Here is a 72,089-nt window from a genome sequence, read left to right as displayed (position 1 = left end):
TTAGTCTGTATGGCCCTATGTAAAAATGTATAGTTGTCTACCATAGTATAATGTCTCTCATCACTATACTAATTCATCATGTGTGTGTATCTTTGTGTGTGCACGTCTGTCTGTACACAAACTGTACATGGAGCTAAAATGTGCATATTATGACTGTGTATGTGTTAAATGCGTGGAAATGTCTTCCATCTGTCTCTTATAAGCAATATGTGGACAATATAACTAAGGAACCGCTAGAGGTATACCCAGCTCTGAGCTGAAACTTTGCACATGTATATATAAGTGGATAAAGTTGTCCCCATCAACTCATGGTTGCACACAATTAAGGTCAAGGTTCAAAGGTTATTGGTCAAGTTAAAATGGCAAAATGTCACAATTTCCCCCGTCTCCCTGCAGTGCGGGAAAGTCTCTTCATAAAGTTATAATGCACACGTATTACTAGACATCAATTCTCTGAATCTGTTTGTCCATTTGTTCAAAGGTGTAAGGTAAAAATGCTGTCATTTCACTAGTTTCTCCATTTTCTAAAATGGTTTGATTTCTACATTTCTAGTATACTGATGCTCCTAAATTCAGGCCTATTAACATGCGCACTGAAAATATGAATTTCTTCACATGATTCCCCAATAATTTTGTGTTATTCAAATGGCAGGAACTTGGTTCTTTTGCAATTTATGTACCTTTCCCCCTCTGCTCTGAAGCCTTTTGCTCTTATTTTGCTTCTAGTCTAACATTCCTTTGTTTTTTCCCAACCTAACTCCTCATCACTGTCCAGCAAGTCATGTTTATTTTGTATGTCACGAATAGGCCTAGACAAGGAGTGATGAGAGAGGGCGCTATAATATGAATGTATAAATGACCCAAGTCCAGGACCTGGACTTAGGCCATTCTTACATTCATATAAGATTTCACTCATTCATTTCAGGCACTTCCGGGGGTAATCACGGTTTATCATTTATACACAAGATGAGTCCATACATAAGCTACAATTACTCATGTCAAACTGAATTTGGCCAAAAATTTATTGGACTTATATTCAGGTTTTCAATTGTTCTAATAGACTTAACTTGTAAGATGTTTCTAGAATCAGATTTAATCTTATTACATCTGCATATTATCGATATCTTCAGAAGTACTACAGGTGTCTAAAATAATGATCTTCACCGGGATTAGTTCACGAGTTTATCCAACATGTCCAAACATCGTTACTTTATGCCAACAACAACAACAAAAACTGTGAAGTTAAGACACCTTTCTTTTCTGAAGGCTGAGTGGAATAATTATTATTTGATTGTATATCAATTTTGAACATTTTATAAAACATTACCTAATAATCCACTGTATCATATACTCAATATTTTCGTCCATAACAGCAGCAGCTACAAATATACACTGTCATTACGTTTCTTTGCATAATGATTATGACCAACGTATTTCCCAAAAGCAGCCAAAACAGCGAAGAAATGGAAATGTTGTGAATGTTTTGAAAGTAGTTTGGATGTTCATTGCGATCCAGTGGCTTCTTGAAGACAGTGCTATAATTATGATGATTATAGATTACCCACATAATGTGGGTAATCCAAAACTCTGTCTCTCTTTCCATCTCTCTCTGTCCTTATTAAAGGCTTATGTGTGTGAATGTGTGTGTATACATTCGGATCTGCATCATTTACACATATTCCTCAATGTTCCTAGGGATAACAGATTCATTTTGGGGATAAATATAATTTGTCAGATAAACCAGAAGTGATCAAGACAACAACAGGAATGTCTGGGAACGGAACGCGACATGATATCAATGATCTATTCAAAACGCAACTGTTAGTTCAACAAGGCGCATTGTTTATTATCAAATTTAACCTTTCCTCACGACTTTTTAAAACATATCAGTAGTGATATGAATGACAAATTCAGCATCCCCTAGATTCATCTTTCAGTCAAAGGCAGTTGAGGTACGTACGCCTGGGTATACATAGCTTCATATCAGCTGTTTTTTAATTTTCGGATATCAAAGTTGATAACGACGTTTCCATTATCACAGGTCAATGACAGAGACACGATTGCACATCACTGATTTCTGTCATTGTGCTCTGCTGATAGCAGAACTTGCAATCAATAAATCAAAATCCTTCTAAAACGTTTCCCCGCTCATAAGTAGTGGGTTTAACAACATACATTTCAATGCACGAGGCTATTATACACGTACTGTTATTGTGATGATATACATTAATTATGTAATATTGTCAGAAATTGTAGCAAGATAAATCTGATTGTAAAAAAATCCCCAAAACATCATAGATATTATAGAAATTGGGTCATTTTTCACAACGTAAACTCGCAAACAATGACGTTACTGATTGCACGTAATGCGAGCAAATTAGGGAGAGCACAATTATTTAAATACCAATTGAGACTAACATTATTGCACATATTACGTGTCAGTTCTTGTTTATGATACACGAAATATAGGCCCTACTAAATATAACAGTAGGATAATAATTGTTTGCTCAAAAGAGCACTTTATACCTTCTGCGTTGTTCTGTATGATAGCTGTACGTGCTGTGAATAAGTATAGTCACGATAAAGAGAGGGAGAGAGAGAGAAAAAAAAAACGAGAAGAAGAAGTCTGTTGAAGACCGAGTTCGAATAAAAGCACACTCAGACACAATGGTGATCGACTATACACACCAAATCGTTTCGGCTATTAGTTAATAGTACTAATCTAATCCCCCAAAATGGGGCAAGCTGGTTCTGAGTTAATCTTCCGTTGTGAAATGGTTCATATACGAACGTTGAAAGGATATCATAGCACTCTAGCATTAAGCCACTCAGGTTCACTTCTCGATCCTCACATAGCATTAATATAGGGATAGCCAACAAACCCGTACAAACCAATTATTTACCCAACATTTTTACAAGTTTTTCAAACATCGCCTGCCTTCAGGAAATTACTGAGTATCTCTTTGTTTTCCCCTTTGTACAGTCCTCCCAACAAATCTTCGCAATTTGTATTTTGTGCCTTGATGGCCCTTTTCATATCACGAACTTATGCATTAGGCTTATACCCATTTTCTTTGTAGTGGTTACTTGGGTTAGACAGAATTAAGAGAGACCGCTTCTCTCTTGTTTAACTGCAGGGTGACGGGTGCTATATTGGGGGCGATTGGTGGTATAAGCTTGTTCATTTATTTGCATCGTACCGCCGGTCACTATTCAGAGCTCTGGAATTCTATTCAAAATGCTATTATGTCTCCAAAATAAATGTAGAGCCCCCGGTTCAACTTCCAGGATATAGTAAAGGGTTTGGAAAATCTAATTGATACACAGGTTGCACTAGCTAGGATAACCCAGAAGAACCGTGAAGATTGACAGTAATTAATGCTTCTCCGTCGGCACTCACCCCATCTCCCCCCCCCCCCCCCTCCCCAGCTAAAGACATGAGCCGTCTTATGGGCATTCTCTATCCAACATGTGTGTTGCCATCAAGATCAATAGCAACACTTTTTGTTTACGCAACCTCATTATTTAACTCAGAGGAGGCCTATATAACCACTGCGGACCTCTCCCAACTGGACGTAGAGGCCCGAATTCACGAAGGTGGTACAAATGAAACCATGGTTTAAACCATGGACAAAAAACATGGAGTGCCAAATGTCGTATGGAATATTTCGTTCCGAAATCAGTCATTGCGTCGATGAAATAATTATTTTGTCACGAAATGACACTATTGCGTAACTAAATGAACATTTCATCCACGAAATGATAATTTCGTTAACGAAACGGTCAATTTGTCAACGAAAGTTAATGATCAATTTCGAACCGAAATATTCAGTGCGACACTTGGCGCTCCATGGTTTTTGTCCATGGTTTTAAACAACGGTTTCATTTGTACCACCTTCGTGAATTCGGGCCAAAGAGAGTGAGGTGTCGTTACAGGCAAGTGCATTACCCATAGTCGAGCACCAGCCAATCCCCAAACCGTTCTTGGGAACATCCCTGACTACTGAAGCCCGTCCTCTGGCAGATGGATGTGAACCCTTCTTCTATTGCCTTCTCGAGGCAAGATCCTTTCATTGGCTTTGGCAGACACGTAGTTCATATTGTGATCATGAAGTAGGTTTACTTCGGTATTCAACCCCCATTTAGAAGGCGAAACTATTAGTCTTCCTAGCTTCAGTTCATTCCTGCAAATGTTTTTACTAAAAGCTATGCCCTGTGCTCGCTCGATCAGGACCATTAGATGATGATCGTCGTTATCCTTACGTTTGACAAGGTCCTCTATGTTTTCACAAAGCGTTTCTCGAGCGTACAGTGGTTCTTCCTCAAAGGGTAGACTCAAATTCATGCTCCGACCAAGTAAGCTCGTCACACCATCGACTTGACTTATCATCTTTCGCTTCTCCGCAACCATAGTCTGTAAATCAGCCTCTATCTGCTCGAACAGTTGACTGAGGTCATGTTTAAGTACATCTCTTCTTTCTGTCAGCTGCTGGATGTACTCGTCGTAAGTCTTGTGGATACTATCGCAGACACACTCCATCATCTTCTTCACCGTTACTTGTTTCATCTCAATCATCTCAATCCGCTCCTCAAGGTACTTCTTCTTCAAGTCTGCTTGGTGTTTCAAAGCATTAACTTTCTCCTGTAACTGCTCTTCGAGAGCTACTTTCTCTATCACCTGCCGACCCATGCGTGCATGTTCCGTCACTCCGCATTTCGCGCAGACGTAGCGACGGCACTCGGTGCAGAAAAGCTCCTCGTCCGCGCCAGGATGCTTCAAGCACTTCCTGCGTCTTTTCAATGACATCTTCCCCTTCATCACGGCTTTGATGTCGACCGTTTGATGGTGCGCGAACCCTTTCCATCCAGAGTGTATCCTATGACAAGAGGCGCACAAGTTCTCGTTGCAATGCAGACAGTAAGAGATGGCAGGTGTCCTCAAGTTTGGGTCACAGTTCATGCAGGTCACCCCACGTGCTGCCATTTCTTTTAGCAAAGAGAGAACAGCTCTGTTCGCTTGGAGCTTCCCCAAGTTTCCGTCTGGCACTTGAGTGTCCTTCTTGCACACAGGACACTTCAACTTCTGCTGATTGATCTGTGTGTCCAACACCCACTGGAGACAGGCTTTGCAAAACGTGTGAGAGCAGGAAAGCAGTGTAGGTTGTTTGAAGATTTCCTGACAAATTGGACAGGTTAGATTCCTCACGTTAATGGGCTGCAAGGTGGCCATGGTGGCAGCAGTCCTGAAAATAAAAAAAAATGTAAATAAAGACTGGAGGTAATTCAACAATAATTGTTGTTGACAAGTGGGCCTAATTTTATCAAGGAGTACTATCATTCACAATAATGTTTCTGACGTACGCTTACAAAATAGAATTCACTATTTCTGCAGCAGAGTAAAACCAGTGATATCTGTATCTTAAGTAGCCAACAATAACAACAACAACAACAACAACAAACAACCAAACAAAATCGAACAATCAAAAAACACGTCATTGATAAGTTTGTAACCTACTATGCAGATGGTCATTCGTAACAAGCTGCCTAAAATCTCCATTATCAAATGACTGGCATAAACCTGTAGTGCACGCGCACACACAGAACACCAACCCACACTAAAGTTGTTCGAATTCATAATTACGTACTCTTTATGAATATAATTCGATGCAATTCGATACTTTTTTTACTCACATGCGAACAAGTGGAAGAAAAAAATTACGAGATATCAATATGGAATTATGGACAACAAACATTTTCTTCGCTTAAACACCTTTATACAGCTCGACAAACAAACTACCATTTCATAATGTTATACATGGCCTACTTGAGACGAGTACAAGACACGGTTCTCTCACTCCTCCTTTCAACCGTGAATGGGACAGCAGTATCAAGCTCAGATCAAGGTTACAGAATTAGACCACCCTAAGACCACTTATAAGTTATATCATAAGTAGTGGTACGTACCGGCCAATATGACGGGACAGCGGTTGATTAACAATTCCAACAGAAGAACAGCTAGGGACAGCGAAAATTATCAACTACATCATAACTGCATTATGCTTTCTGTACCTATAACCTATCGTGCGTTGTCTATACGCGTTCACTGGCCTGTCCTACTCCAAGAACACACAGCGTTTAGTGTCACAGTGTTGACTTTAAGATAATGGATTACATATTGGTGAAGCAACCCTTGGCCATGACGCAGTGGGAAGCAGTATGACTGTTATAACATTTTGTCGAACTCTAAACGACATTTTGGGCGAGTGGAGCGAGCAAACAAGTCGTCGGGTCTCCATAACTTACGTCAAACATGGAACATCTTCTTAACATCTGCAAAATATTAGTGTGGGAAGCAAAGTATGAGTCTAGAACATTCAAGAAATATCAAACCACCCTCACCTGCTCCCCCCCCCCCCCCCCCCCCACACAAAAAAAGCTACCTACTGTTCGTATGAAACGTCTAGTGAGATTGTTCCAATAGTCAAACATGCATGATGACCACGTAGAAAATTAGGGGAAAAAACGAAAGATCTCGCTGAAGTTTTATTTTCAAGGGAACACTAGTTATTTTTCTTGTTATATGATGATCTTGTCAGTGTCAGTGATTTGCAAAGCTACATCATTGTCTTCAAAAGCATTCAGAAGTAATATTTGATAATTATTATGCGAATCTTCAGTATAGTGGCATAAAAGTTGTGAATGGGCAATCTATATAAAGTTTGGACGATCCCTTTAATCAAAATAATGTTAAGTTTACACCATAGTTTTAAGCGCATGTTGTAACACCTTGACTTTTTAGTGCAGACAAGATGAGTTAAATAAAAATTGAGGACTGAAAGAGGTATAAGTGAAGATGATATAAGAGTTTTATACCTTTTCGATAATTCTTCTCAAACGCATCTCTTTTTGTGTGTGTGTGTGTTTTTTTTTTATATTGTGCTAGAATATTTCTAACGACGTAATGATTGTAAAAGCTTACTGCTGAGTTTCTTATGCCGGCATCGATATACTTGCATTTCGCTGGCAGAGTAATGGATCTTGGCAGTGGAATAATGTCATTAAGTCTCAATCTATAGTCTTCTGTATTGGGGCGACCTTTTAAAACTCACACAGACCAGTGAATTTGACTGCCAATTGGGGTAAACTTCTGAAAGATATATTAACCGATGTTGGAGGTTATCTCGAGAGATACTAGTAGGCAAACATAGATTTGAATGAGCAAATACGGATGAATGAGACGTATTTACCTACAGCTATGCAGCAATAAGAGAAGCATGCACCCCTGCTTCCGCAATAACTCCCAACAAATTCTGCCTCAGGTAGACCCTGTCGTAATAGGGAGTGGGGGATGGATACATATTAAAATCTGGATATTTTCATATTGTGCCAGTGAACAGGAGAGCAGGTGTGGAGAGGTGTATATCTCCAGCATCCCCATACATTAGAAATGAGAAGTGTCAACAAATAAGAACAGATATTTTGAGAGAAACAATCTTTTAATCGAGAGAATGTGATTCTTTCTTAATTAAGTTCCACCAATTTCAATATTTTGCTGTTTCATTTTCCTTGCCATTCAGTGTTTCCAATTTGCTCGATACCCTTTCTCGCAAGTGGAATATCCATTCCTATTTCACGTCATGATATACGCAATGCCTTCTATAACAAAATTTTACTTACGCATTGTATTTTTTCACTCGCCCTACACTGTACACCTTGTTAACTGGCCATCAGGTACCCAGCTAATGTATTTTTACTTCGACTGACAAAGCTATCACTATAAATCATTGCACCTCTTACAGTAAGTATCAGACATTAAGACACTGCAGTTGTCGTGGAAATGATACGGGAAGCGATTTCTACGCTGACACCAATTTCAAACTCATGCTATTACTCCCCGTAATTCATAAGAACACCTAACATCATGCTTTCTGATTTTTTTTTTTTTTTTAATCTTGAGCTCTGGCAATCTGGTGTGAGCTTCTCAATGATGGTAGTGTCATCTCAAGAGGTCTATTCTGCTCTATTCTATTCTATTCTATTTTATTTTATTTTATTCTATTTGTGAATTTGATAATCAACGTCTGAATGAAGGACGGCATGTATATATATATATATATATATATATATATATATATATATATATATATATATATACATGCCGTCCTGTATATAACATGCCGGCATGTATATATATATATATATATATATATATATATATATATATATACATGCCGTCCTTCTCACCTGTTTAATCAGCTGTATTTTTTTTTCTGGAGGCGCACACAGTTATCAATTATTGTACCATTGTATCACATGTATTTTTCTTTTCTTTTCTTTTCTTTCTTCTTCTTTTGTTACTGTTAACGTTAATTTTGTTAATGTTATTGCGTTTTCTAGTCTATTTGTATGAGCAAAGTGCGCTTAGAAACGTCAGTATGAAGCGCCATATAAATGCAATTATTATTATTATTATTATATATATACACACGTATATACATTAAAGGACAAATCAACCTTCATATACATAAGGAATGAGAGAATGCAGCAATATTAGTAGAACACATCAGTGAAAGTTTGAGGAAAATTGGACAATCCGTTCAAAAGTTACGAATATTCTAAGTATCTGTGCAGTCACTGCTGGAAGAGAAGACTACTACAGTGTATGATGTCACATGCGTACAACTATATAAGGAAAATAAAACGAGTATTTCACAAAACTTTACTTTTTGAATAAAGTGCACATTTCTTCGACTTGCTACTGACGTATGTTAAGGGTAATATTATTCCCCCTGCCTTCTGAAAGAGAGAAGTCGAGTGTTCTTTTGTTATGCGAGAAAAATGGAAATATGTTGAATTTTCTTTATTCTTTCTTTATATCGTTGTACTCATGTGACAGCACAAGCAGTAGTAGTCTTTTCATCCAGCCGTGACTGAGCAGAAACTTCAAAAATTCATAACTTTTTGACGGATTGTCCGATTTTGCTCAAACTCTCGCTGATGTATTCTACTAATATTGCTGCATTCACTCAACTCACATGTCTGTGAAGGTGAACTTGTCCTTTAACATCGTATAAAACACGGTTTGGCCTTTTATTTTCGACGTAGTGCACTTCGGCTTCGTCACGCTATTAAAGCTGGAGCGCATTGCAAAATGTAATGTTATTAATATACAAATGATGCACAGGATAGAGTGTGTTAGTGAAGGTGCGGCGCGCTCGAGAGTATTGACAATGGTGCGACATGCACGAGGCGCAGCCGAGTGCATGTTTGCAACCGTTGTCAATACTCGAGAGTGCGCCGCACCTTCACTAACGCCACGAAATAATCCTGTGCATCATTTGTTTTATAAAATGGGTCGAAAACTAACAGCATTATTCAGGTACCTTTGTGGGTCAATACCAATCAGCTACATGTAGCACTCGCTCAAAAGTCAAGATGTCCGAAGATGTTCGTCCCAAACATTTACGCACGTCGCACTCGGAAATCCCGCACATAAGTACTGTACGTACGTATGAGAGTATACGTACGCCACGTGTAAATGCACAAGAAAGGCCGCCGGCTGTTGTGGCAGCCCGAACTAGAAGTTGTTGACAGGATTGACAGCGCGTATAGTAGCGCGTGACGCACTTGTAACAACTGATTGAGTGCGCACTGCTAGTGTAAACATTGTGACGTACGTCAGGCCCCGGCCGTGCATTTACTGAAAGAAATTAATGCACGCACACGTGACTCATTTCAGCGCTTCCAATTGGCTACATTCTTGAACCCATTTTATAATTCATCATAATATAATACTGTATAACACAACTATTTGTAGATAAGCGGTTTGTGACAAACGTTTTGTACTTTTATTTATTTATTTTCTTATCTATTTATCTATATTCATTCATTCATTTATTTATTTACTTATTTGCACTGACAACCAGAAAGCTCCCTTCCCCTCCACAACTCAGAAAAATAAAGATGCTATAGGTAAGCACACCGCTAACACCCTCTATGTCGTTGAACTCGTTCAAAAGTTCCCTCAAGCAATAGGGTGCTCAATTTCTTGTTGAGCAGAAACCGCATTTCGGGCAAGTTGATAGTCTTTAATTACTGCTCTTCCTACACATCTCACCCTCGTTAGAGCTAGGATTACGTTGACATGTTTCTTTAATGCTGTCCTATTTGCTCAATACCAGTGATTGGGAAGCGACAGAACGGCAGAGAGGCAAAAAGGGGGTAAAATGTCAACTGCAGCTTGCCTCAACAGCGTAACCCCTGGTCCGACTTCCAAAAAATTAAAGATATAAACGTGATAAGTACACACGATGGGCGGTATACATGCATTTTGTGTATTTTGTGTATCATGATGTTTCTGTATCATGTTTCTGTATCATGTATTGTAACTGTGTTTTTTTAAGATGCACGGACTTGTTGAAGAACAGCCTGTGGCTTCAGCTTGTGGCTGAAACAAGTGACCGTGTGGAAATAAAATAAATGAATGAATGAATGAATGAATGAATGAATGAATACATTCTATACATTAACAACAGAGAGTGCGAAGCGCCTTGCTGAGAATGTTGTAGGTACTTAAACTTGGCAAGTTTCACCCTGCAGCCTTACAAGACACGAGGAGCAGGAGAATAACACGTCCAGCTTGTGGAACGCATTTCGGAAGAGTTGCTGTATTCCCATTTGACATGCATTCGTATCAGCATTGACGGCATCACAAACGAAAGAAAATAGAAAAGCACATAAAAAGAGAAAAACAAAACAACTACAACAATGACGACGACAACAATAGCAACATATTCTGCAGCTCAAGAAACTCGAATTACCAGAATATAAAATAACTTTGTATTTTTGCCAGTGTTCATTCTTATGTTTATCTGTATCATTTTATCCTTTGCAGAGTCGAATGTATATGTTTATGGTATAACTCCTGATTTTTTCGTTGGAAAAAGAAAAATGAAAATAAATGGATTGAATTGAATTGAAATAATTGTAAAGTACAGAATGTATAACAGCAATTTCAATTGGCAGTCTCCTCTGTGCTCCAGAAGGGGACTTACTTTGTTTTGAATATGGGAAAAAAATACAACATATATTATTGTTATTATTGGTAAAAGAGGTTTTTCGATCATTGTAAACATATCTTTTTTAAAAGATCAAATACATCTGTACAGTTAGATCTGCTTGTCATAACGCTTATCATTTTTTACTCCAGACGAAGATCTAATTCTGAAATATATATATATATATTTTAATGAATTTCAACGAACAATGCTGAAGATACATTTACAATGTGCAAGAGATGGTATAACATTATGAGTCATGACTCCACAGCATGAATCACTCTTTCGATGTACGTGCTCAAGAACAAAGGCGTGCACTTACATTTTGAACAGGAACAATAACAAAACCAACAACACATTTCGACACATGCTCCATACTAAATTACCAGTAAGCGCCTGTTTCCTGTGATTCTCACTGGCTTTTTTTCGCAACAGGTTTATGCTTTTAACCAGCACATAGAAGATTTTGTCTGTTCTGTTGGTGTAACTGCATACTAGGTAATCCTCCGGTGTATTCCCTGTATGATACTTTAATTGAGATTCCGTGTTGCTCACATAATTTCTTATCAAAAAAGTTTAATAAGTCGATGAACATTTTGCTTCCATATCACCTCCACTGCTTGTATATCTTCATCGAACCACTTTAAATTGCTTAGAAATAAAAGAGGAGAAATTCCTTTCCAAATCGGAAATATTTGCTTGCCTGATATTGTAAATACCCAACACGAAGCGTAGTTTTAAAATCATGAGTGCCGTAAATGTTGCAAGGTAATCATTTATTGTGTAATTGACAACGCTTTCAAATTAAGGAGACTACTTTTTAAAGTCAAAGAACAAATGAACGGTGTATGAAGATAGTTACATATAGATTATTCGTTCTATACTCAATCTGGCGTACATCCAGTTTCAACCAAACGATAGATTTTTACAGCTGATGCGGTCTGCACTTCATCACGCGGATGGATAGTGCAAATGCAAGTAGAGAGTACGATCAAAGTCGAAAGTGAAGGCTGATGAAGAGCGAAAGAAAGAAAACAAAATGGAATCAGGTATTGATCCTGGCGATAATGAAAGGTTGGAAAGCGTGACATTTTGGACGCTGAGGGGGATTAGCGTTTATCTCAAGTTTGCTCAATTTAGGCAAAAACTTCCGCTATCCTCGCTCTCTGTGACTAATTTTAGGCCATGATATGACATCCACCTATAGAAATCCCGATGGTCACTTGCCGGACCAAACAAACTCGCCACGCATGTCCATCTTTCCTGTACTAATTATCGAGAGAAGGTGCCATAAGCCCTGCTGATTGAGGCAGCCTTTAATAGCTAGTTCTCCGTAGTCTCCTTTTAAGCAGACGTAGCGTCGCACCCAGCGGAAACCTCGCATGCCCTGGATAAGGGAACTTTGAAGTTAAGTGGAAATATCTTTGACCGTCTGAGAAAGCAGATAACGGTAGTTACAACGACAAGTTATCATTGAGGGCGTACCATACCATTCTCACGTACTCGTGCTCCCTGACTTTTTAAACCATGTGCGGTGGTATGTTCTTCAGTGTCAGTCGTTATTGTTTAATACTTAAACGACCAAGGTAACAACAAAAACAACAAAAATAACAACAACGACAACAACAGCAACAACAACAGCAACAAAAGACATGAGAAATGAATAAGATGGGTTTTTTGTTTGTTTGTTTGTTTATTTTTTAGTCACCTAATATAGTTTTTTTAAATCAAAATCGCTATCGAAATGTTATGGCTACCGAGTGAAATTTAAGTGATTCGTGTTTTTTTTTTCTACTTAATTTATTCCGTTTTTCTTTTGGCAGGGTAACCGTTCCAGCTCTCTCGGAACTGCGCTGCGAATTGCAGCATTGCATGACATACAAAATTCAATTTGAGTTAAAAACACATAACTGTGTACATGGTATTACAATACAAATGCAAATACTTTGGTTACCCTGTTCGTTCTTGATATCGTAGTATTATACTTCAACGGTTCGCAGTGGATGTGCTAGAGACTACGTATGTTAACAGATAGACAACAACCAGTGGCGAAAACGAATGAAGCGTTGTTTTAAAGTTAGTTGTCTGCCTTTCCCTCCATACAAGCAAACTTTCACACATTCACTATGCAAACAATACTAGGTGTGTCAATGCTAAAGACTACTGCTACATAAATCAAAAGGAAATGATAAAAAGCCAGCCTTTATTACATCAAAATAAATTTCAACAACAAAAAGTCAATACAGTTTGTTTGTTTGTTTGTTTGTTTGTTTGAGTGTTTGTTTTGCCTTTTAATTTCGTTAAAACACTTTTTTTAATATCAAATGGGATAAATCATTATAAAGGCTTATTATATAAGTTGAAAAAAAACCTGTTAATGTATAGCTTTCGTGACAACATTTTGATGATTGATGTTATCGTCCATCTACTATCAAGGGGTCACATGTTAATATTTAAAGTCCAATGTGTCACAATTTGTTTATTTTTTTATGAAATAATACAATGGTATTGTACAATTGTTTACAGCGCTAACCTACATTTTCCTTGAATACAACATAACTTAAAAGCGAAATTATTGTCCATAGTATGCATATCAATGCTTTGTGATCGACATCTGGCAGCTGTTTGGCTCACCGTAGAATAAAAAGCGCTGTAATTCACTATTTACTGTCCTACAATGGTTTGATACCGGAAATGTATTTTTAGATGATTTAGCACAGTGATTGGGAAAAGATAATCTTCCAAGTGATTAAAGGATGTATCAAACGTCTCGCTAGTGCTCATGAGATAATACACTTAAAATGCAATTGAATTAAAAACTGCAGCTTGTAGTGATTCATAAGGTTTAAATTTAAAACGATGATAATTGTGGTACTATTTCTGTCATGTGCAATAGGACCTATGCCGATTAAAACAGGTGTTTATCAGCATTCGTGTGGTTTCACGCCAAAAGAATCTGCCCAGAATAGGCATGTGTGAAAAAATGGTATGCTGGTTTGCTTTGTTGAATAGATTTGTTTTCATAGGGTTGACTTCTAATTCTGTTTCGTGTGAACCCTCCCGACTCTAATTTTGATTAAAAACGGGGAAAAATAGCCGTCATTATGACTGTACAATGAAAGCTGTTTCTCGAATTTGATTTTATAATTTGTATCTAACTTCGTTGCTTTTCATCTTGCTAATCTTGTCAGTACTTCACGGGTAAAGCGAAAATTTTGCTCCAAGTCTCGTTTGAGTGGCTCACTTGAATCCTTGCTCCGATGTCCTTTGCACCGCTAGCTTGCCTTACCACCGAATGAAAACATTTTTCATTTGCAGCTACACTGTAAAAACATCGGTGTTAGATTAAACACCATGGGTGTTAAATCTAACACCGATCAAACTTCAATAGAAGACCACACCCACAGGTGTAGAAAATGTATTGTGACGGTGTTAAAAAATGTTCGCCTGGCACTTCGTGGTGTTAATTTGACACTGTGGCTGGTGATATTTTTGACACTGCGCTATAGAGTTAATTCAATAATGACACCGCATGGTGTTGATTTGATATTGGTGGTGTTAATTTCAATGGTATAACACCCGTCCAGCTTTAATAGGGGACCACACCAACTGGTGTTACTGTGGTGTAAATGTATTTACAGACTTTTTTCAAAAATCAAGTACTTCATCGGAAAATTCTTTATCGTCTTGTTGAAGTTCAAAACTAACAAGAAGTGCAGTAACTTAGAAACTATTCAAAAAACAATTTTAAATTTTGAAATGACACCCGGAGGTGTTAATCTAACACCATGAATGAGCATCGGAAATTTAACACCAGCTCGGCGTTTCATATTTAACACCGGACTTTTTGCAGTGTACAAACTCAGAATGAGAGAGCAGAGTCAGTATACTTTTGTATAGAACTTGTCTCAGTCACGGTCAATGTGCAACGGAAACCTTAAAACAGAACATTACATCCATCTATTCATGGCATAGTTGATACTCATTGCAGCATTTTATGCCTGCTGTCAACCGCCAGCTACAGACAAATGTAAATATATGATATATGATATGTATATATACATTATATATATTACAAAATATATATAGGCCTATATATATAAATATATATAAATATATATATATATATATATATATATATAGATATCATATATTATAATTCACTTGATTTTTCCCCATTTAATTAATGAAGTTTCCACACATTTGTAACATATTGTACATTTAGAGATCAATGAAGAGTAACAATTATCTGTGTACAAACTTTAAGTAATATTTCAGGATACAATATGGATTTATATTCGTCTACAGTACGTAACATTCTTATTGGATGATTAAGACTATTAATTGTGCGGGGGAACCTACAGAAAAGGAGATGCTTGTGGGGGTATTTGCAGGAAAAAAAAGTGAAACACAATCACTTACAAACATCGCATACATACATACATTGCACGCACGCAAGTGAATTTATGTGTAGTATATCATGTAGTATGTCATCTAATAGTACTTGCTATTTAGCAGTGTAGTTTGCACCAGCACATTAAATGAGGACGAATGTGGGAAGCTTAATCATATTGTTGTTTATTGCTGCTGTTAGAAGTAATGATTTAACGGTATGATATCAACTGAATCTTATGAGCTCTGCTGAAAGTGGATGCAAGCGTCAACTTCATCACTGAAACATTTCTCAATTCAAATCATGAAATGTGCTCTCCCTTCTCTGGTCCCTTCTTAAACTTCTCACCCTTCGAATCCCCTTCCATCCCTTCCCCCAGTTCTTGGCAACTTGTGCCAACCTCAAATTTTGGAATGTATATAAGATTCGAAATCCGTCTCCCGTCCGTCCGTGGTTCCTGCAGCCTTCCATGAATAGGAGAACGGGTCTCGGCGAGCTACGGTCACGAATAGGCGAGTGAGTCAGTATCCGGATAATCTATTAATACAGCACCGTGTTGTCCCGGAATCCAGGCATTGGATACGGCTCGTCGGAGCTGAAGCAAGAGGATGTATGTTCAAGTCTCCTGGGGCAGCCCTGGAAAGCATGCAGGAAGAACCCTGGTGCATAATATCATACCCTTTCACAAAGAATCTCCAAATTTTACTCAAGTTTCCCCAGCTCATATAAGGAATCCATCTTTGAAAATGAAAATAGAATGCCATGATCAAAAAACGAGGAAAAAATGACGATTGCTATAAATGACATACTTAATCAAAATCGCGTTTACTGATGACTCTTTTTTTGTCTTGAATCTTTCCTTAGAGTTGCATAAATATTCAATCTTTTCTTCTCTCGATATGTCACACACATATACATATAACACAAAAACGCACTCATTCATTAACGTGCACATTGCTATCTTTTAATGTGCACTTTATTTCCAAAAATAATTTCGTCATGGAGATTAAATAAACAGTTCGTTGACACGGAGATTGTGAAACGTTAATAATCTTTCTGTCCTTCAGGGAAACGAGAAAGAAATGTGTTCAGAGACTGACATTTTTGTGAAGTGGAAATCTTGAATCTGTCAGGTATTTTCGAACCAAAATTTCAATTCTGAACCTTTTATATTAAGGTCTGTTGATCGCACCTTAAACCGCAACATCTCCTAGGTGACTTCTTTGCACTCATTTGCAACAGGAGCCCTCCATTTTTGTCTGACTCTCGGCGAAGGTTGAGGCCCAAGTCACTTTCCCCTGCTAGCCATCTCTGCTCCACCCGTCCGTCCACGATAAGTGATTAATCCTACATAAGAGCTCTGCTGTTAGCGGAAGGCTCATACCGTTCAAACGGTGTCGGGGAGGAGGGGGTCCATTTGGCGAACGCACCAGAACGCGCAATGTGTCATGCCCCTGTAGGTCGACGATTTTGAACCGAGAGCAGGTGTAGGGTTATAAGTGGACTGCTCCCCACAAGAGATCGTGTCTTCGTCATTTGCTGTGTTGCAATGCTATGATCATCTTCGCTATCACCTTGAAAGGCCCGAGAACACTGACTCTTAAGCATGCGACATTACACTCCGCATCTTTAACGATTGATACATGTATTGAGAGCCACAAGTTGAATGCGTTGCTGCCTGATCTGAACGACCGAATTTCTCTGCAAATCATCTTGGTCTGAAAGGTGTAATCAGTTGTTTCAGATTTCCCAGAGTTCTTTTTTTTTTCTATAGACGGAAAATCCACAGACCTCTTTGTGTTAAAAGTGTGGAAAGAACACGACCACTAGTTTGTGTTCTTGTGATCAACGAAAACTTAAAAAGAGATATAAAGACTTTTACTTATTGCCCATCGACAAGGATATCTCCAACAAGTCGTCTACAATCAAAATTTATTTGCGATTATGGAATCACTCTTCAAGGTTTTTGCTGCCAAGAAGTTCCCCGTCAAGAAATCGTGGTTCGGCCTTAAGCACGAGTTTCCGAAGGTCTTCTACACTCCTCAGGTAACCATGGCAACCGTCATCTGTGTGTACATATCTGATTTCTTTTCAAATTCATTGCACATTTTTCTATAGCGTGGTGTTTGTAAATTTGTTATCACAAATATTCTTTTACTCTTTAACATTTTTTTCCAAATTAAATTGCATTTTAACCATCCAAAGCAGAAAAATTGTCCACTCAGCTGATAGTTGTTAGAAAGATGACAAGTATTGTTCTGTAAATCGTTACTCCTTTCTCACTGTTGTACATCCATTATGCCATTGTGCCTGACGTACATTGTAAAGTATCTTATCTCTATGTTATGTGGTACACACGGGAATTTCCACAGGTACATGATTGCAGATAGTGTTTTAAATGTTTTACTCCACTGACGTTATTATCAGGTAGGAGTAATGTGGTGTAGTGGATAAGACTCTTGATTTTTAAACAGAAGGTCAGAGTTCCAGTCCTACCTATGTGCGTTCATTTCTGGGCTAGATGTTTTGCCCACGATTTACGACGATGTTATCCTTAACCCATGCGTTTTGATGGGTTCCTGGAAATGACTTCGTAAAATAATCACCGCACCTTCTGGAAAGCAGTTTTAACACTCGAGACGATTATGCACACATTTCGTTCATCTTCAAGTTTCTAATGACAGCATATATCATTTGATTAACGTGGTCTTCAACCAAATTGGTAACTGATGAAGATGAGCGAGAGATTTATCTAATTGTTTTGATAGTTAAAAAACGAAATATATTTGTTTTCCTTTCGTTATCATTTGCTCGAAATCAATCGTCGCACTTTACATGTGAAACCGGATCAATCTGCTCTGGATTCTCCACCAGTAAGACATCATGTAGGAGCATTTTTAAAGACAGGGCTTAGATTGGTGGGCAGAGAGCAAAACTACCTAAATACCCTTTAATGTCAAGCGTGTGACAGCCGTTTCAAGCTTGCGTAAGAAGACTGTGGTCAAGTTGTGGTTGGAAAGGTGCATGGAAAGAACATAAAAGAAAAACATCGTCCGTCACTCTCTGAAGTACTCAAGACAAACCGTTACCTCATCAGTGTGATTGTAACTCTCGAATCTTTACTCTTTCGAATAAAAATTCAAAGCTCTTTCACATCATTGAACTGTTGGTATACGTATACGTCAAAATACCGTATACGGTATTTTGACATACGACATGTGGAAATAAGCATGATAGGTGATGACCAGAATTCGTCATTTCTTATGTATCATCATCTGATCCTAGATTATATGACAGTCTTCTCTTGTATCTCGTGTAAACCACAAAGGTCAAACCTCGCATGATTAACAATGTTCTTTGAAATGAATGCCCTTAGAAAAAAATGAAACAGCTCATTATAATTTATGAAGTCCATAAGGGCTTTAATGTCAGCTTACTGAGATAGTGAGAAGAAATGGAATCCTGTCATTATTTCCTTATCGTGAAGGTAAGACAGTTACAAAGCGTCAAGCCTATGATTTATTAGGTTTATACCTCAAGTTCTAACATTTACTGATAATACTATCAGGTTTATCGCCTTCTTGTCTAAGCTCTCCTGATTTCGAAAGTTTGCCACGTTTTATAGAAACCTTTCTCATTTATGATTCTCACTTTTAGTAAAGATATGAGGAATTCAATCAATCCATCTATATCTAAATTATTTTTGAAACAATATTCAAAACATTTAGTATCATATCAATTTTAAGGTAGCAGTACAACATACAGGTAATTCTGCATCGTGTGGATTTTTTTTTTTCAAAAATCAGCCCACCTTCACAACCGAGGCTGGCTTAGTCATACACACTCACGGGTCGGTTAGTCAGAAGAAACCAAAGGTTCTTCTATTGTGAAATCTGACTTTTTGCTACAAGATGGTAAAGATGAGAGGGAACGTATCAACCTTTAACAAGGCCGAGTGTCTAGTGGTTAGAAACCAACAGGTGCCGGCTTTTTCTCTCTTTTTTCTCTTTGCAATCAAATCTTTAGGTAATTTTGATCAAAATGGCAACTTTGAATTTCGACCGTGGTTCTTTAAAGGAGTAAGAAATGTAAACATGCAGATAATCATGCACGAAAAAGAAAATCACAAATTTGCCAATTTGGGACAAAAACATTGACTCTTTTAAGACGTGTCGGTACCCTGCACACGGTCATCCAAATACTCAAGATAATATCTCTGCATGCTTTGTCTGTCGAGAATGAATGTTTCCTTTTGTAAATGTATCAGATATTATAGAATAATAAAAGAAAAATCCGTCACTTCATGGGAAGGGGGAATCTAAGAATATTTCTATCTTAACCTTTTCTTAACCTTTACTCTCAGTGGGAAAGAAGTTGGACGTGCGGATTCCAAAGAGCAGTTAATACAGCTACCTGCCTACGGCATGGCTGGTCGTATTCAGACTTCAAGGAATTAAGTAGGCCCTACAGTGTCACAAGAAGTCATGCCACCGAATAGAAAGGGGAAAGTTACCCCTATATAGTAGGGGAATCACCAATTTATACAGAAAGAGAGAGTTGAACGTACCTGACAATTTGGATCCCATTTTGCTTTTAAATATCAGCTTTTAAAAAAAGGTCTGTTAACAGGGTCTCACTCACTGATTAATACGTCGCTAAGCCAGTGTGTGCATGTGAAAATGTTTAACATACTCTACCTGGTATGACTCTTATTGATTTTCGTGAACCGTGAAATTGTTAATGTTTATTTGATCATGGTAGTCGACATTTGTGATTTATATTGTATTGCAGGTTATACCTAGGTGAAAGAAAAGTTATTATACGAGAGAAAGAACACTGAGATATTGTTCATCAGAAAATCCCCCATCGTCACGATGACCGACTTTTTGGACAATCATCGATAAGGTTTCGTGAAAAGCTCTCAGCAGCTAAAGATAGATGTAATGAGTCCACAATCTTAACCTTGCGACCTCGTTACGAAATCATAAGTTTATTCAAGAAATGCCAATTACGGCAAAAAATAACCCAATCAATCAGGCCCATGCCCTTTTACTTAAAGCACGTGGTGGATTTTAATCTGCCTTTAGAATCTCTTTCTTTTCAATGACGTCAAAGTCGAAACGTCCTTTAAAGAAGGCTTGCCCTCCTTATGTCCCATGCGTGCGTTGCTTCTTTGTTGAAGAGATATACCTTTGTCTCTTGAAACCATATGTTGTCTCCAGCATAATTCTTGAGAGCTTAAGTCACCAATTCAATATCTGGTTAATGCTGGTTAATTTGTTATATATTGTAATATTTAGAACTGCTTTTGTTTTTTATTTTTATCATTTGCCGCAAAATACGAGTGATGAATGACAAGTGGATACTATCTATGTATAATTTTCTTTTGATGCTTTGGAGGAGAAATAGAAAAAACAATATGCTATAATCATTTCGCGGAAAATACGTTTTAGGGAATGTAAACAAATACCACATGACCAAAATTATTATATTATTTCACAGTAACCATGATTCCATAATCATCTGAAAAATGGAAAAATAAACAAGTAAACTTGCAACTTCTTCACTGGGAGTTTAATGCGAATATTGCAATCATTCACGACTAAAGATTCTAATCATAAATAATTCAATAACGTATGTTATATGTTTGAAATTGATTAATACTTAAAGAAACTATATGAGTGCATTCAAACTTTTTGTGCTTGTTTACATTTTGTAAATGTCAAAAGAACAAACACCATTTAAAAATTGTCTCTTTTTTTGCACACATCTGTGTGGTTGAGCTACATTTCTCTTGTAAGAACACGTTTTGATATGTGGGCACTCGTCGTACATTATTCTCAGCAGAGAAGTTCTGTATTGTTTGCATATAGGCCTACCTATACAGTTATTTAAAAAAAAATCATCACACACACACGCACTAATATTCTAGGATATTATCATATTTAATTTGGTTTTCATTTCATTTCATTTCATTTCATTTCATTCCTTTATTCAAGCATGGCACATGCAACGTACTTCAGCCCGGATACTGTTCTTCCGCAGGTCCGTCGTGGATAAAATACCACATAAATGTATCGGAAATGAAAACAAAACTCATACATATAAATGTATTATCATTGAGAGCATGACCGTGTGACTATTGCAGTTTTTAGATTTTGTTTGTGTCTAGATGTCCATTTTGATTGAAAACGTATCTCGCTGGTTTCAAATAAAAAGGCAAACATCTTGGGCTTCAAACGCTAAAGGAAGTGACCTATGCAAGCCTCAATAATGTAACGCACACGCAAACGCACAAAGCACACAAAACACATAAAAAAAGCACAAGTACACTCCTTCCGAATGGTATATCTCTCTACGTAGAATGACATATACAATGTATATTATAGGCCATTGTCGTTAAAGTCCTGACACCAGTGTGGTGCCAAGTAGCCTTGAACTGCAAACGAGACGGGAAAACGAGGAATCTTTGTCCTAGATCCTGTAGAAAACTGCCCGGGGAATGGGCAAATCATCCTACTTTTCTCAGGTCGTGATACTCATCATGAACTGCAGAAGCCTGCCAAGTTTGGACTCGTATAACAAACTTCTCTTTCTCTTTATTCTACATTCGTCTCCTGTTTACTCCGATACTCCCCTCTTTTCCAGTATATCTGCATACCGTATGTTGTATTACAGCATGAAAGTACAAGTGGGTATCCATAGTGTGTCCCCTGGCAGATTCGTGGATATTCTCCCTCGTGTCGATATAGGAAGGAAAAAGACAGTGTTATTATGATACCATGGCGTTACTTCGATGTTATCTTCCCACGTTTGGTAAACTGACGACTTCGGTTTCACTAAGTTGTGACATGTTGCTGTATATTTCAACGCGAAAATAGCAAATCAGATGAATATCGGGATTCCGCATACACATTTTCCGTTTCTATCGCACTAGCAGAATATTCATCTTTGGCAGATATATTGTTGCCAGAAGAGCCATCTTCATTTAGAGTGATGAAATAACCTCTGACATATTGTAGCATGGCAGCCATCCAAGATGAAACATTGGAAATATTTGCAGCCATGTATTGCTTTGCAAACGTACGTGCAGACACACACACACACACACACACACACGCGCGCGCGCGCGCGCACACACACACACACACACACATACACTTCCTCCTGACTCCAAGTGGCAAACTCTTCCTCTAAGTTTGTTTTCTTTATAGTTTATTCATAAAAATCTATTTCAGGGTTATCAACTTCCCAAAAAAAAAAAAGTTGTGTGTCACGTTCTTGAACGGCAGGGCGCAGTGTGCACGTAGTTCTCTTTGTTTGGTGATAACATCGTTGTTGCTTGGGTACCCTTATCGTTCGAGGTTTAAAAACTAGTGACTCCCAGTCAGATTTCTGTGCCTTTAAGGACCATTTTGAGACTTCGACATTATTTGGTTTCCATGAAAACGAGAAGCAGGAGCATTAATTTTGATTGCAGGTGACTTCGGCACCTGGACGAATTCCCATGGTGGCTTTTGTTAAGTATACTTTCGCTTTGTGTGCGTGTTCATGGCTGATATCAAGTATAGTACAGACCAGAACAAACAAAAGTTGTAACGAAGAATTACTTCCAAAGGCAGTTTGAATGAAATGTGATAATTGTCCTCTCGTATGTTGTTGTCACAACATACGTATTGGTTACATAAACTGCTGGACACTGAATTAAACATGATGCAGATCTGTATCGTCGAACCTCGACGGGTTTTAACTCGTGCAAACTGAGTCTGATATTTTTGCTATATTACCATCTCGATGTTCAACACATCGCAAAACTGTCCCTCTTTATGATACACAACGAAGGATCGTTACCGTTTAATGTGTGTCCTTGGAAAAAGTAAGCTAGGTATATCATCTTCATCTCTCTCCACTTTCAGCTTTCCCTCTCGATCTTTCCTCGCCAGAAATCGAATTTCCAATGCTTCCAAAAACCTTGCCAACATCCGTGTGCTAAAGATAGAGCGAACTGTCAATCCAATGCTGATCTTGGTCCCTCGGAGTATAACAGCTAGGGTGGGCGTGACATGCAGTGAGACTACATCAACATGGTTTTTCTTGATAACATTAATGAAATTTGGCCCTTAAGACGCACATATTATCTGTGTACATGATCGGCACATTTCTATAGAGCGATCCCGAAATTCTTCTTTGTTGGATTATGAGTCAGAATCAGCAGAGGCGTTTAAAAATATTGTGCATCCCAAGAAATAATGAAAAAAAAAGTAGCAAGACATAAGTGGGTAAGACTGCCCATTGTACAAATCTGAAGCTTCTCAACCTTCTTCTGTCTCTACTGTCACATTGCTGCTACCTTTAGTTATTGTGATCTTCATGGTCATATATCATCGAAAGATATTGTTTTAATGTTACACAATATGCAACATGAAGAAAAGAAGAGCTCGTTGTCTCAGGAATTTTTCCTTTTTAGTTTAACTAATGAAAGATGTTCATGCTTAATCTTGTAACGTCATTGTGAAAGAAAGCAGCGTGCAAGGTTAATGTTTTCATTTTGTGATATATAGATACGCCCCTTCCTACTTAATTATCAGTGATAGTGAGGAAAAGCAGACAGGTGGTTGTGAGAGTGTTAGGTACGGAAGGAAAGCAGCGTCTTCACGAGGCGCAGGTGAGAAGAAACTTTTCTCGTTTGCAGCTTGATTGGATCAGGAAGGTGGAAGAGATCCACCTCCCTGACTGGATCACACCTCTTAACGACTTGTAAACAATGTAAGCTATCGACACGCAAGCATTAGAGGAATTTACAGTTCGAGATTTAGGAGTGGGAAATCTTGAGCTATCTACTTAATTACCTGGAACAAGCTGTGAAACTAATGCCTATACTTTGGGAAATGTGTGAAATAGATGTAATCTTATATCTGTTGGTGTCTCTGGAATTTATTGGCGTGCGTGCGCGATTATTTATATCTTCCTTTCTCTATCATTTATCATAATATTATCATACATATACATAAACATACTTGCCCTTTCAGATACTTCATTTTTAAAAATTCATGAGGACTGATAATTTCTTTAAGACGAACAATCGTATTGACATCCATTGTATATCTATCTGTACAAAGAGATGTGAAGACCGTTATCACCTTATATTGTACTTCAATATTATACATATCACTCCTGTTTTGGCGAAGTAACTGCAATGAGCTTGAATTCAGAAGTTGTCATCGAGGAGTTTCATGCTTCGCACGGATGACTAAGTACAGAGTGCTAACGAGATGGAAGGAAGTCTGGCTTTTCTCGAGAGTCAATAGCGGCAATAAAACGTTGAGTGATGGTGAGCCGCGTCGAGAAAGTGGCCGAGAGATTGAAGCTCGAGAAGAAGGGACCATATACATCCCCGGCGATAATCTCTCTTTCAGGAAGAGGGAGAGGAAATTTCTCGTCAAGACCCATCAAAGAAGCAATGATAACGCTGTCAAGGCTAATTCAATTGGGTATACTCTGATGGCAGGCCTAACGCGTGTACTTTGTCGGATCCGTGTCCGTGAAATGACGTTGTGGAAAAAATAAAAACATTGCCCTGTTTTGATCAATTCTTTTTTTTTCTTTTTCTTCTGCCTCTTCTTCGTACAATATTTTCTGTTAAAAACGCTCTTGAAATATGCTTGCAAAATCTGTGTTCTTTACATTCTTAGGTTGTCAATAAGTGTCTCTGATAATCTAAAGACGGTGAAAGAGTGATTAACTTTACAAACGAATGCCGTCGAAAGTCAGATTTGCATCATACCTTCGTGAAATGAAGTGCTAAAGTTGGCGTAAAGCCCTCAGAAATGTCACTTGAAGGGCTTTTTTTTCTTGTTTCATTAACATTACAGGAAGCCACCGGCACATTAACCTCATGTCCAGTCTCAACTACACCACTGTCAGGTGCCACGCACACAGATACACACACACGCACTAAAAACGGTGTCTTAAGATCTGCTTTTTAAGTTTGAGTTCGAAATAAGGGAAATAAAGTCAAATGTAACAATAGCATCTTTACAGAAAACAAAAAAACCACAATATATATTATATATATATATATATATATATATATATATATATATTATATATATATATAGAGAGAGAGAGATTATACATAAAACATTGCATGTTTATTACTTCGATGCTCCTCTACTACCACTTTCCTTCTAGTGGCGTCTACCAGTCTGGCTCTTCGTCACATACCGTGTCCTCTCCACTTGTTGCGTCTTTGCCTCCTTCATCTACGCCCTCGTGCGCGGGGTCGCCAAGGATGGCAGTCGCCACTTCATCTACTTGTCGACGTGGGAAAACTTCGCCTTTGATTGCTACTTTGCCGTGGCCACCGCCAACCTCATCGTGAGTCTTCGCAAGGACCACCTCGAGCGGTTGAAGCAGGAGAGGGAGCGACAGCGGCAGGGCGGGCTTCGCAAGTTCCTCAAGAAGTTCAAGAAGCAGCCGAAGGAGGAACCGGCAGTCAAGCAGGAGGACGAAGACGGTATGTTTTTGTATGGCTGTCTTTGAGTGTGTGTATGCCTGTGTATAATGTGTGCACATGTGGGTGTACGTATAATGTGTGTGGGTGCCACCGGTGGTGTGTCTCTATGTGTGATGAACAAATCTGGAGGATACTACTCGTAACTAAGAGCATAGTGCTCACAAAATTCAAGTGAAAGGTATATGGAGAAAATTTTCAACTATCCTTCAGTGAAGGGAAGCTATGTTCGTGTTTTCAAAATTTTGGCAATTTAAACGGAACGTGAAGCATTGTCTGCAGGAATCGTATCCTGATCAGAGCCATGAAGAAGATGTATGAAGTTATTTATGAAAATGTAACGTAAATGATCCTTTGTTAGTTATTTGCGGCTGGTTTTTGTTTTGAATATGTGCGCGTTCTATTTTCGCAAAGACCTAAAGTTACCGGATGGCGTCATGTGGAATCAAAGAACCAAGATATCGTGTAAGATTGGTCAAATTAATGAAATTGTAAAATACCCAACCAGGGGTCCAATTTATAACAGCACACGTTTACCGTACAAACTGAGAGTGAATTTCCTTCAGTTTGATTCTTAACATGTCTGTTTATTCCACGACAGAGACCCCGTTGAGTTACAAGATCCAGTGGTTCCTCTTCAACACCACGGTACCCATGTCGATCCTGGTCACCATCATCTACTGGACCACGCTCTACACCTCTCCCCAGAGTACGGACCTCTCCGAGCTCAATGTCCACATCCTCACCATGATCCTCAGCTTCGTCGAGCTCTTCATCACCGCAACGCCCGTGCGCTTCTGGCACTTCATCTACCCGATCGCCTTCGATCTCATCTTCGACTTCTTTGCCGTCATATACTGGGCGTGCGGCGGGACCAATTCCGAGGGCAAGCCGTATATCTGGCCCTTCTTAGACTACGGCAACGAACCGGGTACAGCCGGAGGAGTATCCCTTGGGATGATCCTCTCGCTCCTGGTGCTGCAAGCCATGATGTACGGGTTCTACAAACTGAGGATCTGGCTCGCAGGCAAATGCGGGATGCATCCCGACCTGAAGACGGGAGGCGACGAGAAGGAAGGCATGGTACAGGGACTGATGGCTGATTCACCATGTTGATATAGCACGCTATGGTCCAACGGATGAAACGTGATACCTATGCGCGTGTGTGACAGATACGAAGTACACCTTCTTACATGATTTTTACGTCACATCTTCGATGTCCACCGGGCAGTGACGCGAGGATATGGTTATACGTCAAACAAGCATCCATTTTGGGAACGCAAACGAGTGAACAACACAATCGACAGCCAAGTGCAGTATTACCATGGCTTTATATCTACAGAATATCAGTGGTGTTGTCATAAGTTGTCACTTTGGTTGTTCGTTCAGATCACGTTTATACAGGAAAGAGATTCTCATTGCAGTCACGGAAGTAACGTATGGGTCACGTAGTTTCTTCTACAGCGGACACCGCTCTAAATGTCACTGAAATATCAGAGAGACTGGATGAAATCGCTGCACATTGATTGTGACGGGTCATTCTGAGAACAAAACTGCCTGAGGAAAGACATCGGTGGTTTATATACGAGACGTGTTTCGCAGGTCATGCGACAGGCAATGTGGCATTACTGAAAAAGCAAATGTGTGTGTGTGTGTGTGTGTGTGTGTATGTGTGTGTTTGTTCATCAAGTCGCAGCCTCTTTTCTTGTTACCACGTAAGTTACAATGTAGCATTGTGAGAAAATGTGTAGCCCGCCGTTGCTTATGGTCTCTTGCATGTCAGCTGTGCTGCATTGCGCCTTTCTAATGTACATTTTAAATGCTTACGCGGAATGAGTCAAAAAAGAAGGCATTGATTAATCAACTTGCCAATTTGCAGAAAGGTAATCAACTCGTTTTAACTCTTGCATTAGACTATGAAAACTTTTTTAAAGGATTGCACTGTATATACAAAAACGGGGAAATAGGAAAAAAATGAAGAAAAATATTTAAAAAAAGAGAGAGAAAGCTGATGAAAAGTCGACAAGGATGAACAACTTCTTTCCAGAAATGTGGACCATTGCAACGTGCTCATTATTTTAATAGGTCGATTGCAGTTTCTACGTAGTTGTTAAGAAGACTGACGAGTTAATCTATCAACCCTAAAAGTTTATCAACTTTTTCGAGTTAAGCCTTCAACACTTTTTCCTAAAATGTGTCGATTGCAGAATTGCATATGCTTACTTTTTGAAGTATAAGATACGCCAAAATTATGGCATAATGGATTCAGTGCCGAAATGATGCAGAAGACTCAAATATCGAGTACCCGTTATCCAAAAAGGAAAACAATTAAAAACCTAGAGATGATAATACTGCATGATTTTCGACAAATGTTTATATTATTGACCTGAAATAAAGCGCAAGAATGTCGACAATTTTCGAAGTTGGTGTCTATTTTTGGAGAAAGACAATCATACGCAAAATGCATATGTATGTATTTACATTTAGACTAGATGTACACATAATGCATTTCGTTTTTGACGAGGTTTATTATGGTTTAGCAAATTGGTATCTTCTGGACGTAAAGTTACAGTAATGAAACGTTAACAAAAATATTATGCGCCAGTGCACCATAACGCCATGCAGGCCTCACACACACACATTTCACATACACTTGCTCGCGTTCGTATACGAAGAAGTTCGAAAATTAAACAACAGTGTATACAGCAACATAACTGGCGCCATTTTTAGCAGTGTAGCACATATACGCATAATTTGTGTGCAATAAGGAAAATGGTGTTCATATAATGCATAAATGACGTGATTTATTATTTTTTTCTCAAAGGCAATAATAATGTGTTCAGTGGAAATATATCTAGTGAATAAACATACAAGTACTCCTTACGAGCAAATTTACAAATCAAGTGTTTAAATTACTGATATCATGGACAAAAAATAAAAACACAAATTTGAAAGACACCTTTCCGCACAGAATAACCATTCAGTATACAAAACCGAGTTGTGGAAACCTCAAATCAAGACAAATAATAAAAAACAGAAATTCGTCTTTACTAGTTAAAACAACCTTTGAATGATTTCAATTTTCTCTGGTCATATTATGGGAATGTGCACTATAAATCGAGACATCACTGAAATCAGAACTGCATTTGAAAAAGATGGCTCAGAAATTATTTCGTTATGATCATATCAATTGCGTTAAAAAAACACGAACTTTTGCAGCATGTTGTACGTATAACTGACAATAGTAAATTGACGGCGGCTCACTTTTACTCTCCGACATTACACAAATCGACTTATTTACCAAAACTTCACTAGGATTTCCTTTTTCGAAAGTTATCGACTGTACAACTAAAATCTTCAACTGAAATAAGAATTCATCAGCCTGTATCCATTAAAAATGCAGTTTCAGTCAGGTAGCAGTGGTTTAAAGGCGAGGTGATGAACTGGGCAGGAATAAGAATGACAAGCTAATGATGGCCGCGTTCACACCATTTACCTTGACATTTTTTTTTTTCAAAATATTGTATCTCTAGAGGACGAGTTTTAACTTCTACGGCATATTTTTTTTTTCCGGTGTGCAACAATTTTCAGCCTGCCACACCTCTTCCTATCTCTTAATCTAAACATTGATGCAAGTTTTGTATGTAACTACGCTCCTAGGTTCCACCTAGCTTACTTTTGTCGTATTTCATTTCGTACCACATAAGTCTGTTACTATTTCTTTTATATTGCTCGTAATCATCAGTGTTTTTAGTTTCAGATAGCAACCTGTTCTTCTTTTAGATTGATATCGTTCACTTTTTAAATCATGATGGCACATTAAACAAATAATAAGACTGTCCACAATGAGCCTATACCTTTTATGACCTTTATACTTGACCTCTTTCAAACAGTACATAATTACCTCTTTAACCCTTCCAGTCACACAGAACACATTTTTGTGGGTTGGTGCTATGCATTTCAATTTACTTTACTATCCATTGTTTGTCTTGTTTAAAGGCAGAGTACAAGGTTCTCTTTTGTGTCAACTATTTGTTATCATACTTGACTCTTATATCCCAGCATAGTTTTAGAAAACCAGAGTTCATATTTCCCTGTGAAAATGACATTTCGACATTTTTCAGTGTTTGCATAGGCCCTATTTGACGAATTCAATTTGATAAGTTTTATGTACTGTTGGGTACAGAATGATGCCTTGTTCTAGAAAGACGGCAGTGATGTCGGTGAAGTAGGATTTGGACTTGACCGCAAAGGAGCGCAGGATTTCTTTTATGTGATGCTAAGTTCTATGAATTTGACCAGATTCTTTCTAAAGAGATGCCGACGATTTGTTGCAGAAAACAAAAATGATACAAGTCCAATGATACTGAACCTTCAACCTTGCGATAGCAACTTGGGGATCACAGACCGTTTGCAAGGAATCATCATTTGAGTTGTCACCTTTACGGCAGTCGGCCATCATAAGGGTTCCTAGTACTGTATTCGTACGCCACAAACTTTACATCTATACTCTTTCTCCAGTCAGCGACAGTTTCATGAGAATAAGATGATTATTTCTGCAGCAAATATTACCCTCATAAGTTGATGGGTTAAAGGATGTGCTGAAAACACTGTTTATCACTGACTCGATTGTCCTCAAACACTAAGTTCAAGAGTTCCAGCTCTATAGAAGGCAGTACTCCCGCCACTCATGGGAAATCAGTAAAAGTTTTGGTTGTATTTCCCTTTGCAGAGATCATATGCGATTTTTCACGTGAAATACTTTTCTTAAGGAGTATCTTGTTTTACAAGGCCTCATGAACTTGGTGTTTATCCCATAGGCATGTGACACGGAGATCCTTTGTTTGTTAGTCTGAAGCAAAGTTTAATGCGAGCAGAAACAGGTCTACTATGTCATGATCCCATGATTGTTGGCCACGCACTCTCAGGCTTACTCCTCACTCAGAGAATAGTCTCGTTCAAAGATGACAGACAGGCGGCGTTATCATCGTATAATAAGTACCTAGAGAACGAATCCATCTTTACCGCATGCTGATGGGATCATCATTAATCTGAGAATCTCACTTCAAGGTTCTGCCATATCTGTCATTATTCTGTTGGAACATAGAAATTAAAATGAACTATAAATTTTGCATAAAATGCACGGCATCTTATTCTCTCCAATTGTCAGCTTACGATAAAAGGGGTATCCTAGTGCAGCTCTAAATTATCCTGCAATGGAGAACACAAATCTTTAGCACAACAATGACAATTGAATTGAATGTGAAAAAAGGGTACTAGTAGTTTTGTCATTTTGAAGTTTAGCTAATTTTTCAGGAAATAGTTCTTGAACAGTCAATATGAATACGCAAATAGTAAAGAGATGATATCATCCCCTCACAACTTGCCATATGAATACATAAAATGTTAAAATGTTTATTTTTTCATTCACATGCAATTGCGCCCAGGGCTAAAATCCTTACACTGTATATATCTATAAACTAATTATCATTCTAAAGTTATTCAACAAGGAATAACATCATTTGTTACGTCGACGTAGGGCAATTTGTCAATTAGTTACAATAACATCATTGTATTACACTTTAACGACAGAAACAATAATTTCTCTTTTGATTTTTTCGTGTGATCAATGGAAAATTATCTTATTTCATTTATTGTTTTTGCATGGTACAAAAATCCATCAGCAAACCACTTTCAAAAACATTCACATTGAATCATCATAGATCATTAATCATTGTGAGGTGACGACATCAACAGCATATTTATGTCGACTGTACAAAAACTGTTCTATTTTTCTAACAATATTATGTTACATAGGGCCTACTTTGCTCGCGATATAACGAAAAAAAAAACTGCCGGTAACAAAGATTTCGTTGTAAACAGAGTCGACTATATCACAACGCAGTTGCGACTGAGCTTGGGACTGAGATTGATTTTTATTTAAACGATGATAAATCAACAACGTGCGCACACGCACGCCCAGGGCCCCGTTTCATATTGTTATCAGTGACAACTGCTACATTTCTATGACAAATTTGCTTTCAGCCAATCAGATGCAAGGATTTCAGTAGCTTGTAAAAACAATTGTCACTGATAACAAGTTTTATGAAATAGGGCCCTGCCCATACTTACCAAGGGGAAGATATTTGTTGGCTATCACCAGCTGGCCGACCGATATGAGAACTGCTCGTAACCTGTCCTTCTGCTCTTCCGGCTTAACATTTGCCCTCCAACTGAACAACATGTCTTTGGTGCCCTTGATCGTTACTCGAGCTCCCTGTAGGTTGCTCTCTGCGTACCTATTGGTTTCCGCATTGGTGAACCCTAAGGCTAGGCCAAGGCGCTCCACTTCTTGCAAGGGAATTTCGTTGGCAATGCTTGGAAGGACGCCCTCTAGGTTAACTTGAGATGAAACACGTCCTCTCTGTGTTGCAGTACTGACGAAGCAACCAGTAAAAAATAATAATAATAATAATAAACGAAACAGAAATCACTAAAGCAAAAAACGTTCATGCCATATTTTTGTTTTGTTGCATTGATTTTGACTCATAAAAACAAATCAGAAACGCCCTACACCATGCAGTGTAGAAAAAGTTTAGCTAATTATAATGACTTTAATGAACTTTATTTTCTCCACAGCAAACTTAGATTGAAGTGACAGCTCATTATTTTCAAAACATTCAAATGTATAGAGAGTGGATAAGACTCCTGACTTCCAATCGGAGGATCCGAGTTCGATTCCGCTCAGTGCTTACGTCCTTGGACAAAATGTTTTTAGCCACCATGTCCCTCTCGACCCAGGTGTATAAATGGGTATACCTGGCAACACTAGGGCCCTCTGGTAGAGCAGTGGCAACACTGAAGTGACTACCCTGGGTAAAGAAGACCTCATTATTATCATTATCAAAATTAATAATTCTATCAGCAAATCAAACATTGAGTTACCTGTGATATCCGTACCATTTATCTTCATCGTGAAAGCATCACTGCGTCTGATTATAGTAAATATATTTGGAGCATAGGCCGAGAAAATAATATCTTCTGAATGTGTCTATACCCATTTGCTCCTATGTAGTGCGATTTTTACATTCTGTGAAAAATAGAGAAACAAACAAACAACTGCTATTACCATAAAGCCAATGATAACATACAGGTCTATGATGTAAAATTTGCCTTTGTTATCCACGCATTAAAGGTAGGAAAATTTGACGTAATATCACCTTTAGACTCTTTTGTTTTTTTCTCAACCATTATCACAAAGACAGAAATAAGGTCTATTCAAACATTTCGTAAGTGATGTATACTCTTTCCACTCACGCATCATTACTCTCTGATTGAGGTAAAACTGCTTCATCTTCTCTGGCTGTTTGTATGACGTACTTTCCTAGACCGGAAGAAAAGTAAAGCAAAATCATTGACAATTATAACTCACTTTATACTTCAAAGGCACTGTGATACACTGAACAAATTATATCAAAAGAAATTTATTTTTGTAGAACACGTGCACACACACACACACACACACACACACTTATTCAACCAAATTATCAATACAACTGTATTTATACGCTCGTATGAATGATCACACAGGCACACACACACACACACACACATATATATATATATATATACACACACACAGATACACACATAATTATTAGCACAATACAGCTGTATTATAGTTCATAAATCCGACATGTTCTGACAATCAGCAAATCTTTATTGGAACATTAATTTCTTCTATGCTTATAAATCATATCTTATAATCAACCCTATCCAGAATAATTAACAAATGGAAAGTTCAGCGGCAAGCAATATTTATGGCAAACGTTGTTACCCTCGCTAACGTCTGCAAAACTTCATGCATACACTCACCATCTTCAACTCGTTTGGCAAGTCTCACAAGCTTGCTATCCCGCAGATGACCGCACAGCTGTTCTCTCGTACCGCCCTTTGAGAACCATTTGGTGAGCATATCCGCGGTCCCTTGGAAACCGCTTGGTCTGGTCATGTTTGCGTGTTCAAATCTTCGTATCGCTGCATCATTGTAGCCCAAACGAAAACCGACACGTCGTATGCTATCGATTTCAATGTCCTCTGCGATATTATACAGTTCTTCCTCTGTTAAAGATGGTATGCTCATTCTTAGTGAGTATAATGCAAATCAGCTGAATTGTAACGACACTCACTCTAGCCTATTGAAGTGTAATGAACTGGCGACAGTTAACGCTCTACTGCAGTAATAACGTCCTATTTAACCAGTAGCTGCATATTTAATACGCGGAAGTGAGTGTGTGAAACTCGCAACTCGCAAGCGGAAGGAGCGCGGATTCAAAATCTATGGCAAGCCATCCATGCACATAATGCAAACATGACAACATGAGAGCAGAGCATCTACTTCCATCCCATACACCTTGCAGAAGTCTTGACAACTATCAGAAGTTTTTGAGAGTATTATTTGAACACTTTTATGATTACAAACTGCTAAGTTTATATAGACTGAGGATCATGAAAATGGAATTTGGTGAGGTTCATGTGATAATAGGAGCAACTATTCCGAATACCAGTTAAGCGTACCATACATGAACTGCTGCTGGTAGAATTGCGGGGATTCCCCACACTTCCACGGAGCCACTCACATGGCAGTCTCTGCTTGCCACATTAATTTCCTGTTCGTAGGTTTGTGAGTGAAATATGTGTACATTTTAATCATTTGCACAGAGAGGGTTAAAGACCCCCTGTCGAGCATTTCCGGTCCTTGATGGCTTCTGCTGATGTGAACGATGTGTCTCCGCATGTCAAGTTCAGGGGTTGTGTGATTGTAGAATATTATGCATTGGATGTTTTGTAGCCTAATCATTGATCCCCCCTATAATTATTCTGACCCACCGTAAAGCTCCACCCATCAGAAATATGCCTTGTCCTTTATGATGACGCTACCATGATATGGTAAAGTCAAGCAAACAAAATAAGCATATCAATGCCTTATTATATAGTTGATAATACCTGGCAATAACCAGGTGCACCAGCTCATAATAGCAAGCCAGCTTTTGTAATATACCGTTCTCTCAGTCCTATAGAAAAAAAAATCTATCTTATCACTCGACCATCTTAATAGCTTACTATTGTGAGCTTGTGCGTTTGAGCTCGGGCATTGTGGTGCTTATTCTGACTGAACTTATTTTTCCATGACATCATGAAAGGCAAGATAATCTTTATGTTCCATGGATGCAGGAAAAAGATATGTTAAATGTTAAGATATGTTATGTGAATGATTAAAATTCCGTGATTTATCATTTTGATAGAAAAATACAGTGTTTATAACTGGTACGTCTATTCCCATCAGTGCAACTCGACAAGTTAGTGACGGAACTGAATGTTAGGGGACTTTGAAGGCTACTAACTATATCGCATGGTTAAGCGGCAGGAATGCAAGGAGATTCGTATTCTTATTCTTTGTTTCTTTATTTTCTCTTTGAATAACTCATTTTAGCTATGTTCTAAACAACTAGAGTATAATACCTTCACAAACATTGTTTTCATGCGGACATAATGTTGATGGTTGTATACTCTCCTGTAGTCCTTGTTTGATAATCACTTTGTACATTTCTTCCTTCTAAGGAGATATATTGGTGGTGATAATGATGATGATCATTATCAATTACGATTATCATCAATATCGCCGTTATCATTATCATTCTTATTATTTTGGTTGTTATCGTCATCAGCATTTATCAATATTATTTACTCATTGATAGAAACAAAGAGAATCTTAAAAGTTTAAATACATTTTTTCTGACATGGCGAAAGAATCCTTGACATTATATCTCCTTAAGAAGGTAGCGGAGTATTAAACTGCCCTCACATGAGTGCTGTGTCAATAATGTCAACAACTTAAAGGCACGTAGAAATTCTGTTTCCTGAAAATGTTGCAGACTTATTCAATCTTAATGACACGTAAAGCAATAAGAAAAAAAAAAGAGAGGAAAAAAAAAGAAATCTGCATTGAGTAAATCCATTCTTATATTTTGGGGCAAGTATACACATCCCTTTAAATGACCCCAATTCTGGTCACGTGACTCTGACTCGACCTCTCTCGCGTTCCTGTCAGTCCCTAGCTGGCATTTTCCTTAAGCGAATTGCCATGCAGTGGTTACAAATATTCTCCGAAGAACTCATTTCCTTGTGATTCGACTGATGACCTCATCTAGAGCAAAACAGTTCTCTCACCTCATGGAAGAGAGATGAACTCAATTTCCCCACACATATTCAGGAATTCAGGTTTTGTTTGTCCGTTTTGCTCGTCGTGAACAAAGGTATCCAGGAAAATTACACAGGAAACGTTGTAGTCACAGAACCATGTGACTATATAGTTCAACGTTTCCTTATGGTGTTTGATATTAACACAGTACCCATATCAAGTTTGTTGCCGTTTTCTTTTTCCTCCCTATCTCCCTCTCCTACTGTCTGTCTCTTTCTCTGTCTGTCTATCTGTCTCTCTCTCTCTGATCATTATATTTGTGTGTATGTATGTGTGTGTCTGTGTGTCTGTGTGTGTGCCTGTGTCTGTGTGCCTGTGTGAATGTGTGCGGCAACACCTTTAATCAAAACAATTATGGCCATTTGGGAGGAAAATTTTCTCCTCGGGTTTTTATTCCATTTTCAGGGTACTTACATGTATTATACAATGCACGGAACAATTTCTTACAGCTTTGAGCTATGTTAAGCTTCTGACTTGTATGTCTTTCATTTTCATGATGGTGCGGGATCTACGATGGAACAAATTCTCAACGGTGGCGTTACTAGATATTTTTGACTCGACATCGGCCATGTAGGGCCCTATTTCATAAAAGATGTTAAGGATAGCAACTCTTGCTGGAATGGCAACTTCCCACAGCAACAAGAAGCTGGATTCTTATCATGACAATCGCCATTCCAGCAAGAGTTGCTATCATATCAACTTTTTATGAAATGGGGTCCTGTTGTGACGTATATTCTTTCGTCACATTCTGTCCTCACTCGTTGTAATATACAAACTCCAACAACGAGACAAACACACACACACGAGCGCACATACAAAGATCTCCATTTTTTCCACGTTTATTTCAATTAACAGGAGTGACAATATTAGCAATGCAGCATAGTTTTGAAATCTTGCCATATTGTTTGCACAGGCTGCATTCGTGTATCATCTCAATCAATAACGCATAATTACCAGGGGCGGATCAGCAGGAATTCTGTAAAAAGGGGGGGGGGGGGCGCAACTAATATTTCTGATGCCCCTTCCGGGTTTCATTTCATTTTTTTCTTTTTATTTCTGTTGTTTTTATCGAAAAATAAAGGGGGGCGTACGCCGGTTGCGCCCCCCCCCCCCCCCTGGATCCGCCACTGATTACTTTCACATCAAACTTGTACATGAGTTTACAACTACAAGTGATTGGACAAAGAACAAATTGAAAGCAAAGAAACAAATGTAGAATTAGATAGGCTATGCTGAACATACTTATATAGACGCACACGCATACACATGCGTATACATTCATTTTATAACATTGTATGTCCATTATCAGTTATTGTCAGTTAAGTGTATGTAAAGCTTGTAAAAATACATGATAGAATATATTTATGGATGAATTGACTATCCAATGAGATATACATATTTTCTTTTAACATTTTCGACAATCAACCCTTGTCAGGACGTACTTTCGTGACTTGCAGTAAACTAACACATAAAATGCTCTGTTTTTGTTGTTGCTGTAGTTTTATTTTGTCTTAGCGTATTCCTGGTGCTGTTCCCGCGAGCAGTCACAGCTATTTTGTCTGCATTAGCTAATCCTTTTCCTCCAAAATTTCGCAGCTCGTGAGAGCAGGATTCAACCAAGGAAACTAAAAGTGCTACCATCGATATCAGTCGATTATTCATATTGGCGGCAGAGCCGAAAAATTCATGTGTATACCAGGCCATCGTAAATGGAACACATACTGAAGTGCTATTCACCATCTACGTGACATACAGTTGTTCTTATAGGCTTATACTTCTTCCTAATGAGGTATACTTATTGTCATAGTCATCTTGATCACGATGGTGATAGCTCGGCTCCTGCAAGATTGATGTACTAATCAAATGGAGAGCATCTCTTAAGCATTGTTGGAGGAGTTGCTAGCAGCCATCTCTTGTCCGACGTCTGAATCTGCCCTAACATTTGGCGAGCACGATGAACACAGTTTAGAGACCAAAAGTAGCTTGAGCTTGTGGAATCCCCAGACCACCAATACGTGAATCAAAATTACCGCGAAGCAGGCTCCGACAGCTGCTCCTGAGGCCAGTGCTGCCCTGTCCGAGTAATCGAGTATCGGGTAGATGTATCGATTGCCCTCTTCATCCGTGCCCATCGCCGCCCAGTAGATACCCGAGAATGCGACGAAGGCGACGCCGAGACAGAATGGGTAGATGAAATGCAGCACACGCACCACCGTTGCCGTCAAAAAGATTTCGACCAACGCCACAAGTCCGTTCAAGAGGTGGAAGTTGATGTCGTAGTACAGACCGACAGCCCCGGGAACGTGGATGGCGCCCCAGTACAAGACAGAAATAAGGATGCTTGACGTAGCGTAAATGTTGAAGAGAAACCATTGTCCACGTTGGAAGAAATACCATGGGATATCTGCGAGAAGTTACAAACATGATGTTCATTTCTTTTGTGCATCACGTTAGAAACAATTTTGTAAGAGTTGCTTGAGTTGGCAATCGCCATTGCCTTTAGGGTCTCCCATAAGCCTGCACACAATATTTACCAAGTTTCCTTCAGTGAAACATGATTTAAAAAAAAAAAATCCTTTAAATTTCTCGTATTCGAGTATTTTACATTAATTTGCGATATACCAGCAATGTTTACTTCTGAGTTGTTACTCTAATCGACTATAATCGTGATGACTACAGTTTATTCGTTTTGCATCATTAACCATATCAGACAGCTGAGCTTAGTATTACCATTTTGTTTTGTTTTTTTCTTACATTCATTCTTTTTGCCGCACTTTGGCAAGCAAACAAAATTGCGGGCAGAAAATGTTTCATTGCCTGCTGACGAAAGTCGGTGGGATTTTGCGTGTAACTTAGTGGGCAATAAAATGGAATTCTAGTACTTTGTCTCGTCCGTTGCACAGAACGCATGCTATGCTTGCTGCACGAAACAGGGCAGGCAGGAAACGCGGGTATGAGTATAGTCTATTTTCTCTCTCCCCCCCCCCCCCCCTTTGAAATTCAATTTAAGATGTGATTACATTGACTGTCAATATTTACAAGTTTGTTCTGTATAGATGTCTGATTTTTCAATTCAAAATTATATAATGTGAACATTTTTCGGAGGATATGGCATTAATTGTCCTCGCTAGAATCGTACAGTACAATGATAATCCATTCTAGAAAAGAAAAGTAACTACAATAAAAGCGATTAACGTATACGAAGCAACCGCGTACAAACTGCAGGCATTAAACTGCAGTATAGCCTCACCTTCATCAATATTTCTGTCGTTTCTCTGGCACATCATAAAAACGATGAGATTCCAAAGGGCGCAGAAAAGGTATGCAAGCATAATGATGTACCCCCAGTTGGTCAGGTAGATAAAGTAGTAGCCACCAAACGGCCCTCCGGGTCGCACCGACAGAATGAAGTTATAGAGGAAATAGCCGAACAGGTACAACGTCACCACCAGTCGGTAGACCAGGAATACGGCAGAGGGCATGGGACACTGCAGAGATAATATCAAAAGAGAATCTTTAATTTTGAGGACAGAATAACGAAGTATAATAATAATAATGATAATAATAATAATAATAATAATAATAATAGTAATAATGACTACCCTTTTGATTACTCTTCAAAGAAATGATTATTTTATTCGGAACTGTATAGGCTCAGTTAAATTTACAAATATTACTAGAATAAGTTAAAAATTGAGAGACTGCAGATGTGTCACACGTCGGGTGTATAATGATATGAATATAAGTCAATATTGATATATATATGTATATATATATATATATATACATATATATATGAATATGTTTATATATCTGACAATTAAAATATATTATTATTATTATCATTATCATTATTAATATTATGATCCATTATCAAGTATACATAACTAACTACTTAATAATCATGCGGACAAACAAACCGTGTATAGTATAAGCAAATGATATACAGCTGTAAATGTATAATGTTAATTGAGACATTGCTGCGAAGAAGTTATACGAACTCATTGATAGTGACAATTACCAGTAGACAAGGAGGTACCCCTTGTTTCGTCTCGCCAGTCCTCCCCGGTAGACTGTCTAACCAGGGAGGGGAGACGAAATTTGCTGTATAACCAAAGGGTACCGACAGTGTTCTTAAACCTAAACCCATAAGGCCAAGCAGTCACCTAGATGGAGGATATAAAATTCGATTTAAGTCTGTTGTTGTTCTTTTCCTCGCTAATCAAAAGTTCAATTTGACAGAGATACAGCCTATTCTGTATGCCTTTGCTACATGTATGTATACAGGTTGGTGTATCTCCATCCATGAAAGACATATTATGCTGTAAAAATGTGCGTGCTACGAGTTTTCTGTACTAAAGGCCGTGTCACACCTTTCCGGGCAAGCCTTGCGTGCGACTTGCGAAGAACAATTTTTACTACTCGGAGGTCCCCGTAGATGACCCGCACATGGCAGTACCTAGCACGTATCTCACCCGTAGTCGCCCGGAGGTGCGCTCGCAAATCTTTTTATCCGCAACCATGTTTAGGCCCAGTCACACCTTTCCGGCCAAGCAACGGGGGCTTGTTGCGTGTAGGGATTTTCCAGCATACCGGACAATTTCTGAGGGCGGACAAGAATCTGGGCGAGTCAGTGCATGTGTGTTACTATGCTGGACGCGTTCTACTTAAATTCTACTTGCGGGTATACTTTGTGATCTGTGTGCCAGGCGCGTGGGGGCTGACAACTCAGTGAAGCAATTATTCCTCTGAAGGAATGACAGGAGTCCCATAGAATGCCATTATCTTGGCTGCATACGGGGAGTGCGAAGTACCTGCGTGGGAGTTACCTGCGAGATGCTGCCGCTAAGGGCCTCCTACTGGCGTTCTGCGTGGACCTCTCCGGGCATCCCCGCGACTCACCCGGAAAAAATTTTGGTCACGCTCAAAACTTGGCTGCGGTTAAATCGGACTTGCGTGCGCTCCTCCGGGCAACTACAGGCGAGATACGGGGTAGGTACTGTCAGGTGCGGACCAACTACGGAGAGCTCCGGGTAGCAAATTTGTTTACCCGCAAGTCAAGCCGCAAAACTTCTCCAGATACGGTATGACAAGGCCTTTGGCATGTTCAAAATTTGTTCCGAGTGAGTCGTGGGGGTTCGCTCGCAGAGGTACACACAGAACACCAGCAGGAGACACTTACCGCCAGCACCTCGCTGGCAACTCCAGCGCAGGTACTTCTCAGTACCCGTAAGTCGCTCGTAACAGAAAACGGATCGGTTTCAAAGCTCTCACGAAGGTCAAACGGAATGCACGCAAGTAGAAGGTAAGTAGCACGCGTCTAGTAGGTAAGAAACAAGTGCGAAACTCGCAAATATTCTTCTCCGCCCGCGGAAAATTCTCCTGCGTGCTGGAAATTCTCTCCTCGCAACAAAGCCCACGTAGCTTGCCCGGAAAGGTGTGACACGGCCTTAAGCTGCGGACCACATGGCGTGTAGCAGACTGTATACCGGATCGGAAGGGCACATTTCAGCACTCCTATATACCCAACGCCTACAACCAACTACACTGTGCTGTCGGCCTGGTTTTCAACCCACCCTCCAAAACAAACTCGCCGGGAGGAAGGTATTGTATGAGTCACGACTGACAGAGTTTCTATACGATCCATAACTGGAATTGAAAGGGAAATATGCAGGGGGAAAAATTATGACTAAACACGCATAACCATGTAGCTACGTATGGCACACGGAACTGAACTGCAGCCTATGCGTTGCAGAGGGAACTGAAAACATTGTTAGAAAGCCTACTGGATTTTCCTCAGGCGTAAACGAAGACCCATGAATTCAATATGGTTGGTGAAGCTTCTCTAATTCTTCTCACCGCAGCACTATTGTAAACGTTAACGAGCAAACGGTATTAACATGTAATTGCTTAATACAGATGTTAGCTCAGGCTCTTGTGTCAAATAGAAGCTAACATAGTTTATTACGAGAACACATTAAATGATTTGTCTGTGATAGTTTCAAATTTCAATACAGCAAGAAAATCTAATCCATTTAGTACTTCTTTTCTTTTAAAGGAATTTCTTATAAAGTAGGCTGGTTAAAGTACCCTCCACCGTACCAAAAGGTAAAAAATGAATAGATAAAATACATACGTAATATAGGCCTTCTCAACGCAAGTAATAATGTGTAGGCCTATGTCGTTTTTATTCGTCAGTGTTGATTGGGGTCAAGGTCTATCATTCTATTGTAGTGGTTGGTGAATTTTGATTGTGCTACCTGTATAAAGCTGAGACAAATTTCAAGCGAGTGTATCCATGAAACTCTATCCGTTGTCAAGATGAGTAACTACAAGATGTGGGCGTGATATAGAGGGGGCCTACTTCCGGTTTGCTATACACCGTGTATAATGTAACCTATACTTGTTTGCAGCTATAATATAGTGTGTACAGAGTGAAATGTTTTGAAAATACACGTCAAAGCATGTTGATTTTGCTGCAAGTCGGTCATGAATGGCAACAGATCACATAATGTTCGTAAAAAGCTAGAAACCTACTACTTTCAAGAAAGCTGCTGTGGCCTACCGCCATTGCTTTCTCATGCACTATGTTTTTGTTGTCCACGTCAGCTGCCATATCTGACCTTTTGGTTGCGTTCACTAATCGTTAGTGTGCGTTAAGAAGAACCTCTGTTAATGCTATGATGAGAGGTTAATGGTATACGTTAAAAGCACTGGTTTCAGATGATTAAGGACTTCAGGGGTTTATACGTACGGAATCACTAGCTTACCTGGGCCTTCACGAAGACGGACGCTGGCACGCCCCCGAGACCGAAATCGGAACATTTGGGTCGAGAACATTGGCATGATCCTTTCCTCGAAGACATTTTTTTTTTCTTCTCTCAAGCAAGTCCTTGGGTTGCTTTATTTGAATGGCCAGTTTCAGTCAACTTGCAGGTTTGCAGAGAGAAAGCTACCTCAAACTATTATGCTCCAAGATCTTCAGACAGAAGAACGGTCGCAATCACACAAATATCGTACAAGCATGTGCTTTATCACCAAACACTCTTTGAGTCTATAAAGAAGAAGCCGCATGTCTACATGTATACATGCAGCCTACGTAGCGAAAAGCGACTTTGCCAACCAGTGATCTAACGTGATCAAATGCGAAGGAGAAGCAAAACTTCAAAGAAATAACTGTGATGAGATATAACAGACAGGTCTGGGCAGCCTTCTTCCCGTGCGTCACTCTAGTAAATCTTGTGTCTCATAAATCCCTGTGTTCTGGATCACTACATCCTTCCCTTATACCACTTATGGCAGTGATACGCGTATAACGTGTGGAAAACTAAGAGTGCTCCGCAAGCCAACCCAACTTACAAAAGTTTCCTCTCCAGTGAATACAGATAATAGATCTTTGACCTAGTTTAGCCAAGCAGGCCCTCGCGGTATGAATGCGTGGTCGCTCGACCACAACAATTATCATTGTCCCGTTCCAGTATGACGTCAAAAAATATCAGCAGCCGTTACACCTACATGTAATCCGCATGAGTATATCGAAGCATCATATCCATGTCGGAAACAGCGCTCGCTGTAACACTGAAGAATGCATGACGTATTCGTGTATTTCCTTGATGTCATAATTATTTTCTCATATTAAGGGGCCTTACAGGGATAATATAGTTTTGTTTAAGACTGATCATTGCTTCAGGTGTCTGCTTTTTTTTTTAATGAGATAAGGAGATACCTCTAATGAAATATGAAAGATCATGTAATTTCAAGAGGAAACCAACGTTTATTTGATGAAAATTGGTTTTGAAATGGCCAAGATATCCAAACAAAGCGCTCTGAATAAAAGATGGGACCTACCTTTTATTAAGATCACTTTGTTTTACTTTGCTTTTGGATATCTCAGCCATTTCCAAACAGATTTTCATTAAATGAACTTTGAATTCCTCTGGAATTGTATACTCTAACATTTCAAAAGTGGTTTCTTAGTATCTCGCAAAAAGTGAAAAGCTCACATCTCCACCAATACTATGCCATCCCTTAAGCGCCTATATAAAATATGTGTTGGAGGTATAGAACAATAAAGTTTACGGATTTCATTTTGGTTTGTTGTTTCGTGTTTTCAAGAGGCGGAAAAATGACAGAAACTATACCACCTTGAGTTTCCTCCTCACCATGCTTGTTGAAGATGTTGATTGATGACGTAGGCCCTATATTAAAGATTATTAACTTTAATCAATGTTAAAGATGATTGTTTGGTCGTGCCTGAAGCATTTAATCAGAATGGAAAATGGAGCTTTAGAAATTTTATCATATTTAGTTTGCTGTGTTTGTGTATTTTTTTCTCCATTTTTATTACTTATTGCATTAGCATTTATTAGAAACCCAAGGAAGTCGCTCTGAATGATAGTATTTTGGGGAAATGTCCAATAATATTACTATATTACTATATTACTATATTACTATATTACTATAGTATATATATATATATATATATATATATGTGAGGGTCACAGTAATATCAGCACTCACCCCCCCCCCCCTTTCCTGTGATGATTACACTCTCTCAATATATTATGTAGTATTTATATGTATGTTTATCTATTTGATTCTCTATCCACACATGTAGGTGCATGATATATCACAGTACTCTAGTTGTATAGTAGAGGTACATACACGGTGGTGTAAGGTCAGGAGGTAATTTACATAATCATGGGAAACACCCCCCCCCCCATAAGTGGAATCTCCCTGTGAGGGGTAGAAAGCGTGTCCTAAAGTTATTCAGAAGGGGCACCTCCTTTGATCATTCTTGAGAAGGCGTCCAAGCAGGCAACGTCACTTTAATCAACCTGCTCCTGTGGCTGTAGCATAGTCCCGTCCCTCATCCTTTGTACAAAGAAGACACCAAGACTTCTGTCAAGTGGATGGACCCCAGCGCACTGCACATGCTGTAATGTCAGAGCTTCTGTGGGAAAGGGACACGGATTTGCTGTATTCTGCGTCGGACAGTGTTGCGTTGTTATTCGTTGCTTGTTGCGTTGCATCTTGCTATTTTTAAATGTTGCTTTGTTATAGTCACTTTTAACCGTTTGCTTTAGATTCGTTGTCAAAGTTGCTTTAAGTGTTGCGTTTGCTTTTGAGAGTCGTTGTTAAGGTTGTTTTAAGTTTGTTGTTTAAGCTTGCTTTTAACTTTTGTTACTACGTTGTTTTCGGTGTTGCTTTCTTTTGTAGTTGCGTTCGCGTAGTTTTGGGTTTATTTTGTTGCTTTAAGTTTGTTTACGTTTTGTTATTAGTTGTTTTGAATTTGTTATAAGTTGCTCACCGTTGGTTTAAACTCGTTTGCTTTGTGTTCAGTCTAATGTTATAATTCCGGAGTTGTTTGGATTGTGTTTATTTCGAGACACTGCAACAAAGTGGAGTAATAAAGACACCCTTTTTTTTGTAACGGAAACATAGAAAAAATATCTTTGAGCATTCCTTCTTTTCCCAGTCCTTATTAAATAGAACCAGGTGATTGATTTTGTCTAATTGAGTCCGAGTTATTGTAGGTCAACACTGACTGGACGTGTCCAGCCGGTCACATAATTTTGGTGCCGAAACCCGGGATTACTGAAAAGAAGGAAGCTCGCATAGACTTAAACTCTAAATTAATTAATAAATTGATAAGGTTTAAAGAAATAGCAACGCAACACTGTCTAATTAGTCGTCAAGATGGCCTCTCCCATTCCACCGAGTGATGTGAGAACTCCAGCGGACGATCCCCGCAGCATGCCGAGAGCGACGTCGACGCCGGACCAGATGACTTCAGCTACGTGGCAGTATCCAAGGCCAGCTGTAACCCCGCTCCAGATGGCAGGATTTGACCCCGTTCCTGAGCCGACACAGAGACAGGACCAGTTCATTACGCCGAGGCTCGTGGTGTCATATCAAGTCAAGGGTGTCAATGTCTTTACAGGTAAGGGGGGAGTAAAAGTAGAAGATTGGGTGCGTGATATGAAGTATTTCATAGAATCTAAGGGCCCAATGCCACCACAAATGCAGTTCAATGAAATTGTTAGGCATACAGGGGGAAGAGCGAGGGACCTCATCCTGAATTTGGAGCTCCGTGGTGACGAGGAGATGACGCCTGCGCTGGCTTTTCGAGAGCTTCTCGACGAGTATGGGGACCGCGAGTGGACGACGTCACCCATGGCAAGCTTCTATGCCCGAACTCAGCAGGCCAGCGAAACTCCATCCGAGTACGCCGTCGCACTGGAGGCAAAGCTGAGGATCGCACGAGATAAGGGTGATCAAGCGGCCATGATTGAAAAGCCTGTGCGGGACGCCATGCTTACGACCCAATTCATGTTCGGCTTGAGGGACCAGAAGGTCAAGGCTCGTCTAGCCCCGATGAGGCCGAGAGAGATGACATTTCGAGAGCTGCGACGGGAACTGCATGTAATAGAGTCTGAGGAGCGTCTAGCATCTGCCCAAGTGTATAGGCAGGATGTGAAGGAGGCGTCGAGGGAGACGCAGATAATAGAGCAGCTGACGAGGAGTATGCAGGAACTGGCCTCTACTCAGCAACAGCAGATGGACCTGTTCCATAAGGCTATGGAGGACCAGCGGAGGAGGCTGGCTGAATTTGAGAGCCGGATGCAGCAACCATGGACCCCTCAAGGCGGCAGTTGGGAAGGAAGAGGTGGCAGGCAACCACGGCGGAGCGATGCGTGCTACACATGTGGACAGCCGGGACACTTTGCACGGTCATGTCCAAATCGACAGAACTCGCAGGGTTCCCGTGGACCGCAGCAGCAGCAGCCTTTAAACTAGCCCAACCTGCAGATGAGGGGCAATCTGTGGGTTCATTTAACCAGTGCAGCCCTGGTAGGAAGAGAACCAACTACGAGACACAGGTGAAAAGAGGAAATGAAACTGGTGAGGAGCTCGTGGGCCCAGTCAACCACACGACGATTATCGTTCATGGCCAGGAGTGCGAGGCGATTTTGGATACGGGGTCACAAGTTACGACCATCACCTCCGATTATGTGGCTCGACATCCCTACCTCAGCAAGCAGGACATTAAGCCGACTGAGATTAGGATAGAGGGCGCGAACGGGCAGGAAGTCCCTCATAGAGGTTTTATTTCGCTGGATATTGAAATTATGGGGATAGAGGTGAAGTCGGTCCCAGCTTTGGTAGTCCCTGCGATCGGAAAGGGAGGCCACATATCGTGTCTGCTTGGGACTAATGCTTTGCGTGCTTCTCGGGATCGCCTACACTCAAAGTACGGACGTAACTTCATGGAAAAAGTAAAGCCTGTGTCGTCCGCTTGCTTTAATGCATTCCAGGCACTAAACTGCGATGGTTTGGATCTCGCTGACCGGTCGGGAGATGTCGGAGTCGCAAGACTCAAGAGCAGGAAGCCATTTCTCGTCAACCCCGGTGAATACGTCCAAGTCTCTGCAAGAGCTCCGAGGCACACCCATAATCGCTTGTTTATGGCCATGGTTGGTGAATGCAACAAGTTAGGGAGAATAAGCGTTGAATCAGCCTTCACTCCTGTTGCAGATGGTGACCTAAAATTGGTTGTCACTAACAGGTCGACACAACCAGTGACCCTGCGTAGGAACCAGCCAATTGCGAGGTTGGAAGTTGGCAGTCTAGTGCAAGACTCACCGTGGACGACAGAGGCTTCCAATAACAAAAGCAAGGAGTTAACTTCCCCGCACACTGCTACAAATGTTTTGCATCAAGATGTTAGTTCGCTGCCCCCGGAGCTGGACTTACCCACGGGAGAGTTAACTCCTTCTGAATTGGATGCACTACAAGGACTGCTACGAAAGAACGCAGATGTCTTCTCCCAGGGGCCAGAAGACTTCGGCTGTACCAACACTATCGTACACGACATCCCCCTCATAGACCCGACACCATTCCGAATGCCATACAGACGAATTGCACCATCGGACTTCAAAGAGGTAAAGGACCACCTGAGCGAGCTCCAGTCTGCTGGCATCATCAAGCCAAGTAAGAGCCCATTTGCGTCCCCTATTGTCATTGTGCGGAAGAAGGATGGGAAGATTCGTCTATGTGTCGATTACAGAAAGCTTAATACTCGCACCATCCGTGACGCTTTCCCTCTTCCAAGAATTGATGAATCACTAGATGCTCTCAGCAAGGCCAAGTTCTTCACCAGTCTTGACTTGATGGCGGGTTACTTACAGGTGCAGGTGGCCGAACAGGACCAGCGGAAGACGGCGTTTACCACACCGATGGGCTTGTTTGAGTACACGAGGATGCCGTTCGGCCTGATGAATGCACCGGCCACTTTTCAGCGCCTGATGAGCACGGTGTTCGGAGACATGAATCTGAGTGAGGTACTTATCTATCTAGATGACGTCATCATATTCAGTTCGACGTTACAAGAACATCTAAGCAGGCTGGAACGTGTCTTCTCACGCCTGAGAGAGCATGGGTTAAAGCTCAAACCCAGTAAGTGCCACATCCTCAGGAAAGAAGTGAAGTATCTTGGTCACGTGGTGTCTGAGCATGGAGTGGCAACCGACCCTGAGAAAATTGAGTCTGTCCGAGACTGGCCGGTACCCAAGAACAAGAGGGAGGTACGAAGTTTTCTTGGCTTTACAGGGTACTATCGCAGGTTTATCAAGGACTATGCGAAGATCGCCAGACCGCTGTTCTCCCTGGTTGGAGGCAAAAATGGAACTGGGAAGCGAGCTCCAGTTACAGATGTCTGGACCAGCGACTGCCAGGCTGCATTCGAGTCCTTGAAGAGACTGATGATTTCTGCCCCCGTTCTCGCTTACCCCGATTTCGAGTCCCCCTTCATCCTACAGACAGACGCCTCTCTCGATGGACTGGGAGCCGTGCTTGCTCAAATACAAGATGGTAAGGAGAGGGTAGTGGCCTACGCCAGTCGAAGTCTTTCACCAGGGGAGGTTAGATATCCAGCACATAAGCTCGAGTTCAAGGCCCTCCACTGGGCAGCAACAGTGAAATTTCGCGACTATGTCTATGGCAGGAAAGTCACAGCGGTAACGGACAACAATCCGTTAACTTACATTCTGGGGAAGGCGAAACTCGATGCACATGGGCAGCGATGGGTGAGTGACTTGGCGCAATGTGATTTGCACATTGAATACAGGTCTGGGAAATCCAACGAGAACGAGGATAGCTTGTCTCGAATCCCCTCCTCAGAAGTACAGCACACTCTAGACATGTCCCTGGGTACCACAAAAGAGCAAACGAAGGATGACTCACCCTTGCATCAGGCGGCAGCCAGTCACAACGTTAATGTCACACCTGCAGAGCAACAAGATGATGGCTCATCTACATTGTTAGCAGGCGTAGATGTGGAAGAGCTTGCACAGCTGCAGAGAGAGGACGTCATTATCAGCCGAGTCGTCGAGCTCCTTCAAGCCGGACAGAGACCAGCCTCACGTCAGTTGCGAAAGGAAGCAATCGTTGCTCGCTTGCTGCTTCGACAGTGGGATAGACTGCATGTGTGCGAGGATGGCGTACTGTGGTATAGTAGAGGAGATCGTAGACTACTCGTTCTGCCTAAAGGTCTGAGGAAGCTGGCTCTCCGTAGGGCACATGTTGAAATGGGTCATCTTGGACTTGACAAGACTTTGGCACTCATGCAAGACAGATTCTACTTACCTGGCATGAAGACGATCGTCCAGCAGTACATCCAGAGGTGTCGAAGATGCACTGTCCGGAAGACGACAGAAGCAAAGTCCAAGGCTCCACTTCAACCCATTAAGTCAAGCAGGCCACTTGAACTGGTATGTATCGATTTCCTTAGTTTGGAGACATCACGGGGAGGCATAGAGAATGTTCTGGTGGTCACGGATCACTTTACTCGCCACGCCCAAGCTTTTCCTACTAGAGACCAGTCTGCTCAAACAGTGGCTAGGACTTTGTGGAGCAGGTACATAGTTCACTATGGCATACCTGAACGCATCCATAGTGATCAAGGCAGGTGTTTTGAGGCAGCTCTAGTACGCGAGTTATGTGAACTACTTCACATACAAAAGAGCAGGACAACGCCGTATCACCCACAGGGGAATGGAATGACCGAACGTTTCAATGGTACACTCCTTAATATGCTAGGAACACTGGAGCCATCGCAGAAGCCGAACTGGAAGGAGCACGTTGAGTCTCTCACCCACGCATATAATTGCACCAAACACGCATCAACAGGGTTTTCCCCATTCTTTTTGATGTTTGGAAGAGAGCCACGTATCCCCCTTGACCTCATCGGCACACCTCCGGAAGATGACGACAAACCCATTCTGAACTATGTCGACGAGCTTCGCCACACTCTCCAAGAGGCTTATCAAAACGCCCAGGAAAATGCCGAAAGTGCTCGAGCCAAGCAGAAAGGCACATATGACAAGAAAGCCCAGGATGCTCCCTTTGAACATGGAGATAAGGTACTCGTAGCACATAAGGCACTGATAGGTCGTCAAAAGCTGGCTGACAAATGGGGTGAGTCCCCGTACACCGTGATACGCAGGCTGCCAGACCAGGATGTCTACACTGTCAGAGAGGACAGTACAGGCAGAGAGCGGACTCTTCACAGGAATATGCTGACTGCGTGCACATTTTTGCCGGGTAGCAGTGAAAGTGAAGACGATGCTGATGAAGACAGTACAGATGTATCGAGTGAAGAGGATGTCAGTATTGCTCATGTGGACCCAAGTTCGAGTCATCCTCCAGGGAAGAAGCGCAGTGAAGTCGATGCAAATCGTCAGCGGCGCTCATCGAGAACACGACGATCTCCCCAAAGATATGGAGGCCCAACCTCTTCCCTCAGGGTGCAACAAATACGACCTCGACTAAATTCAATTTAAATGTTGTTGTTTTCTTATCTACATTGTTGAGGACAACAATGGTTTTAAACGGTGGCGAATGTGAGGGTCACAGTAATATCAGCACTCACCCCCCCCCCTTTCCTGTGATGATTACACTCACTCATTATATTATGTAGTATTTATATGTATGTTTATCTATTTGATTCTCTATCCACACATGTAGGTGCATGATATATCACAGTACTCTAGTTGTATAGTAGAGGTACATACACGGTGGTGTAAGGTCAGGAGGTAATTTACATAATCATGGGAAACACCCCCCCCATAAGTGGAATCTCCCTGTGAGGGGTAAAGCGTGTCCTAAAGTTATTCAGAAGGGGCACCTCCTTTGATCATTCTTGAGAAGGCGTCCAAGCAGGCAACGTCACTTTAATCAACCTGCTCCTGTGGCTGTAGCATAGTCCCGTCCCTCATCCTTTGTACAAAGAAGACACCAAGACTTCTGTCAAGTGGATGGACCCCAGCGCACTGCACATGCTGTAATGTCAGAGCTTCTGTGGGAAAGGGACACGGACTTGCTGTATTCTGCGTCGGACAGTGTTGCGTTGCCTCTTGTTATTCTTTAACCGTTGATTTCCGTTGTTTCAGTTTGCTTTTAACTTTTGTTATTCGTTGCTTTTGCGTTGCCTTTTTGGTAGTTTATTTCAGTGCTGCCTTTACGTTGTTTTAAATTTGCTTTTAGTGTTGTTTTGTTATTAGTTGTTTTTAATTTGCTATAAGTTGCTTTTCGTTGTTTTAAATTCGTTTGCTTTGTGTTCAGTCTAATGTTACAATTTTGGAGTTATTTGAGTTTTGGCTTAGTTTGAAATACTGCAACAAAGTGAAGTAATAAAGACACCTTTTTTTTTGTAACGGAAATACAGAAAAAATATCTTTGAGCATTCCTTCTTTTCCCAGTCCTTATTAAACAGAACCAGGTGATTGATTTTGTCTAATTGAGTCTGAGCTATTGTAGGTCAACACTGACTGGACGTGTCCAGCCGGTCACATAATTTTGAGCATTCCTTCTTTTCCCAGTCCTTATTAAATAGAACCAGGTGATTGATTTTGTCTAATTGAGTCTGAGCTATTGTAGGTCAACACTGACTGGACGTGTCCAGCCGGTCACATAATTTTGGTGCCGAAACCCGGAATTACTGAAAAGAAGGAAGCTCGCATAGACTTAAACTCTAAATTGATTAATAAGTTGATAAGGTTTAAAGAAATAGCAACGCAACACTGTCTAATTAGTCGTCAAGATGGCCTCTCCCATTCCACCGAGTGATGTGAGAACTCCAGCGGACGATCCCCGCAGCATGCCGAGAGCGACGTCGACGCCGGACCCGATGACTTCAGCTACGTGGCAGTACCCAAGGCCAGCTGTGACCCCGCTTCAGATGGCAGGATTTGACCCCGTTCCTGAGCCGACACAGAGACAAGACCAGTTCATTACGCCGAGGCTCGTGGTGTCACATCAAGTCAAGGGTGTCAATGTCTTCACAGGTAAGGGGGGAGTAAAAGTAGAGGATTGGGTGCGTGATATGAAGTATTTCATAGAATCTAAGGGCTCAATGCCACCACAAATGCAGTTCAATGAAATTGTTAGGCACACAGGGGGAAGAGCGCGGGACCTCATCCTGAACTTGGAGCTCCGTGGTGACGAGGAGATGACGCCTGCGCTGGCTTTCAGAGAGCTTCTCGACGAGTATGGGGACCGCGACTGGACGACGTCACCCATGGCAAGCTTCTACGCCCGAACTCAGCAGGCCAGCGAAACTCCATCCGAGTACGCCGTCGCACTGGAGGCAAGGTTGAGGGTCGCACGAGATAAGGGTGACCAAGCGGCCATGGTTGAAAAGCCTGTGCGGGACGCTATGCTTACTACGCAATTCATGTTCGGCTTAAGGGACCAGAAGGTCAAGGCTCGTCTAGCTCCTATGAGGCCGAGGGAGATGACATTCCGAGAACTTAGATGGGAACTGCACGTAATTGCATCAGAGGATCGTCTGACCACGGCTCAGGTATACCGGCAAGATGTGAAGGAGGCCTCGAAGGATGCACAGACGATAGAGCAACTCACCTGGAGTATCCAAGAGCTGGCCTCCACACAGCAACAGCATATGGCACTCTTCCATAGGGTGATGGAAGACCAGCAGAGGAGGCTCGCGGAATTTGAGAGTAGGTTGCAGCAACCATGGACCTCCCAAGGTGGCAGTCGGAGAGGGAGAGGAAGAGGTGGTAGGCAACCACAACATAGCAACGCTTGCTATACCTGTGGACAGCCTGGCCACTATTCACGGACTTGTCCCGATCGACAAAACTCGCAAGGCTTCCGTGGACCTCAGCATCCTTTAAACTAGTTCGACCTGCAGACGAGGGGCAGTCTGTGGGTACATTCAACCAATGTAGCCCTGGCACAACTGGAACAAGCTACCAGACGCAGGTGACAACGGGGAATAACACTGGTGAGGAGGAGCCTGAGGTGTCTCGGACCCCTTCTTCAGATGTGAAACAAGCATTAGACGTGCCAGTCAATACAGCAGCAGAGCAAACGAAGGATGACTCACCCTTGCATCAGGCGGCAGCCAGCCACAACATTAATGTTACACCTGCAGAGCAACACGATGATGGCTCATCTACTTTGTTGGCAGGCGTAAATGTGGAAGAGCTTGCACAGCTGCAGAGAGAGGACGTCATTATCAGCCGAGTCGTCGAGCTCCTTCAAGCCGGACAGAGACCAGCCTCACGTCAGTTGCGAAAGGAAGCAATCGTTGCTCGCTTGCTGCTTCGACAGTGGGATAGACTGCACGTGTGCGAGAATGGCGTACTGTGGTATAGTAGAGGAGATCGTAGACTACTCGTTCTGCCTAAAGGTCTGAGGAAGCTGGCCCTCCGTAGGGCACACGTTGAAATGGGTCATCTTGGGCTTGAGAAGACTTTGGCTCTCATGCAAGACAGATTCTATTTACCTGGCATGAAGACGATAGTCCAGCAGTACATCCAGAGGTGTCGAAGATGCACTGTCCGGAAGACGACAGAAGCAAAGTCCAAGGCCCCACTTCAACCCATCAAGTCAAGCAGACCACTTGAACTGGTATGTATCGATTTCCTTAGCTTAGAGACGTCACGGGGAGGTATAGAGAATGTCCTGGTGGTCACGGATCACTTTACTCGCCACGCCCAAGCTTTTCCTACTAGAGACCAGTCTGCTCAAACAGTGGCTAGGACTTTGTGGAGCAGGTACATAGTTCACTATGGCATACCTGAACGCATCCATAGTGATCAAGGCAGGTGTTTTGAGGCAGCTCTAGTACGCGAGTTATGTGAACTACTTCACATACAAAAGAGCAGGACAACGCCGTATCATCCACAGGGGAATGGAATGACGGAGAGGTTTATCGGCACACTCCTCAACATGTTAGGGACACTGGAGCCATCGCAGAAGCCAAACTGGAAGGAGCACGTGGAATCTCTCACCCACGCATATAACTGCACCAAACACGCATCAACAGGGTTTTCCCCATTCTTTTTTATGTTTGGAAGAGAGCCACGTATCCCCCTTGACCTCATCGGCACACCCCCGGAAGATGACGACAAATCCATCTCCAACTATGTCGACGAGCTTCGCCTTACTCTCCAAGAAGCTTATCGAAATGCCCACGAAAATGCCGAAAGTGCTCGCGCCAAGCAGAAAGGCACGTATGACAGGAAAGCCAGGGATGCTCCCTTTGAACATGAAGATAAGGTACTCGTAGCACATAAGGCACTGATAGGTCGTCAAAAGCTGGCTGACAAATGGGGTGAGTCTCCTTACACTGTGATACGCAAGCTCCTTGACCAGGATGTATACACTGTCAGAGAGGACAGCACAGGCAAAGAGCGGACTCTTCACAGGAATATGCTGACTGCGTGCACATTTTTGCCGGGTAGCAGTGAAAGTGAAGATGATGCTGATGAAGACAGTACAGATGTAACGAGTGAAGAGGATGGCAGTATTGCTCGTGTGGACCCAAGTTCGATCTCCCCAAAGATATGGAGGCCCAACCTCTTCCCTCAGGGTGCAACAAATACGACCTCGACTAAACTCAATTTAAATGTTGTTGTTTTCTTATCTACATTGTTGAGGACAACAATGGTTTTAAACGGTGGCGAATGTGAGGGTCACAGTAATATCAGCACTCACCCCCCCCCCTTTCCTGTGATGATTACACTCGCTCAATATATTATGTAGTATTTATATGTATGTTTATCTATTTGATTCTCTATCCACACATGTAGGTGCATGATATATCACAGTACTCTAGTTGTATAGTAGAGGTACATACACGGTGGTGTAAGGTCAGGAGGTAATTTACATAATCATGGGAAACACCCCCCCCCCATAAGTGGAATCTCCCTGTGAGGGGTAGAAAGCGTGTCCTAAAGTTATTCAGAAGGGGCACCTCCTTTGATCATTCTTGAGAAGGCGTCCAAGCAGGCAACCCCTTACGAAAAAGTCCTGTGGTACTCCTGTGGTAATTACCACAGGACGGTACCACAGGACAGTACCACAGGAAAGTACCACAGGACAGTACCACAGGAATTGCCCTGTGGTATTTTGGGACATACCACAGGACAGTACCACAGGAATTCCTGTGGTATTTTGGGACGTACCACAGGGCAGTACCACAGGAAATTACCACAGGACCGGTACCACAGAACAGTACCACAGGACAGTACCACAGGAATTCCTGTGGTATTTTGGGACGTACCACAGGGCAGTACCACAGGAATTCCTGTGGTATTTTGGGACGTACCATAGGGCAGTACCACAGGACTAGTACCACAGAACAGTACCACAGGAACTGTCCTGTGGTATTTTGGGACAGTACCACAGAACAGTACCACAGGTCGATCATTACCACACAGCATTACCACAGGGCAGTACCACACAGCATTTCCATGGTACCACAGGAGAGTACCACACAGGATAGATCGAAAAAAAAAAATCTTGGAGACTTTTAGCCACATTTCAAGGAATATTTCTGATAGGTGAGTGATGGATTTTAGGACAAACATGGCCCTACTTAATAACCTGTCCTACTCCTAACATATAACCTCAAACGAGAGTCTAATGGCCAAGTGCCAATCTAGTCCTATATAGATCTATATAGTCATATTCTATTCCTAGGTAGCCATCGACCCTCTCAGTACATATATATATGGCCGTCTATCCATAAAGCATTAAGGCATGGTTACTAACTCGATTATACTTTATTATCAAGATATGAAATTACACTTTCATAACAATATCTATGATATTGGGAATAACATAACATAATTAGACAATCTTTCATAAAGTTCAAAGTAAGTTCCATCATTAATACTTTGACTTTTTAAGTCATATATGTATTTTCTAAAATCTAGAGTGCTTTTTATGAATATTCATGAGCTATGTAAAAATTTGTACCACAGGAGTACCACAGGAGTACCACAGGAGTACCACAGAAGTCCTTATGAAATTTCTCATGCTTTACATCAGCACTTTCACTAAATAGGTAATACTGTAGGAGTATAGGACAGGATAAGTAATGGCAAATCAATTGTTATAATTCACAGCATAACTCATCTATCAATTGATTGAGGAATATTAATATGTGCTTTTTTGTTTGTATTTTTGTTATAAATTTCAGTTGATTCTGCCTTACAATTTTCCTGTGTGGTACTCCTGTGTGGTACTGCTGTTTGATATTCTCCTGATGTGATAGTCCTCTGGTATAAAATGTTAAGAAAAAAAAGAATATCCTGTAGCATTTTTCTGTGGTACTTACGAATTTAATTTGCTGTGTGGTACTTCTGTGTGGAATAGCACCATATTATGATTTTCCTGTGGGATTTTGGACAGTTCCTGTGGTACTCTCCTGTGGTATACATCGAAAATTACCACAGGAATTCCTGTCGTACTGTCCTGTGGTACGTCCCAAAATTCCACAGGACAATTCGTGTGGTACTGTCCTGTGGTACGTCCCAAAATACCACAGGACAAGTCATGTGGTACTGTCCTGTGGTACTATCCTGTGGTACTTTCCTGTGGTATTGTCCTGTGGTACGTCCCAAAATACCACAGGACAAGTCGTGTGGTACTGTCCTGTGGTACTATCCTGTGGTACTTTCCTGTGGTATTGTCCTGTGGTACGTCCCAAAATACCACAGGACAAGTCGTGTGGTACTGTCCTGTGGTACTATCCTGTGGTACTGTCCTGTGGTACGTCCCAAAATACCACAGGACAAGTCGTGTGGTACTATCCTGTGGTACTGTCCTGTGGTACTGCCCTGTGGTACGTCCCAAAATACCACAGGACAAGTCGTGTGGTACTGTCCTGTGGTACTATCCTGTGGTACTTTCCTGTGGTACTGCCCTGTGGTATTGTCCTGTGGTACTGCCCTGTGGTACTGTCCTGTGGTACGTCCCAAAATACCACAGGACAAGTCGTGAGGTACTGTCCTGTGGTATGTCCCAAAATACCACAGGACAATTCCTGTGGTACTGTCCTGTGGTATGTCCCAAAATACCACAGGACAAGTCGTGTGGTACTGTCCTGTGGTACTTTCCTGTGGTACTGCCCTGTGGTACTTTCCTGTGGTACTGCCCTGTGGTACTGTCCTGTGGTACGTCCTAAAATACCACAGGACGAGTCGTGTGGTACTGTCCTGTGGTACTATCCTGTGGTACTTTCCTGTGGTACTGTCCTGTGGTACTGCCCTGTGGTACGTCCCAAAATACCACAGGACAAGTCGTGTGGTACTGTCCTGTGGTACTATCCTGTGGTACTATCCTGTGGTACTGTCCTGTGGTACTGCCCTGTGGTACTGTCCTGTGGTACGTCCTAAAATACCACAGGACAAGTCGTGTGGTACTGTCCTGTGGTACTATCCTGTTGTACTTTCCTGTGGTACTGTCCTGTGGTACTATCCTGTGGTACTGTCCTGTGGTACGTCCCAAAATACCACAGGACAATTCCTGTGGTACTGTCCTGTGGTACTGTCCTGTGGTACTATCCTGTGGTACTTTCCTGTGGAACTGCCCTGTGGTACTGTCCTGTGGTACGTCCTAAAATACCACAGAACAAGTCGTGTGGTACTGTCCTGTGGTACTATCCTGTGGTACTTTCCTGTTGTACTCTCCTGTGGTACGTCCCAAAATACCACAGGACAATTCATGTGGTACTGTCCTGTGGTACTGTTGTGTGGTATACATCCCAAAATACCACACGACAATTTGTGTGTATACTGTCTTGTGGTACTGTTCTGTGGTACTTTCCTGTGGTAATGTCCTGTGGTACTGCCCTGTGGTACATCCCAGAGTACCACACGATCCTGTGACACAGTACCACACAGTTCCTGTGTTAACATATATTTGTGTGGTACATTGTGTGGTACCAACCAGTACCACAGGGAGTACCACATGAGCCTGTAAAACAGTACCACACAGTTCCTGTGGTAACATTTATTTATGTGGTACATTGTGTGGTACTGACAAGTACTACAGGGAGTACCCTACAAGCCTGTGGTACAGTACCACACAGTTCCTGTGGTAACATTACAAGTGTGTGGTACATTGTGTGGTACCGACAAGTACCACAGGGAGTACCACAGGACTTTTTTGTTAGGGACGTCACTTTAATCAACCTGCTCCTGTGGCTGTAGCATAGTCCCGTCCCTCATCCTTTGTACAAAGAAGACACCAAGACTTCTGTCAAGTGGATGGACCCCAGCGCACTGCGCATGCTGTAATGTCAGACCTTCTGTGGGAAAGGGACACGGATTTGCTGTATTCTGCGTCGGACAGTGTTGCGTTGTTATTCGTTGCTTGTTGCGTTGCATCTTGCTATTTTTAAATGTTGCTTTGTTATAGTCACTTTTAACCGTTTGCTTTAGATTCGTTGTCAAAGTTGCTTTAAGTGTTGCGTTTGCTTTTAAGAGTCGTTGTTAAGGTTGTTTTAAGTTTGTTGTTTAAGCTTGCTTTTAACTTTTGTTACTACGTTGTTTTCGGTGTTGCTTTCTTTTGTAGTTGCGTTCGCGTAGTTTTGGGTTTATTTTGTTGCTTTAAGTTTGTTTACGTTTTGTTATTAGTTGTTTTGAATTTGTTATAAGTTGCTCACCGTTGGTTTAAACTCGTTTGCTTTGTATTCAGTCTAATGTTATAATTCCGGAGTTGTTTGGATTTTGTTTATTTCGAGACACTGCAACAAAGTGGAGTAATAAAGACACCCTTTTTTTTGTAACGGAAACATAGAAAAATATCTTTGAGCATTCCTTCTTTTCCCAGTCCTTATTAAATAGAACCAGGTGATTGATTTTGTCTAATTGAGTCCGAGTTATTGTAGGTCAACACTGACTGGACGTGTCCAGCCGGTCACATATATATATATATATATATATATATATTCATATATGTATATATATATATATATATATATATTCAAGGATATATATATATATATATATATATATATATATATGAAGAGTTTGTTCGCAAAAACAAAGTCCATTTTTGAAGATTTGGAAGTACGGTCTCTGTCATGAAGTACAAAATAATACCTATTAAATGATATATTGGTCACTACATATAAAGGTACATTTTTTAAGTTATGGTCTTATTATTCTCTTTATTTTTCTTGTCCTTTAATCGCAAATATCTCCATTTGGCAAATATGGACTTATATCCGTTTTTGCGAACAAACTCTTCATATGTATGTGTGTATATATATATATATATATATATATATACAAGTAAGTATATCTTACTTTTTTATTCAACCTACTGCGTAATTGATTCACGCTTTGATTCACAAATCCAAATAATAAACATTTTTTATGTTTAGTTTTTTTCTGATTATTATCATGTTTAATGATAGGCATTCCGTGTTGATCTGTTTATACGTGTTATATATGCGAGAACATGAGCGGCTGAAAGAGCATGTTTTTGATTACTGGTGCTTGAAAACACGCTAAAGTGAAATAAAATCTAGCATCAGAGTTGTCGGGGAAGAAACAAACAAACTGCACAGCAACCACTGAGTGAGAATTTAAAGGCATAATTTACCATTAGCAGATGAAACAAAAACCCAGCACTAAGCTTTAAAATAGTTCTAAAATGTGAGTTAGGGATAGAAACAACCAACGTAAAAATTCGAATAAGTATAATCGATATTAAATATTGTTAAATACACAAAATGTGAACAATAGTCATAAAATGTTTCCATACTAAACCGTCTACAGTTATGGTTTATTGAGAAAACAAAGATATCTCCTTATATTTTAGGCTTTGTTGCGAAAATTGCATATGGTAGGATGTTTTGCGATAAAACTGACCTACACATATGCATCAAATGTGATAACTTAAACATTTTTTAAATCTCTGCTCCCAAAGATAAACAGAACCATTAACAATTATTGTGAGAGTAAAGCTTACCACCTCCGGACAGCGTATAGTGATTATGCTGTGAATTCAACCAGATTGTTTTTCGAAATGTATAGTTTTCGTCATGATCTCGTTGCATCGAATGAACGGAAAACGTAGAGAGTATGAAATGATGAAAACCCAAAAGTATTTGGATATGAATGATTTTTGTAAGTTTCGACCCAACTCAAGCTAAGCCAAATGAACAGCGAAAACACCATTCATTCTTGGCAAGTTTACCTTTATTTTTATTTCGCAGTTTATCAAGGAACATGAAGGATTATTTTTATAAAGTACACGATGCAAACATGGTAACCTAAATAAATGATATACCAACGGACAGATAGCTTTGCATGAGAGAAGCATTCTAGAAAAAAACATTACTCACATGTAATCAGTTGGAATAGATTCTTTTCCCATGCGTCATCGTCGTTCCAATACACTATACATGCCTATATAGTTGTGAAGGATTTCACAAGATAAGGACAAATATGATTGTTCTCGTGTAACATAAGTCCTCGTTGGAATTATTGATACAATTTGTTGCCATATATTCTCTGGGTTGCTTTTGGTAAACTATTGAAGATATTTGATAGAAATTCTTCCCAAAGCGGCGCGTACTCAATGCATAGCCAGAAGCAATGAAGGATAATTTGGAAGTGTGTCGAAGAAATCTCCGCGTGGAAAAAAAAGTAACAAATATCAAAGTAGCAGCCAAACAAGTTTTGTCTGGTGAATCATTTTTGATATCATAGAACTTACATCTGTTATTGATCCACCTAGGATAACTCCTTCTGAGAAATCTTTTGTTTTTCTGTTGATCAACTACTAAAGGGTTACTTTAACCCTCGGAGTGCCGCATTTATCTCCTGTCCAGAGGCAAGTATGTGAAATTTGTACACAATTGACTCCTTGGCACAGAACGGATTAATTGTTGGCCATGGTATTTTGTGTCCTGGATGGGATAGAGACCACTTCGTTGTCGACTGCCAATAATTTGCCATTATGATCTCTGCGAATACACTATGCGCTACAGATTATAGAATGTTTTTTTTTTTTCTTATTTGTTCGTTTTAAGAGAATTGGTCTAACTAACCATGGATCATGCTATTTTTCTTTTGTCATGATAAATTATCTCGATTTCATGATAAGAATGGAACCTACTCCCGCACGACGCAGGTGTGAGTGGTTTTCACATGATCATGATATTTTTTATGCATGCAAGGGTGGGGCATTTTGTCATTATTTTCACGTGAAGCTGTTGTCGTGTTCATCTATCTGAACGTCGCTCTCATCAACATTTTGTTTTCATTTATTGATGAATACATTGCTGTATCGTGAGTAGTAGGCCCCACATACACTTACATTTTTATGGCGCACCTAAGCGAGCACACGCACACTCACACACGTCATGCCACACGCACGCACACTCGCGCGCGCACACACTTACGCACAAACGAGTTCTGGGGCCCGTTACATAAAACTTACCGTTGAATTTCAATGGTAACTACCATCAAAATTAGGCGTCACAACCAATCAGCATCAAGGATTATAACATTTACCGCTAATTTGAAGACTTGCCGCTAGAAAGGAGCGGTAAGTCCAGCGGTAAGGGTTTTATGCAACAGGGCCCTGGGATTTTTTTTTTTCATTTGTTTAAAGAAAATTTCGTTTCTGTGACAAACGAGATGAGAAAGCAAAAATGCGTCCCATACATGCGCTGTAGATAGGAAAATGTATTATCGTGATCATAGATTTTAAAAAGAAGCTTTCTATAGAGGGCGACTTACGAAGATTGACGCATGATGGACAAAAGTGATAACGAAAAATTGACGTAACAACGAAAAACACGAAAACTATCAATTGACACAAATTAACGCATTCTGAACTTTTATGTTGGATAATCAATTCAGCTGTATCTTGATTAATGATTTGTGATATCCATACGAAGGTGCTAAGAGTGTATTTTCTGAACTGTGGACACTAAGCTATCATGGGTGTACTTGTACACCAAAACAATGACTATAATGATATAATTATAGCCAAGCAGCTAGTATACCAATGATGCACAGAATAGAGTGCGTTAGAGGAGGCGTATAGTGTACTCGAGGGTATTTACAATTGTGAAACATGCACGAGGCGAAGCCGAGTGCATGTTGCACTACATTGTAAATACCCGAGAGTGAGCTACGCCTCCACTAACGCCACGAAATAATCCTGTGCATCATTTATTTTATAAAATGGGTCGAAAATTCGAAAACTAACAGCATTTTTCAGCGTTTTTCACGTAACTTTGTGGATCAAGACGTCAGAAGATGTCCGTCCCAAACATTTACGCACGTCGCACTAGGAAATCCCGCACATACAGTATAAGTATGATGGGGGGTTGGGTTTCCGGACACTTAAGTTCCCGCATGAAAACTTACTTATTTTACATAGAATATGCACCCTTTACCTTAAAGACTTGATATAGACTCCTCATATAGGCCTACTAGACAACATACTCTGAAAACGGCGTGAGAATTAACCTGCTAAATCGTTGGATTTGCCCTTCAAAGTGACTCCATGTACGCATTCGGTCCCACAACGCTTGGTCTACTGTACTGTACAAAGTGTACGTGTACGTATATAAGAGTATACGTACGCCACACACAAGTCATGTTATGCGCAAGGGCCTAGGGAAGAAAGGCCGGCCGGCCGGCAGCCCGAACTAGAAGTTGTTTACAGGATTGACAGCGCGTACTCTATGTATGCATGCAATTCAAAGGAGCCGCCGCGCGCACAGACGATCGGCAATAGGATTTAACCACAGTGGATTTAACACGCAGTGCGATGGGACTAGAATAACCAAAGCACACGTGACTCATTCCAGCGCTTCCAATTGGCTACATTCTTGAACCCATTTTATAAAATAATATATTGCACTCGTATAGTGCGAAGGGATTTACTGTTCTCATCTCATTTATAGTTTTAAGATCTAAACAATAACTGAAGAAAAACATGATATTCCTTTGCTGTGTCTGTGATCTCCTGTTCGTGTGTTCGTGTTCGAAAGTGTTCGTTTGTGTTATCAACTACATTGATAGACAATCTAGACAGTTTCACTGGGCCTACCCGATTGTCCAGCTATAATTACATTCATGAGTGTCGATTAGCACAGAAAAATCCTCATCACTATACTCATTGTCCAAAGTCCCTGAAGGCGATCATTCAGACATGTAAGTTACGCCTTTCGCAGTACTCGAGTAGCGAGCGAATTTATGCACATTGTTCTGCGAAAGGCTCTCCGGAAGTCACTGTTGAATCCGTACAGGAAAGGGTTCATCGCGGAGTTGATGTAGGCCAGCCAGTAGGACATGTCGTACACTTCGATGGGAACACAGCTGCAGTAAGAATTCAAGGGAAAGAGCACGATGAACGGTATCCAGCAGATGAGGAACACGACAATGATGATTCCTAGTGTCTTCGACGTCCTCTGCTGCAGACGGAGTCTGGAAAGTCGCTCCCGAAGTTGCCGTGACGTCTGCAGCCCTGCTGCGTAGGTCGAAGTCCGCGGTGTCAAATCCGCTACGGACGCTTTCGGCGGGAGAGATTGCTTTTGATCAGTATCGAGATCCACTGAAAGACAGTTATTGACTTGCGCAAAGTCGGTTGGGTTGCTTCTCCTTGCGAGAGGGTTCTTCGTTTGTGTGAGATCACTTGTACTGGAGTGGGCTCCCAGAGTTGTCACGGCGACTCCAATACTACCGATAGCAGTGGTCATTGATAAATCAATTCCTTGTGATATCGTAGTTATAGACGATTCGGATTTATCTATTGTTGCATCCTCACCGTCGACGCCCTTGTCAATACAACAACAACACCTCAACTTTGTATTATCTGTAGGGTTCTCCTCAAGCCCTGGAGTAGACACATTCATTGTATGACCGGCTTGGAGCATTTTGTTCCTGACGGTGTAGTAAATTCGGCCATACAGCACGACAAGGGATACCATTGGAACGCCGTACACGACGACAGTCGAAATCATCACATAAGTAAAGCTTGGAAGGTATAGGCATTCAGAATCCTTGGCAAAACTTCCTTCTACAGCCTTCCATGTTGCCATAGCCGGTATCCAGCAAAGTGCAGAGATGACCCAAACGACCGCAATTGATGCGAGCGCCCTCCTTCTGCCCTGCCGACGAAGGTGTCGCAGAGGCTGTGTGATGGCCCAGTAGCGGTCGAGAGAAATCAGGCAGAGTCCTAACATGGACGCCGACACGCACGTGAAGTCAACAAAGATCCACAGCTCACAGACAATCTCTCCCAACGGCCACTCGCCCAGTATGGTGTACAGACTGAACATGGGTGCAACGAACACACCCACAGCCAGGTCAGCCATTGCCAGGCTAACCACATAGTAGTTGTTGTAGCGGCGAAGTGCTTTATCAACACACACAAGTACGATGAGTATAATGTTGGCTAGGGTTGTGGTGAGACATAAGGCAAACGCCAGCATCGTGAAAGCGGCATTCCGCCACGTGAACTCAAATGGTATGTCTTCCGACTTGTTCATTCTTGAAGTGGATTTATCTTGCCCGCTGAAAGTTCAGTTACTTCTCAGTTTCTAGAAACTATGCAGTTTGCGATGTTAACTGTACAAATCAGTCAAAATGAATCCTCCACTATGAGGTTGTAAGCTGTTTCTATGGTGACAATAATTATAACTTACTGGATGGATTTGTCGGGCCTGCGTTCCCATGCATTTCAAATTATTGATTCACTGGCTCATGACATCAATTATGCATAGAACCAATCAAAGTTCGACCTTCTCTGTGTAAATCAATCAACTAATCGATTCAGCAATATTCGGAAGGCCGCTTCCGCCATGAAAAGAAAGAGCTCCACAATTCAGTCCCGTATGCTTTCTAATCCTGTAAAATGGAACAAATATAAAAAAGTGCGGAGTATTACGATTAACCCACAGTCCTGAAAATGCATTAAAAATCAACCCATCTGAGCACAAGGCATGAGGTCTATGTCATAATTATGTGGAACGTATTAGTCGGGCGGAGACATAGGTCTTTTCGAGTACACAGCATGCAGGGTGCAGTTATATATGTTCTGTCTTAAAACGTTCTTAAATCTGCTGCCGATTAGTATTGTAGAAATGAAAGCAATGACAAACGGGAAACATTGCAAAGGAAACCCTTACATCATCTCTCCCGATTCAGGGGCGGATCCAGGAATTCCGTAAAAAGGGGGGGGGGGGGGGGGGGGGTAGTGTGCCTTTACAAAATTTAGGGGGGGGGGCACGCCCCACACCTTCATTTTTCTTTTTATTTCTTTGTTTTAACAACAATGAAAGGGGAGCGGGCCCGGTGCCCCCCCCCCCCCCCCCGGCCTGGATTCGCCACTGCGATTCTAGAAAGAAAGTCGTGACATCAAGTAAATTTCAAAGGTACATGTATAAACCTACCGGTTTGAATCACTATCAGAAGAAAATATACGTACCAATATTCATGCTTTTTATTCAGGGAAATCAGGCCTTTTAATTTCAAATTTTACTGCTCCGAAAATGTTCCAAACAGGAAACATGCAACTCATACAACAAGCGTTAATATCAAAATGAGTTGTAAGGGCATCACTTAAAATACCTGGTGTATTCTTTGTAACATGATATGTTGCATTATTTAAAGCGCCACCTTATTTGCTTGGTTTCTTTCAAGAATTGGAAGTGCAAAACGTTTTTCATACGAAAACATGATTTTGGATTAAATCGAAACTGTGCAATGGGATAGTAGTAATTTAGAAACAAATTGGCATTCCCATGGACAAGAATTTAGTACAGGGTGTTCTTATCTGTTACACGAAATAATTATGGTTTCATAAGATTTTAAGGATCGAAATGTAACATTTCAACAACTCCTCATCACATGCCACGAACAGGAATATGCAAAAAGATGGATATATGTGCACATCAGGATTAATGATAAATGATGCTGAATTAGGCCTGTATTGCTAAGAGGCTTAATTTAGTATGCTGCTTTGCGTACAATTTTACACCATTTTGTTGCGTTGGGGATATCAATGGGGTATAAATCGTGAGGAAACGTAACACTGAAGCGAATGTTGGAGGAAATAAGTAGAATACAGTGTATTATTATCTTAGTAACTTAGTGGTGACAGGGAAAGCTTAGGCCAGAAGAAATTCTAAATCCTCAGGAAAGCCAGCTACATTTTTTACTAACCCGTGGGGCAGCAAAGAATTGATGAAGATCAGTACACCGACCATTACCGCAACTCATATTTGAGAGTGATTGAAATAATCGGTCGGAAAACGATATCTTTTACATCATGCAAGAAATTATACGTTCTAAATCATAAACTTAATTTTACTGCCAATAATTGTTATGGTCACATTACCGCTTTCGTATTTATTTCGATCCCCGTACTTCTTCTTGTTACTATACGTATGAAAAACAATAAACATATTCTTGCTTTGTATTTTCTTTTGAAAATAAATAGAACCACACAGACCAGTGCTGACACCAAGGTTAGGATTGCAATATTCTCCAATACGATAGGAATCGGATGATAACAGTGGCACGGGTAATTATTATGAAGGAAACAATTCCTCAGTGCTCTCAAAGAGTGAAAAAAAAATCACCAGCTGAGACGTGAGAACAAGAAGGACTTTAATTATCACTGTTTTGGAGGGATATTGAGTTCTTGATAATATTATCACATTCACTGTAAAAACATCGGTGTTAGATTTAACACCACGGGTGTTAAATCTAACACCGGTCAAACTTCAATAAAGGACCACACCCACAGGTGTTGAAAATGCACTGTGATGGTGCTGAAATGTGTTCACCTGACACTTCGTGGTGTTAATTTGACACTGTACCTGGTGTTATTTTGACACTGTACTGGTGTTAATTAAAAAATGACACCACACGGTGTTGATTTGATATTTGTTGGTGTTAATATCAATGGTTTAACACCCGTCCAGCTTCAATAAGAGACCACACCAGCTGGTGTTACTGTGGTGTAAATTTATTTTCAAATTTTTTCAAAAATCTAGTATTTTAATGTAAAATTCTTGATCGTCTTGTTTAAATTAAAAATCAGCAAGAAGTGCAGTTATACTACGAAACTCTTCAAAAAACAGTTTATAATTTGGAAATGACACCAGGAGGTGTTAATTTAACACCATAAATGAGCACCGAAAATTTAACACCAGCTCGGTGTTCACTATTTAACACCGGACTTTTTGCAGTGTTGTAGAGCTTGATCTCCTCTACATCATTGTGTCAACTTTGAATTGTTTTCGTTTTCAGTGAAATGATAAAAAGAAAACACTATAAGGGCACTATTTCACCCGATATGTGGGACAATGCTTATATAGATCTACCCACTTTTAATTTAGTAAATTTAGTTTCTATTGATGCTCAAATCTTGCGATAGTGCCGTTCTAGCTCTCAGCTGACGATATTAAAGCTGTTGTTGGTTATGATGATACTTTCTCAACATTCATTATGGATTATTTACTGCAACCCACTTTAGCTACTCACTTACTACTCACGTCAAGAAAATCAAATGTTCATACTATAAGTGCTTCGTTTGTAAATACTGCATCCTATAAAGGATAGCCACCTGTCATTCATAATCATCTCATTTTGCCGGCGAAAGTTCCCAATGTAAATGGGGCTGGTGTGTGAGAGAAAAGCAGGAAGTTGTTGTTTGTTCACTAGCGAAAAAGAAATACACATAATAATTATAATATCGTAAAATGGCAAACATTGTAAATGCTGTCTATCATGACTGTCGTACCCAGCACAATCATGCTAGGAGGTATAGGCAAAGTTAGTGCACTACAAAAAGTCCGGTGTTAAATAGTGAACACCGAGCTGGTGTAAAATTTTCGGTGCTCATTTATGGTGTTAAATTAACACCTCCGGGTGTCATTTCCAAATTTTAAACTGTTTTTTGAAGAGTTTCTTAGTAACTGCACTTCTTGTTGATTTTTGATTTAAACAAGACGATCAAGAATTTTACATTGAAATACTAGATTTTTGAAAAAATGTGAAAATAAATTTACACCAAAGTAACACCAGCTGGTGTGGTCTCTTATTGAAGGTGGACGGGTGTTAAACCAGTGATATTAAAGGACAAGTTCACCTTCATAAACATAAGGATTGAGAGAATGTAGCAATATTAGTAGAACACATCATTGAAAGTTTGAGGAAAATCGGACAATCCGTTCAAAAGTTATGAATTTTTGAAGTTTTTGTGCAGTAACCGCTGGGTGAGAAGACTACTGCAGTGTGTGAATAACTTAGATGCCACATGCGTACAACACTACAAGGAAAATATAAAGAGACTTTCACAAAATTTCATCTTTTGAAAAAAGTACACATTTCCCCGACTCTATACCGACAGATGTTATGGGTAATATTATTCCCCCTGCCTTTAGAAAGAGGCAAGTCAAGTGCTCTTTTATTATGCGAAAAAAGTGAAAATATGTTGAATTTTCTTTACATTTTCTTTGCACTGTTGTACGCATATGACTCACAAGCTGTAGTAGTCTCCTCATCCAGCGGTTCCAACACATAAATTTTAAAAATTCATAACTTTTGCATCGATAGTCCAATTTTCCTCAAACTTTCACTGATGTGTTCTACTAATATTGTTGCATTCTCTCAATCCTTATGTTTGTGAAGGTGAACTTGTCCTTTAACACCAACAAATATCAAATCAACACCATGTGGTGTCATTTTTGAACTAACACCAGTACAGTGTCAAAATAACACCAGCTACAGTGTCAAATTAACACCACGAAGTGTCAGGTGAACACTTTTCAACACCATCACAGTGCATTTTTCACACCTGTGGGTGTGGTCCTTTATTGAAGTTTGACCGGTGTTAGATTTAACACCCGTGGTGTTAAATCTAACACCGATGTTTTTACAGTGTGCCACTTATAAACGATAATAAAAGATCTGAGCATAAGGAAATGAAGCCGTGATGGTCACTCAAAGGGAAAAGATGAAAAATACGAAACAGATGTGATGAGTGAGTAAGGATTAATAAGAAAAGATTCCAGTACTTTTTGGGGACTATATTTATTCAAAAAGGGAATGGTGCAAAACCTCGACGTGTAGTTTACATAATCATGTAGAACGATATTTTTTGTTTTCAATTTCAATTCTAAATCATTTTTTTTCAACTTCTACAATACAAAATTATTAAGGAAAATACAGCAAAAAAAGAAAAGAAAATCAGGTTAAACAATCCATAAGATTCAATCATTTTTATCTAATCTTGACATTTCAAGAATATTATTTCAGCAAAGTCAATTTATTTTGCTGTGATAGTGTTTACCTCATTATAGCGAAACAACCACAGGGAAATTTGTTGAATTTTACTTGTAAAATTATTATTTTTCAATTCAAGATTCAGTTAAGATTATACACATTCATAAAATGTTCATAAAATTTGATTCCTTAAGATAAGAAGAACTCAAATTTACTAAATTAATCTATAGTTGTATTTCCGTTAGAACAATGTATTCTTGAAAGGAAATGTTGCAGAAATGAACTAAAAAAACAGGAAATTGTATGATGAAGATTTTAATTGAGAATAGTTTGTAAGCAAGTTAATCCGCTTTATGTTGGGCGATATTTTTATTCACTTAGTGTAGTATACGCTGTAAGTTGTGCCCATTGATAAGTAACTCAACACACTCACATTTGACAAACAAACACACACAGAGAGACACAAACAAACACATAATTTACACTAAGAAGTGTTCAGACATACACAGAGACTAAACTATGGTCGTCGTTTCTTTACTTACGTTTTCTTGACAATGTCACCTAGCTCGTCATTGACTCCAAAGAGGACACAAGTAGAATGAAATAAAATTACTTTACAACTCACAGAAATTAGCGCAAGCCAGAATAAATAACGGAAAGAGACTTCGGGAATACACCATACACAACGAGGACTGGCAAAATAAAGACCTAAAACGTATACCACGTGGGAGACAAAAGAATGTTCTCCTCTCTGTAAATGTAAGCTATTTCGAACCTGAATAATGTGCCGCCAGTATATAGCCAACTCATCGTAGTGACATTGTGTTACGTTATCAGCCTGGCGACGTGGCGCAGTTATAGCCTATCAGGAGGACAACAGGATTTCATCTGGCGTCCCGATCGTATTTGCTGAAGCGACCGCTGCAGCAAGAATATTTCATAACCTCTACGGCTAATGGATGCAGCTCCTAGTAGTCACTGTGGCAAGGACCTAATGGCGGATAAAAGTCATGCGCGCTGCAGTGATGGACAGCGAATACGTTCCAGGGGGAATTAGTGATGACAATATCTTTGCAGTGATTTTTTTTTCTCATAAAATTTATGAAGTGAAGGAAGAAAATGCTGTTCTTTCAATAGCATATACACGCATGCGCGCACACACGCATGCAAAAACCCAAGGATGGGAGTCACTTTATCAGCTTTAGGGATTACAAGTTAGCGGATTAACTCTTTTATTACCACGAGAAACTTTACTCCTGAGGAGTTCAGTTGTATTTGTAACCATTGGCGGAACCAGGCCGGGGGGGGGGGGGGGGGGGGGAGGGGCACCTTTTTTTTCATCTTTTCTTTGTTTGTTTGTTTGTTTTTGGGGTTTTTTTTTGCTTGTCGAGAAAAACGAGAAAATTTGAACTTAAGCATTTTTCTTTTCTCTTTTTTTTATTGTCAGCCGATTAAACTTAGAAGTGGTACGAAATTCCGGTTAAAGCACCCCCCCCCCCCTGCTTTGCGCCCCATCCCCCCCCCCCTTTACGGAATTCCTGGATCTGTCCCTGATGGTAGCGATGCAGTCTTTAGAGAGTGAGGAAAGCATTTGCTCGCTCTCCGCCTCTTTCACCCCTCTGGTTTTCTCAACGCCCATCGAATTTTAGACTATCTGTGATGAGCGCATACGGCTTGATCGCATTATGCTGATGTTCTGTTGAAAACTTGCGTAGGAAGATGTTTCTTGTATCATGAAAAGTCGATCTAGATATCATACAAATCTCCTTTGATGAGGAGAAACTCTATTCCATTCCTAAAATGAGTAGTGAAAGTTTCTATGAAAAAAAAAAATTATCATTCAAGCAATTAAAAGTGTTATGCAGTTCTTAGAATTTCTGATGATTTCTCAAAACAGCGATTCATCAATCATAATATTGGCATAGTTTTATTCACATATTAAATTGCATTGTGATAGGCCTCTATGCTAATAAGATTGGGCGATGATGTGCATTGTGTCCTTAAAAACTACATAGATTAAACCTTTTTTATCAATGATGCATAAACTGTTATACCGTTCCCTTTACACTATTGCTGAATTAAAAAGAATGTATTTTTACGAAATTCCATAAAGTGTAGCTGTGTTAGTCGAGCATAATAGCAATCTCCCTCTTTTATGATTTCAAATTTTCTGTTTGTTTGTTTGTTTGTTTGTTTTTTGGGTTGGCCTTTTTGTTTCGTGTAATTCAATGCGATCAACTCGAACATGGAGTAAAATTTGATTTCAGCCTCGATGTTCTTT

At 40.4% G+C, this 72,089-nt stretch overlaps 5 protein-coding genes across 5 annotated transcripts; 1 reads left to right on the top strand and 4 right to left on the bottom strand.

Moving 5' to 3' along the window:
- Positions 1–4,000: 4,000 nt before the first annotated feature.
- On the bottom strand, positions 4,001–5,230 carry LOC139738527 (E3 ubiquitin-protein ligase TRIM45-like). The gene has a single exon (XM_071649150.1). The coding sequence runs from the start codon at positions 5,228–5,230 to the stop codon at positions 4,001–4,003; it is 1,230 nt and encodes a 409-aa protein (XP_071505251.1).
- A 12,164-nt stretch (positions 5,231–17,394) lies between these two features.
- On the top strand, positions 17,395–27,079 carry LOC139738533 (uncharacterized). The gene is made up of 3 exons (XM_071649155.1): positions 17,395–17,496; positions 25,642–25,966; positions 26,565–27,079. The coding sequence occupies exons 1-3, from the start codon at positions 17,395–17,397 to the stop codon at positions 27,077–27,079; spliced, it is 942 nt and encodes a 313-aa protein (XP_071505256.1).
- Positions 27,080–31,169: 4,090 nt separating this feature from the next.
- Positions 31,170–34,208, bottom strand: LOC139738526 (uncharacterized). Its single transcript, XM_071649149.1, has 4 exons — positions 33,839–34,208; positions 33,281–33,347; positions 32,096–32,400; positions 31,170–31,174 (listed from the first exon to the last, which is right to left on the bottom strand). The coding sequence occupies exons 1-4, from the start codon at positions 34,104–34,106 to the stop codon at positions 31,170–31,172; spliced, it is 645 nt and encodes a 214-aa protein (XP_071505250.1). The 5' UTR covers positions 34,107–34,208.
- A 3,893-nt stretch (positions 34,209–38,101) lies between these two features.
- Positions 38,102–43,090, bottom strand: LOC139738525 (protein rolling stone-like). Its single transcript, XM_071649148.1, has 3 exons — positions 42,995–43,090; positions 39,475–39,712; positions 38,102–38,628 (listed from the first exon to the last, which is right to left on the bottom strand). Exons 1-3 carry the CDS (start codon positions 43,088–43,090, stop codon positions 38,102–38,104), a joined length of 861 nt encoding a protein of 286 aa, XP_071505249.1.
- Positions 43,091–63,732: 20,642 nt separating this feature from the next.
- Positions 63,733–66,783, bottom strand: LOC139738523 (probable G-protein coupled receptor No18). Its single transcript, XM_071649147.1, has 2 exons — positions 66,740–66,783; positions 63,733–65,089 (listed from the first exon to the last, which is right to left on the bottom strand). Exons 1-2 carry the CDS (start codon positions 66,781–66,783, stop codon positions 63,733–63,735), a joined length of 1,401 nt encoding a protein of 466 aa, XP_071505248.1.
- Positions 66,784–72,089: the final 5,306 nt, after the last annotated feature.

Source organism: Diadema antillarum, unplaced genomic scaffold (genome assembly GCF_040938485.1).
Source record: "Diadema antillarum isolate AM-2024a unplaced genomic scaffold, OU_Dant_1.0 seq00000752_RagTag, whole genome shotgun sequence".
Lineage (NCBI taxonomy): Eukaryota > Metazoa > Echinodermata > Echinoidea > Diadematoida > Diadematidae > Diadema > Diadema antillarum.
This window is presented reverse-complemented; position numbering and strand designations above follow the sequence as displayed.

What these genes read in the sequence shown, in the direction of transcription:
- LOC139738525 (XM_071649148.1), bottom strand. Translation starts at nt 43,090, where the DNA reads ATGTCTTCGAGGAAAGGATCATGCCAATGTTCTCGACCCAAATGTTCC. An exon ending in CCGTCTTCGTGAAGGCCCAG is followed by an intron (nt 39,713 to 42,994) that starts GTAAGCTAGTGA and finishes TTATCTCTGCAG; the next exon opens with TGTCCCATGCCCTCTGCCGT. An exon ending in CGACAGAAATATTGATGAAG is followed by an intron (nt 38,629 to 39,474) that starts GTGAGGCTATAC and finishes AACTTCTCGCAG; the next exon opens with ATATCCCATGGTATTTCTTC.
- LOC139738526 (XM_071649149.1), bottom strand. Translation starts at nt 34,106, where the DNA reads ATGAGCATACCATCTTTAACAGAGGAAGAACTGTATAATATCGCAGAG. An exon ending in TGCCAAACGAGTTGAAGATG is followed by an intron (nt 33,348 to 33,838) that starts GTGAGTGTATGC and finishes CTTCCGGTCTAG; the next exon opens with GAAAGTACGTCATACAAACA. An exon ending in CAATCAGAGAGTAATGATGC is followed by an intron (nt 32,401 to 33,280) that starts GTGAGTGGAAAG and finishes TTGCTTCGTCAG; the next exon opens with TACTGCAACACAGAGAGGAC.
- LOC139738527 (XM_071649150.1), bottom strand. Translation starts at nt 5,230, where the DNA reads ATGGCCACCTTGCAGCCCATTAACGTGAGGAATCTAACCTGTCCAATT.
- LOC139738523 (XM_071649147.1), bottom strand. Translation starts at nt 66,783, where the DNA reads ATGGTCGGTGTACTGATCTTCATCAATTCTTTGCTGCCCCACGG. An exon ending in AATTCTTTGCTGCCCCACGG is followed by an intron (nt 65,090 to 66,739) that starts GTTAGTAAAAAA and finishes CTGAACTTTCAG; the next exon opens with CGGGCAAGATAAATCCACTT.
- LOC139738533 (XM_071649155.1), top strand. Translation starts at nt 17,395, where the DNA reads ATGGAATCACTCTTCAAGGTTTTTGCTGCCAAGAAGTTCCCCGTCAAG. An exon ending in AGGTCTTCTACACTCCTCAG is followed by an intron (nt 17,497 to 25,641) that starts GTAACCATGGCA and finishes CTTTCCTTCTAG; the next exon opens with TGGCGTCTACCAGTCTGGCT. An exon ending in CAAGCAGGAGGACGAAGACG is followed by an intron (nt 25,967 to 26,564) that starts GTATGTTTTTGT and finishes ATTCCACGACAG; the next exon opens with AGACCCCGTTGAGTTACAAG.